The 72,089-nt window shown below is 32.5% G+C and overlaps 5 protein-coding genes across 6 annotated transcripts; 2 read left to right on the top strand and 3 right to left on the bottom strand.

The window, feature by feature from the left end:
• The first annotated feature begins 9,325 nt into the window (after nt 1-9,325).
• LOC100796970 (auxin response factor 3) lies at nt 9,326-14,946 on the top strand. Its single transcript, XM_003529306.5, has 11 exons — nt 9,326-9,932; nt 10,054-10,110; nt 10,458-10,640; nt 10,870-10,954; nt 11,053-11,143; nt 11,234-11,398; nt 12,322-12,441; nt 12,518-12,593; nt 13,281-13,440; nt 13,526-14,448; nt 14,742-14,946. Exons 1-11 carry the CDS (start codon nt 9,681-9,683, stop codon nt 14,757-14,759), a joined length of 2,130 nt encoding a protein of 709 aa, XP_003529354.1. The 5' UTR covers nt 9,326-9,680; the 3' UTR covers nt 14,760-14,946.
• A 12,062-nt stretch (nt 14,947-27,008) lies between these two features.
• On the top strand, nt 27,009-36,583 carry LOC100796442 (guanylate-binding protein 1). Its single transcript, XM_003529305.5, has 14 exons — nt 27,009-27,495; nt 28,124-28,285; nt 28,405-28,470; nt 28,670-28,813; nt 28,942-29,055; nt 31,513-31,614; nt 31,698-31,883; nt 32,518-32,607; nt 32,679-32,813; nt 33,195-33,317; nt 33,774-33,859; nt 33,951-34,563; nt 34,698-34,775; nt 35,265-36,583. The coding sequence occupies exons 1-14, from the start codon at nt 27,226-27,228 to the stop codon at nt 36,276-36,278; spliced, it is 3,183 nt and encodes a 1,060-aa protein (XP_003529353.2). The 5' UTR covers nt 27,009-27,225; the 3' UTR covers nt 36,279-36,583.
• Nucleotides 36,584-38,807: 2,224 nt separating this feature from the next.
• On the bottom strand, nt 38,808-41,468 carry LOC100820421 (cellulose synthase A catalytic subunit 4 [UDP-forming]). Its single transcript, XM_014777563.2, is given in 8 exon segments — nt 38,808-39,074; nt 39,177-39,354; nt 39,475-39,569; nt 39,674-39,795; nt 39,798-39,885; nt 39,990-40,112; nt 40,491-40,574; nt 40,962-41,468. Coding segments are annotated over 8 exon segments (1,464 nt in total).
• Nucleotides 41,469-44,545: 3,077 nt separating this feature from the next.
• On the bottom strand, nt 44,546-48,230 carry LOC102668793 (FHA domain-containing protein At4g14490). The gene is made up of 2 exons (XM_006583774.4): nt 45,409-48,230; nt 44,546-45,308 (listed from the first exon to the last, which is right to left on the bottom strand). The coding sequence occupies exon 1, from the start codon at nt 48,155-48,157 to the stop codon at nt 46,706-46,708; it is 1,452 nt and encodes a 483-aa protein (XP_006583837.2). The 5' UTR covers nt 48,158-48,230; the 3' UTR covers nt 44,546-45,308; nt 45,409-46,705.
• A 13,663-nt stretch (nt 48,231-61,893) lies between these two features.
• Nucleotides 61,894-65,667, bottom strand: LOC100795920 (NAC domain-containing protein 73). Of its 2 annotated transcripts, XM_003529304.5 has the most exons (4): nt 65,472-65,667; nt 65,090-65,344; nt 64,765-64,954; nt 61,894-62,689 (listed from the first exon to the last, which is right to left on the bottom strand). In XM_003529304.5, the coding sequence occupies exons 2-4, from the start codon at nt 65,264-65,266 to the stop codon at nt 62,076-62,078; spliced, it is 981 nt and encodes a 326-aa protein (XP_003529352.1). In that variant the 5' UTR covers nt 65,267-65,344; nt 65,472-65,667; the 3' UTR covers nt 61,894-62,075. The 2 variants fall into 2 exon arrangements, with proteins under 2 accessions (XP_003529352.1, XP_040873288.1); XM_041017354.1 differs by having other exon boundaries at nt 65,090-65,485.
• Nucleotides 65,668-72,089: the final 6,422 nt, after the last annotated feature.

Raw genomic sequence — 72,089 nt, 5'->3', positions numbered from 1 at the left:
TTTTGAGCATGACACAATCGAAACGAAGTACCCTACGTTAAGAATGGGGCATGACATAATCGATATTGAGTGTATAATCATTCATGTATATATACTAATGAATGGCTAGGGCTTTTCAAAAAAATAAAAAAAAATACTAATTAAACTATGGAAGGCTAGGGACCAAATATGTGCTACTCTTACTAAAGAGAGATACACCGTGTAATCTACTCTACTTGTTTATTTCTTCATAGGCTAATCCAATTTTTATTAATTGGGATTCAATAACTTGTTGTTCTCACACTAGTGGAAGCTACGTCACTAAAGCATATCTAGCTTACTAAAGCTATCCTATTTTGATTATCAGTTGGGTGAGCTTTTTAATGATGAAATAAGATAACTTTGATTAACCCTTTTTCTCTTTGTTTAGTTAACTGTCATGGAAAAGGAATTAGAGAAATATAAAGGGCATACTCTTTTCCACCGGTGAATATTTGCTAATTAGACAAATAATTATTCTAATATCGGGCCATTAATAGTAGAATTTTATCGCGTAGTTAATTAATTCCATACACAAAGCATAGAGGAAACAAAAGATTTATGCCATGACATATACAAAATAGATGTCTTTAGTAACTGGAAATTATTTATCATGCTCATTCGAGGAATATTAAATATCATTGTTGAGCTTTTATTTTTACCTTCTCTCAACCTATTATTTAAAGATGATATTATCTTTTTTTTTTCTTCATATTGTGTTTGTATGAAAAATCTTGATTCTTATATTCTTGTAATAATTAAGAGGCGTCTTCCAATAGTACTACTACTAGTACTTCTTAATAGCTTATAATATATTTTTTGTTATCTAAATTGTCCTTTATTAATTTGTCTCTTTACTCAGCCAAACATTTTTTTACTACTTAAACTTATCAAATTAGATTTCTAATTGGGTACAAGTATTAAATATAGCAAATACCCATATATAAATTTGGATGCGAGTATTTTTTATTTTTTATTTTTAAATGTGGACATGAAGGCAAGTATTATGGACACCCCGCTAAAATCCTACCCCACTATCTCTAGTTATAACCTCTATTTTTTTAGCATATTCTTGAGGCAAACCTAGTTATCAAGTTGCTATATCCATCAACTAAAATTACCTTGACTTATTATCCAACACTATAATAAAACTTACTTTTAGCAATAATTATATAGTGACTAACTGACAATAAAGTAATGGCCAGTAAAACTTATCTTAAACTATAACTTTGGTGGCAAATAAACATTAACATATAAAAGGCATAAAATTGCCATAAAAATAACTTTGGTGTAGTATGAAACCTTCCACTGTTTCTTAACCACTCAATCCCAATACATGATTCAGAAGAACACACTTTCCTAGTTTAATCATGCAGCATAGTTATATTAGCTACGGTCCTCTCTGTGCATAATTTCAAGGATAGCCATATAACTTGTCAAAGTGAAATTACAAGTAACAAATGCCATGGGAAGGGAAAAAAATAACCATTGCCTCTAATTAACATAAATAAAACTCAAAACTAATTAATCAAAAGAAATGGCAATGAAAATGAATTTACGTGGCATGTACTTCCGAATGAACCTTGATCATTCTTGATTAGGCACAAATAAATGAGTATATGGGACTTTTTGCCTAGACAAAGTAAAAGGAGCTTTGCAAGCATGAGACATGATATGATTGAACCAATTCTCGAAAGGAAAAATATTCAATCATTTACTAAAGAACTGGTTGATTGTAAGTAACATTTACTAGAGAACAAAGGGAAAAAAATGGAATTTGCTTATTACAACTACAAATCAAATCTGACATGGCATGGAGAATAGTGGGGTATCAAATGGTCACATTATTAGTCACGAAAATATCAAGCAGTCAGCAGTGACAAAGATCAAGTGCAGAGGACAAAGCACAATAGTCGGCAGCTAGTACAAAAAATTATAGTTCTTAAATTTCCTTCAACATAAAAATAGACATCAAATCCACTGTAGCCAACATCAACTTCGTATCCTCGCCAACTCCGTCCAACTAACACAGTAACACAAGTACATTACAAATGGAAAAAAACACTATTAAAAAGTTCAAATATTGGAAACCATTTACCAATTCTAATTTTAATAACTTTATTTTTAAAAAGTTGGATCCAATTAAATAATTTAACAAAACAAAAATTTAACCTAGTAAACTGGCTCGAAATCATGTTTGACCCATAGATTTAATGAAAATAATCAATAAATTATTAATATAAGTGAAATTAAACTCAACTCTTTGTTAAGTAAGGTATTGAACAAAATGTAATTATTAACAAAATTTTATTAAAGAGAATTAACTCTGGAACGAAATTTTATTTAAGATAACTAATATCATATTCAAATTTTATAAATAAAAAATGTCATTGAAAAAAGATCATATTAAAGATAACTAACTCCGGAACGAAATTTAATTATTAGCAAAATTTTATACTAATATTATGATAATTAAATAAAATCAGTTATATACGATGTTGATAGCATGAATGTGTGTAATTTTAGACAGCAGGGCCATCCGGATACAAACTGGTGTTGCATACCAACATTATTTTGCAGTAGAGTACCTTATACGTGCCTCGTCTGATTCAGATGTTGTTGAAACTTGAAATAGGAATCAAATCATTACATTCCATCATGGTGTTGTACTTTAATTTGTTAAAAGCTATCCTCTTTCACCATGTAAATCGAGAGCTCGATACTCTGAAAAAAAAAAAAGGTTTCATCATGCTACCTATATAACGCTGCATAATAATTGAATCTAAGGCATTGTTCACGTCCCTTTTACGAGAATCCATCATGGAGCACATAACCCGTAACATGGCTCGGTAGCTTTTGTCCAACCCAATCCAATCTTTTTCACCATAAAGCATCATACAAAGTTAAAATCACACAAGAAGATGAAGATAGTGTGACATAATTAATAAATTATTTTGTCTTATAAATAGGTGATCAATTCGACATTTAAGTATGTGTTTGGATTAATTAAAATTAATTTTAAAGTAATATTATTTGTGTTTTGTTTTTTTATTATAAAATTAAGTTAGAAGTAAAATTTTGAATCTAATGTAAAAATTACTCAAAATTATTTTTAGAATTAATTCTAAATTTATAATTAATTCAAAAGTTTTCTAACATAAAATTAAATATATTAAAATTCGTCCAAATTAATTCTAAACTAAAGATCAATTTTTTTAATATAAAATCAAACATGTATTAAGTCTGTATATGAAAAAATAGTTATTAAAAAAATCAATTCATTAAATAGATTTTAATATTTCAATTTGAGATATTAGATGTTGATTTTTGGGCAGAGTATATCTTTGATTAAAAATAATAAGGGATTTGAAATACGCTCACAAAAGGGGCGTGGAGTGAGGGTTTCCACAAGGGGATAAAAGCATGGGGTAGGGCTTTAACCAATTGTGCACCTAGTGGTAACCCGGGTTATACAACTAGGGGCAGAAACTAGGAGGGGTCCTAGGGTGTTAGACCTGGCTGTGGCTGGGTTCTGGGTCCTTTGCAATTGATGTCTCTGATAAAGATCTGCTCCTTTTTCAATTTTCATTACTACTGAGATTGGTTACTATTGTGATGTTAACCCACTGAGATTGAATTCACAAATGTGCCCTTTTTTTCCATAAAAGTAAGGGGAATGGAGATGTTGTTGGTCTTTGCCTGTACTGAAATTTGCCTTCTAGGTTTACTTTCACTTCCTGCTGGTCACTAGGTACAACCCCATTTCCAGTTTCTCTACTAACATTTATAGCATTTTCAAAAAAAATTGACGACCTTGAAGTATGTATTTTTTTTTATCTTTTTTTTAATATGAGACGTAAAGTTTATAATTTAGCTCAGCTTCCACATTAGTTAACTCGTTTTAGGTTTGTTTGATTTATGCTGATTGTTGATTTTTAGTATCAAAATCTTTTGTTTAAACATACATAATAAATTATGACCTTAGAAGACCTCCTTTATCTTTATAATTGTAATAGTTGTAACAATAGAAAATAAAATTAAGCCTATGCTTAACTTGAATTAATTATTCTAGCTGCATTGTTTAGTTCCATGTATAAAAGTCATTTTGCTTAATTAGTTTGTTTTTACAAAGGTCGTACGTTTTGCTTAGTTCCACTATGAAAAGTCTTCAGTTCCAGCATCTTAACGATGGCAATATAATGGATAACTTACAAAGAAGCTATTTTGGATAGCCTGGCCATTATTGCAAAATTATGAATGCATTGAACCATTGGTCAATGCTATAAATGTGAGCGAATTACGAAGGAAGAAGTTAGAACTGTTGCTTTCTAATTAATTAGTGTAAAATCAGACTTTTAAGATTATGTGTGTTTTCTTTAAACTTTTTATATCCTATCCAAGAGAACATGTAGAATAAATTAATGTAAAAATGAATATTATTTGTATTGATATGGTCGTGAACAATTTTATGCCTTTAAGCATTTTTGTTCTCAAGCATTCGAGGTTGAAGAATTATGTATCGTTATGATCATCGTTCATTGATCGTCTTATGTCTTTAAATCTTTTTGTGTTTAAGTACTCAAGACTAGAAGACTACTATGTTATAGTCATACACCAATTGTTTTATATCTTTAATTTCTTAATGCTTAAACACTCGATGTTGAAGGACTCTATATTAATTGTTATTATTGTCCACCGACCGTTCAACGTTTATGAGCTAATTATAGCTAACAGTTAGATGTCACCTATTATGATAAAGAAACTTTATTACAACACTTCTTAAACCTTTACACCTGAGGTCATAATAATCAGTAAAGAAGTGTTATTATAAGACAATCGTAATAATGAAATTAATGAGCAATAAAGAAGAGGGGGCAACCGTTATCAGAGGAGAGGGGAGCCCTACTAATAAAAGCTCCTCCACCAGAGCTAGAAGGACAAATTATATTAGTTTTAATTGAATGCTTTTGAACTAAGTCTCATAAACCCTAAATGAAACTTAGTTACAAGAACATTATTTAAATTGCTTTTGAAATTAATATAAAAAAAAATCCCTTTCTATATTGATTGTTAATTGAACGGATTCGGAAGTTTCTAAATCACTAGTAATTTCTAACCAATTCTCACCACAACATATTTACATGAGAGAAAATTGAAGGCTCTTTTTCCGGACTTTAATTTGCTAGCTGTATAATTTTTTTATAATCAAAATTTGTTGTAACATGAGAGAAATTATCTTACTAAGGAATATGCAAGTACTAGCTAGATATCCGCTACCTTAATTGTGTGCAGTGTAGAAGAAGAATCTGATTTGCATTTTTTTGTTTATATGCTATCCTTCTACAGTTGTCTCTTCCCCATTCATTCTATGGATTCAACATGGGTGATTATTGAGACTTAAGAAAAAGAGAAAAAGTAAAGCCTTTCCTTGCAGTGTCATCTCAAATACTTTCTAAGTTTTAAATCATTGGCCTGAATTGCCTCCCCCGTGGCCTTGTGGTCATTTTGTGTTTGTCTTGTTTGTTCCTGTGATATTCCTTGCCTGTTCCCATCTTTGTTTCGTTCGAACGCAGCTAAAATCTGTTATGTGATTCTTATTAGTTAAATTTTTCTGAAGTACTAACAATTAATAAATTAAAGCATCTCTTATTTGATTGCATGGTGTATATACTACACAAAATAGCCCCGGAATTAGGAATGGTTTTTACATTCCTATTTTCCTCTCCTACTACATTGATATATTTTTCGATTTTTGTTCATTCATTCTAAATTCTACTGTTGTTATTAGTTTTTTATGATAAACTTTCTCAAAAAAAAAATCCATTTTTCAATTAAGATTTTAAAAATTATAATTTCACGACTTAAACAGAATCAATTCCTTTATCAAGTTGGTATACTTCAAATTTATTGAAATTATTTTTGAATTCAAACTAGACTAACCCAATTGTGGCCACCGGCTAGAATTGATGTTAAAAAAAATACTTTTTACCTTAATTAGTTATAAAGAGAACCATTTTAAAGAGTTTTTTTTTATTCCTTAATAACCAATATAAAATATGAAGTTTTTTTTTAATCATTCAATTCATCTTATATTTTATATTTTCTACATCGATTCTCATTCAACTAATCTAAAATATTAACATATTTTCAATTTTTAATTTTTAAACTTATCTTTCTATATCGGTAATTGTAGGAAGAATCAATTCATAAAGTTTTATTAAACTAGTCTCTCATAAAACTGACACAGAAAATCTTTTGAAACCCCATTTTTTTCCCTCTAGAACTCTTTCACTCTTAAATTTTACAACATTTTTACTTAATTAGCATCTTTCACTATTAAACCATTTAGAGTCTTTTTGCCCCTCCATTCTCAACCATTCCAATGTTTTCGTCGTGGTTTCACTTTGGCACCCATTACCATTGTTGAACAAGGATAATCTCATTCTTTATTTTATTATTCTTTATTTCCCACAACATTGTATTAATAGTTTGTTCTCTTGTTTTTGTTATATATTTCTTTTTTTCTCGTTCGCATTGTATTGTTATTTATTTATGATGATTCTAAACCCTAAAGACTCAACTAAAAAAAATTGTAAATGAATTTTTGTAACTAGTTTATAGTGACTTAGAATTACTAAACAAACAACAATTTATGATGATTCTAAACCCTAAAGACTCAACAAAAAAATTACAGGATAAAAAAATCTAAAGTCTAAACTTTTCAATTTAGGAACCTCATTAAATATTCTTAAACAATTTAAAAACCTACCAATTAATTTAAGGGTAAATCTTTTTCAATTTTTGTAAGAATAAATAGTTAAATTTGTGTAAAGGGTGAGATGATCAATTGGTCCAGATGAAATTTTCAATTTAGCTATTAAATATGCAAAAAATATAATAAATTAATCTTACAGATAATTTAATAATAAATTAATTTCTAAATTTTATGATTTAATATAAAATAATCCTCAAAAAATATAATTTAATATCAAATTGATTATTAAATATTACAGTTTAATAATAAAATAATTTCATAAAATTAACAATAAAATTAATTTATCATATATTTTTTTACATTTAAAAATTAAATTTATATTTTGTATTTTATCTTTCACTCCCCAATTGTCACTATCATATTTTCAAGAACAATTTTTCAATATATACCCTTAATTTAACCTTATTAGAACTTGTAAATGAACTCGACAGAAAATGAAAAAGTAGTCTTCCTAGGGAGGAATAGGCAAAGTGGAGGGCATGGGCATGAATGATTAACTAACGTCTCACATTTAAAGCAACCGACATCTTCAGATTTGCCAAGGTTGGCCAAAAGAGCTTATGGTGCAGGCTAGTAAAGTAGTATAAAGATATGCATTAATATACCAGTTCCCTAGTTGGTTAGGCACGGTGACCCGAATTATTCATTACTTTTTGTCTAAGAAGACAGCTAATACTTATGATAGGACCCTAACAATAAAGTCAAAACTTTGGTAGGCAAAGTAGTTTGGCCATTTCTAATGTGAAAAGAGAAATGCTTAAAAACAGCATGCAACTTTCTATCTCCAACCTCATCTGTCTCAATTTTTTGGTTAATTGTCTACATTAACCCCCATTGCTTTCCCAATACGAGGGTAATAGGTAATAAGGTGTGGCCTCAATGATTCAGGTTCAACAGGATTTTGATTGAAACCCCCTCATCTGGAAGCATACTTTTCTACACTAATGACATATCAAGGTCGGACACTTTACATTAGCTTATATAATGGACAAATTTTGGCTCAAGTTCATTATATTTTTCCATTAAATTTTCAAACTAAATAATAATATACGAATGTTGTCAACATTTAAAAAATATCCACTTAATATCTATTTCTTTTAAAAAAAATACAAGATAAATATTAGTAATATGTTTTTATTATTAGTTGAAATTTATTAAAAATTATAAAATTTTGTTTTATTCAATGAATTTTATTCATTTTTAAAAATTTTAATCAATAACAAAAGAATGTACTAAAATGTATGTTTTTTTTAAGGTTACGAAAATGTATGTTATTAACTACTTTAACTATAACTATTAACTATACTTAAAATATAATATAAGTGGGAAAATAGTTAACTAGTGGAGGGTAAGATGCATGATCATAATGCTGAAAATAGTGAACTACTAGTGTATTGACCTCCAAACTTGGTACCAGGAACAGCTCACTGAAGTGGAGGGAGAATCTAATCTAATATCTACATTCTACATAGAACCTTCAATTAATGGCATGGTCAGCAACACAAAATCATCACAGAACCGACATAGAATTAGAAAATGAGATCTAATCAACAAGTGAGAATAGAATGAATGACCTCAATTTCAAAGTTCAAGCATTAATAACTTATTAATAATAATACTAAAAAAACTAATGTGTAAAGTGGATTATTATTTAATATGCAGAAGGATAGGTGTGAGATTTGGTGAAATAGAAGGGGACAGAATAGACATCCGCCCGGAAATACAGGGAGACCGTACAGTCCAAGACAGCAAAATAACCTCCACAAACAAAAGTGAGTCACTCCTACTACTGCACTACAGTCTTTCTTGTTATAGCTTTCTCTCTCTCTCTCTCTCTCTGCCACACATCACACCCAACCGTCTCAGCATTGCAGCAGCTGCAACCACTGCTCCCGCCTCAGCCAGCAGACAAGCAAAAGGGCAAAATATAATATCATATCAACAATGACATTTAATTAATAGAAATAAAATAAAATAAAGGTCCATGCTTTTTTTTTTTCAGATGAATCAAAGTTAGCCAAAAATTTATCTCTTTAGTAAATAGTAACCATATAACATCTCTTTTAATAAATATTATATATTTGTACATACTACATATAAATTTGAGAATTGAATATCTGAATACATATTTAAAATATAAAACGATTTTTCAATCATATTTTTTTTATAAAAAAAATAGAGGTATTTTTTACTTGATGTTTGAGTTGTATAAAATCGTTGTAGATGTCAGATTTTTTTTTAAGTATAATGTATTTATGGAAACTACATGCTCAAATTTGAATTTCAAAGTAACGATTTAGGTTTGAGATACGAAAATCTTTTATTTCATTTTTTAGAAGAAGAAGAAGAATTTCTTATATTTTTTTGAAAAAAGAAGAACTTATACAAAATTGACTAAGAGAAATATAAATTAGGGAGATCTATGAAAAGCTACACATGTCTAAAAATCAATTTTTTTTTGATAAAATACTTAAGAGACGTAATTATATATGAATGATGGTAGTGGAGGTTAATAAATCCGAATGAATGAATGATGAATGATGAATGATGAATGATGAATTGATGGTTTTCCCAAAAAGCGAAGGGCCATAGTTGAAGAGTTCTCTCCAAAGGGTGGGAAAGAAAAAATGAAGAGAGAGTGATAGGTGAGTGGGGAGAGAAAGACAGAGAGAGAAAGCGGGTCAGTTTCTTTTTGGAGTATTGGGTCAGCTTCTTTTGGCAATGCCAAAGTTGGTCACGCTCTCTGAAAATGCAGCAGCTGCAGCAGCAGGAGGCATGAAGAACAACAACCTCACCACTCCTTCAAATATCATCATTTCTCACTCGTTACTTCACTTTCTTCTTTGCTTCTCTCTCTTCTTCCCTCTCCTTTCTCATTCTTCTCCTCATGGCTGGTCTCATCGATCTCAACAACGCAACCGAAGACGATGAAATGCCGTCGTCTGGCTCCTCCTCCACCGTGTGCCTCGAGCTCTGGCACGCCTGCGCGGGTCCATTGATTTCCTTGCCCAAGAAAGGGAGTGTTGTCGTGTACTTCCCTCAGGGACACTTGGAGCAACACCTTCACGATTTTCCGCTCCCTGCCTCTGCCAACATCCCCTCCCATGTCTTCTGTCGCGTCCTCGATGTCAAGCTTCATGTGGGGTGTTCTCTTTTCACCCTACAAATCCAAATGCTGTCTCTGCTTTTGTTGTTTTTCTTGTTGTTGTTTGTGTTTGTTTGGTTCCTTACCTTAAATGTGTTTGTTTTGTTTTGTGCAGGCTGAGGAAGGGAGTGATGAAGTTCATTGCCAGGTGGTGCTGGTTCCCGAAACTGAGGTGAGGATTTTTTATTTTTTTTTATTTCACGTTTTCACTTTGGTGAAAGTGGTAAAAAAGGAAACTAATTTATCTCAACTTCAGAAACTTCGCCTCTTTAGCACCTAAGTCTTAGGGGTTAAGTGAAATTTGACCAATTGAGATAGTTGTTTAGTATAGAGAAACTGCTTAATTGAGCTTAAGTGAAAGTGTCAAAACTCAAAAAGGACATAATGTAGCTGTAGGTTTTGTTTTCAGAGGAAAAAGGGTACTAGAAAATGGTACTTGGTTGTGTGGAAGTGAAAAGATGGAAATGGTACTTGGTTAGTGTTTTTTGATGAAGTGATTAACTTTGTCATTGTTTGTAGCAAGTACATCAGAAGCTGCGGGAGGGGGAATTTGATGCTGATGGTGAAGAGGAGGATGCTGAAGCTGTGATGAAGTCCACGACGCCCCACATGTTCTGCAAGACTTTGACTGCTTCTGATACCAGCACTCATGGTGGATTCTCCGTGCCTCGTCGCGCTGCGGAAGATTGCTTCCCTCCCCTGGTAATAATTATGAATGGTGATCCATTCCTTTTCTCTAGTGGGAAAGTAAGACTGTTTGAGTGGTTCCTTAATTGTTCTAATGTGTTTTTTTCATTTTTATTTTTTATAAGCTATAGTTAAGTTAGCCCTTATTAAATGTTTTGAAATGAGACAGTCCAATCTGAAAGTTATCTTTATACTGGATAGTTCTTCCATTGCATTTTGAATTTAAGTCTTGCTGTTACTTTAGGATTACAGTCAACAGAGGCCTTCACAGGAGCTTGTGGCGAAGGATCTCCATGGCCAGGAATGGAGGTTTCGACATATTTATAGGGGTATGTGTCTTGTGTCTTACCTTTGTAAGTTATAAGGACAAACCAATTAGAGTACCACTTAACTGTTTGGGTTTCTATTTCCTGTTTCTCATGAGCAGGGCAGCCACGAAGACACTTGCTTACTACCGGTTGGAGTGCATTTGTGAACAAGAAGAAACTTGTATCTGGAGATGCTGTTCTGTTTCTTAGGTATGATTGTATGAAGACCTGGATTCTATGTGAAATATTTAGCTAGTAAACGTGACACCGAGAGGGCCAACATTTTGTACTTAATGGCAGGGGTGAGGATGGAGAATTGAGATTGGGAATTCGTAGGGCGGCTCAATTGAAAAGTGGCAGTACCTTTTCAGCTCTTTCTGGCCAGCAATTGAGTCCTACCAGTCTTATGGATGTGGTTAATGCTTTGTCTGCAAGATGTGCCTTTAGCATTCACTATAATCCGAGGTGTTTTTTTCTAGTTATTCTCTTCTACTTTCCTTATTAGTTAATGAAAGAGAAACTGTCAGTCTCTATCTACAATTCAAGGACTGTTATTTTTGTGTAAGATAAGATGCAATACTCCTTATGCTATTCAAAAGGATGTTTATTCAGTTATACATGAAGTAAAAAATCACTCTATCTGCATGTCCCCATTATTTTAGGCTAACCATTCTTGTTTGACATGCTGGACATGAGATTTAGTTTGAAGAAAGCAAAACTGCAACAGTTTCCTAGCTACTTCCCGCAAGTTATTGAATGCTTCCAGTTGCTCCACATGCTTTATAGTATGTTTTACTAAGAATAGGCACACACAAGTCAAGCTAATATCCTTTGTGACTATCTTTCGTTTTTTTTTTTTATTGTTTTACAAGAGGTTTACATGTGTTTGGACCTAAATGTCAAATGCAATTATTAATCATCATCGTATTTTCTTAGACAATAGCAGACAAATATTTGTACCTAGGTGAATAATTGCCCCTTTCAACTTCTTAAATACATTATTATGTAAATATCCTAGCAACATATAGTTACTTCTTTTCTTCCATTTGAACTCATTATCCCCAGACAGCCCTACACGCAAATCTGCAGTGCAATGACTATTGCTCCTGTTATTGCTAATACTTGAGTGTACCAATAGTTGGGTTACTTTTTCAAACAAACAGATTCTTGATGACAATAAATCTAGAATTAGACTACATTGTTCTTTTATTCTAGCACAACGTATGAATCTTGAAATGGTTTTCTTCAGTTGATGATTTTACATGTATGTACTATTGTGGTCTAAGTTTTCATGGTTTTTTTTTGTAATACCTGTTTTTGTTTTCTTCTTTCCTTCTTACAAAGTATGGCATCTGATCAGTGTCTTTGATATTCCACTGTCTTTGTAGGGTCAGTACATCTGAGTTCATCATACCTATCCACAGATTCTTAAAGAGCCTTGATTATTCTTATTCAGCTGGAATGAGGTTCAGGATGCGCTTCGAAACCGAAGATGCTGCAGAGCGAAGGTTTGTTCGCGCTTATGCTTGTTCCATTTAGATAACTCTATTATAGAAAATCTTAGTCAATTTTCTTTTGGGGCAGATTCACAGGATTAATTGTTGGAATTGCTGATGTGGATCCTGTTAGATGGCCTGGATCTAAATGGAGATGCCTAATGGTATATTGCTGGGCTCTTTTTAACTTTCCCTAATGTAGTTATCATTTGCAAGCCTGAAGTGTGGCGGTAGATGGCTTTTCTCACACTTGAGGCGTGATTATTTTGGCTTTTTTTATGCCTTAGCTGTTTTATTAATGTTGTGGCTCCTCATTTTTATATCTACCTGGCATATGGCATTTTTTCCTGCTACTCTTTTCTTTTAACAAATTGTGTCAGAAGGTTTTTTGGTGAATTCATGCTTGTTTTATGGCATAAACCTTTATGCATAACATCTAACTTCACATTTCAGGGGCATGCTTTCAAACTGTCAGGTTCTTTCTTGATTTGTATGCAATTTTTATCCAACCGGTGTATAGTCACATAATTCTATGATTGAATTGAATTATCTGGTTAAGTAGTACAAATACTTCTGGAATTGAATTCATTGGTATAACAGATCAATGATTATCATTGTTCTGGTATTTTTACTTGGTTTATTTGGAGAATTCTGCTAAAGTAGTATGAATACTTTTTGGTTTTCAGCTCATAACTTCAAAAGATTTATTGCATATTTTCTTAATGGAAACTACAATTGTTTTTATAGATATCTGGTCAACTTATTATCCTCATAATTATGGCTTATAATATGATGCCATTTCTAGAGTAACTTAATTGATAATGACCATAAGTTCGCTCTCATATTTGCAGGTAAGGTGGGATGACTTAGAAGTCACAAGGCATAATAGGGTTTCCCCATGGGAGATTGAGCCATCTGGTTCTGCTTCTACTGCAAATAACTTGATGTCAGCTGGTTTGAAGAGGACCAAGATTGGATTGCCTTCAGCCAAGCTAGAATTTCCAGTTTCCAGTATGTCTCATTTTTTTCTAGTTTTATTTTTGAGCTGTCCTACCAAATGCAACATTGTTGATGAGTTGTTCCGTTCTTTTGACAGATGCGATTGGAACATCAGACTTTGGGGAATCACTAAGGTTCCAGAAGGTCTTGCAAGGTCAAGAAATGTTGGGTGTTAATCCTACTTATGATAGTATTAATGCTCAGAGTCACCAGGTATCTGATTTGAGGAGGTGCTATCCTGTCTCAAACTATCCTAGGATTGCTGCAACAGGAAATAGCATTGGAATCCCACAAGTGAGTTCCAATGTTTCCAGCAATGGCATAGGCTTTAGTGAATCTTTCAGATTCCAGAAGGTCTTGCAAGGTCAAGAAATATTTCCAAGCCAACCATATGGAAGGGCCCTGTCTGTTGATGAGGCTTGTGGAAATAGTCGCTGTGGACTCTTTGATGGTTACCAGGTGATGAGATCCAGAAATGGATGGTGTTCCGACATGAGTAACAATTCCTCAAATTTGCATCCTCCTGTTCCATCTGGGCAAGTTTCATCTCCATCATCTGTGTTAATGTTCCAGCAAGCAGTCAATCTAGTTTCAAACTCCGATTATAACAACAAAATTAGTCAGGTGATGGGAGGTAAGTTCCATCAACGAGTTTCATATGCTTCTGATGTTAAAGGTGGAAAATTTGTATCAACCCCCTATGAGCCTCTTCTCTGTGGACTAGCTAAGGAAGGCACAAATTCTTTTGGTCTTTCAAACTTTCATAATCAGCTGGATAGTTCACGTTCACACGATTCCATATCAGTACTGAGAGCTAATCAAGAGTTGGTTCCCTCGTGTAAAAGTAGTTGCAGAGTCTTTGGTTTTTCATTAACTGAGGTTGCTCCCATTGCAAATAAAGAGGCTGCTGACTCATCTTCTGTAGCATGTTCTGGACCTTCCTTTACAAGACACGTTGATGATGATTTCCATCCAGGGCATTCACTTAGGAGCAAGGCAGTGGCAAGTTATTGCACCAAGGTAAGCAATCTTTATCCTTTAAGACACATGGTATCTGTTAGAGTATTCTAGTGCAATTCTCTTGAATAGAATCTGCATGTTCAGTAGCTGGAAAATTGATAGACGAGATTTGACTTCTTTGGTCTTGGTTCTAATACTGCAATTAGAAGCATGAAAATGTTAAGAAATAGCCATCCATTGAAGTAGCCAACGGATTTGACTTCTTTGACTTCTTTGACTTCTTTGATTTACTTGATTATTTGTTTTTTTCTTTTGACTCGGGTGTTATTAAATAATTTGCTTATTGTCTGCAGGGTGTGCTGCAATATTGACTATGAAATCACGATGTACGCTAGTACTGATGCTGGCATAAGGTAGCAGAATACAATGTCCACAGTTGTTGTACTTGTGTGCTTTGCTCTAGTAACTTGGAGTATTGGAGACAAAAATATTGTAACTATTTGCCTAATTTAGATACTTTTTAATTAGGCTATGACCACATTCTAGTTCTTGTATTAATCTTTTATGTTCTCTTTATTGGCTGGCTTGTATGGGGAAAAACCTCTAAACGATGCATGTTTATGGCAAATTTACAGAAGGAGGTTACTTTTGAAAACTATTTACAGAAGAGGGTTTCTTTTAAAACAAATTACAGGGGGGTCACATTAGAGGCAATAACGCTTCATGTTTCATGTCCTTAATGTTGTCTCCAATTTTACTCATTTTTACTTGTTATATTCTTTCCTCCCTTGTCTCATTGCTTTCTGTATGTTGATATGGGTAAATAATAGCACTTTTATTATAATTATAAACTTCACCTAATTGTTACTCTCCCTTTCAAAATATTAAAAAAAAAATGTGTTGTTACTCTTTTCTCCTTGTTCTCTTTTTATAAAGAATTTTTTTAAAAAATTGTTTCCAAAAGCTGATGGTTTCATTCTTAGATGTGGATTCATTACGCAATTTTTCTTGATAATAAATTTACTTTATTACTTGTCTTTTGGGGTATTAGTGCCGTTGTCGTTCGGGTCCTTTTTTTTTTCTTAGAAGGAAGTCCCAGAAATATCATATGTAAGATGGGAAACTAGTGAAAAATGTTGAAGTGGTCCTAAGAATAAGGTAAATAATGAGATTTTAAACGCAACTGAACCTTTTACCAGTTGTCTTTTTCATTGTATTTTTTCTTTTGTAATTTATAAGAAAAATATTTACTGGGTATATTGTAGCAGCCTGGAGAGTATATAACGGATCCTCTCTATAACCTACAGATTGTTCTGATTCAATGCAAATGGAAAATGATATGAAGTAGATCCAACAAGGAGAAATAAACTTAATACCAAAGTATATTAAGGATGAAATGAAATGTTGTTCATTCTAATATTCATCATTCAGTTTTAATTTAGAGTTTAATGGTTATTTAGGTACATCATAATTTTATGATATTATTTAATTATAAATCATTATTAATATGACTTTTAAATAATAATTATATAAAATAATAAATTTATCGTAGATAATAATTTATAATTAAATGACATAATAAAATTATTATTTTATAGTGTAATTTAATATATCCTAATAATGAAACATTAAAATTTAATTTCACCACTTCTCACCAATCTAAAGATGGCATAAAATTACCTTAAGTTTCATTTATTTATTTTTTCCTCTTTCCTTCTGCAGGATTAAAAAGCTGCTTGCACTTTTGCTTTTTTTGTTGCTGGTCATAGCCTTAAAGTGCCTTTGCATTGATACACTTGAAATGAGCTACAAGATTGAATAAATGTGCAGGTGTTATTTTATTTCAAGTTCTTCGGATACTGTGCTTGACGTGAACAAGGCTACAAGGCATAATAGCAGCAGATTGGACAGTCACGAGACTCTCGCCACTGTATTTCATCTGAGTGCTTTTCTTCTTCTTTTGGATGAGCTTATTTTATTCTAGTTTAATTATATATTCACTAACATACTCTTTTATATACACTTTTTCATATTAACTAAAATTTATTAGAAATTATAAATTTTAATTAATCTTCTCATTTAATACATGTTCTTTCATAATTTTGTAGTTTTAAATAAATTTTCATCAATACTAAAATGTATACCTGTATTAAAGATCAAGTCTCTTATTACAAATCTTTATTGCTTGGATCTTAACCCTAATTCTTATGTAACTATGTTAAGAATCTCATTCTTTAAAGGTGGGATCATTTTTAATGGTCATCTCTTTCATTTTTTTTAAAAGTGAGATCTATTGTGAGACCTAAAAAAATAATTTAAGATCCTAAAATAAATTTTATTAATAGAGCACAAAATAAGAGAAATCTTAAATCACATATAACATTGCGAGACCTATAAAAATAATTTAAAATGACATTTTAAGATAAATCTATAAAGATGTTATTAGAGTATTTCCAACCAACAATTCATAAAAGTTTCTCTTTTACTTGTTTAATAATATTTTCCTATATGACGTTATATTTCTTTCTTACTTTCCTATGTCTCGTTATATTTCTTACTTTAAACAACTCGATCAACTTTTTATTCCAATCAAAAAGCTCACTAAAATTTCTGAAATAGATCCCACATTTACACATTACAAAGGATAAAAATACAATTTTCCAAAATACACAATATTTTAATATTACTTTTGTAGCATGGACCCACAAAATCAGAAGAGAAACGGATTCTTTGCAAAGCAACACAATCTTAAAAGTAGAACCCGTATGGTTTGTCTCCGACGGTTGAAATTTGTTTCTTGGAGTTTTTTACTGTGCCCGTCAATTCCGTCAGTAGAGAAACCACTGTTTGGAGTTGCTCTTAACCTGTTAATCTTCATTGATTTTGTTAACCCTGTTAATCTTTAAGTGTGTATTTTGTGGGTGAATGTTTGACTTGTGAACTTGGATTAGTTGAATGGATTTGATTTTTTAAAACTGTTTTTCTTTAAAGTGAGTTTAAAATGATGTAATTTATCTTTGGAAACTTTTCTTTTAAAAGTGAGTTTATAATAAAATTTAATGTAAGTTTTTTAACTTGAACGCAAAAAAGTTGCAATTGATCAAGTCTACTAAAATTTGAGTTTAAAGGCAAAATCAATTTTAAACTAACTAAACATGTTGATACAATAATTAAAGCAGTTTACATCCATTCAACGTGATTCTAAAGATGTAAACATGTTTTCAAACAAACATGTTTTTTAAACAAAGAAATCTTGATAATAAAAAAATGCCCTACATTTCAGCATAAGGTGTAGTAGGCAAAGAAAAATACACTTGCTTGCTGAAGCCCATTTAATGGTTCAGAGTAAATCCACCATCCAATGGACTTTTAACTCATAGCAGCAAAAAATAAAAGTAGATGCTGCAGACAAAGACTACCCCATAATTAATGTCCTAAATCTATGACACCGGTTCAAAACAAACATTATGGTTTTATAGGTGTAAAGTTTAGATTAGGGAAAGAATCCCTCTTATAAGGTTAGAGAAGACAAATTTATAATAAAATTTACATTTTGTCTATTCAGGCATAAAATCTAAAAATTGAACCTAAGTTACAACTAGTGTGAGAAAAAGACTCAATCAGATTTTTCAAGTCTAGTTGGCACTCTAAACAAACACTAAAACTAGCATTACTCCGGTTCTTATTATTCAAAACATGTTTTTTTTTTTATTTTAATAAATGAAGGTTTTGTGCCATACGAAAATTCTTTCAATCAGAAATTTGTTATGCATACAATATGCGTGTCATCGAGAATCTTATTAGGACCTTAAGGGTTGCTGCAGAAATCCTATGTGACTTTGCCACTCTACCTCTTTATGCTTTGCGAACTCGGGTATAAAGATAAAACCGTAACTTTACACATTATATGCAAACTGCATAGATCACAGGTGAAGATGCGATATGTAATAGTATAATCACGAAAGCTTCATCACATGTTTAATTTATGTGATTTTTTATTTTGAAATTCTATCACCACGACGTTTTCATTTGATTTTAAAAAAAAAAAAAACTTGTGTATACTTTAAAGTTGCACTGTTTCCTTTTTATTTAATAATTCTAAGTTGTTTTAACTTGTGAAAGAATATTGATTTTTTAATAAGTGTTTATGGTAAAATGTATCCCATAAGTACACAAATGGGATACATTTCACATGGAGCAAATATTGTGGTTGGGATGGTGAGAATAATACATCACAAATGGGATACATTTCACATGGAGCAAATATTGTGGTTGGGATGGTGAGAATAATACATCACAAATGATGAAACCACATTCATGTAGATTTGTTAAGTTCCTATATACATAGCCGCTTGACAAAATGTTAGAAAGACAATGCCGTTTCCAAAAAAGAAATTCAATTAGTTATTTAGGAAGGACATACCAGTAACAGAAATAGGATCATTATTACGTGCTAATTAGAAATTTTGTGAGCCAATAGTCAAAAGATGTTTTCATGAAGATGACGTTTAAAAAGTACTTGAAAATCGAACCGAGTCAGTTTTGTGAATCCTTAATTGTCAAAACAATACAAAGAAGAAAAAAAAGGTTTTCTTTCAGAATCATTTGCTAAGAAAAGAGTATGTACTATGTAGCTACCGTGTAACAAAGCCATGAAATTAATTGATTGTCGTAAAGAGTAAAGAAAGTGTCATTAAAATGCTGGAAGGTAGGTCTCCACAACTCACAAGGACAGTGCGTGTAATTATATTTGATCAAACACGAAAATATTGTATGTATGTAGAATTCATATATGGCAGCTACTTTAGACTAAATAGATTATACCTTCTGTGTTATCTCAACTTTTCCAAAGGTCGTGGGCTTCATATTCTTGTGACCTTATGTTTCTAAGGATACGTGTGGAAATATTATACTTAGTTTTTTACCGACCATGGATGACTCTAAGGTGAAGTATCTAAGTGGATGTCTCATGCTTAAGTTTTGTGAACAGAAAAAATTACCGATTGGAAGAGAATATCCATTAAGCTTTGTGATCATTTGTATAATTTTACTCAATAAAAAATTAATAGTATAACTCGAAATATAATTCCTATGTTGGAGTTGCGATGTAAAATGTACCTGTGAATAGCATAATTCTCTATTTTGATTGAAATACTCTTTTTATCCGGATAATTAAATTATTTGGTTCATTGCATTTAGGCATGACAACAGGCCCGAACCCGTGGGGTCCACCCCGGACTCATTCCGATTTTGACGGGAAAAATCCGAGTTGACCGAGGTCGGGTTTCCCCGATAGCCAAAATTGGGTTCGGAGTCGGGGATGTGATTATTAATACTCATCCTGAATTCGCCCCCAAACCGTTCCGTTAATAATTAATTTACAAAAATATCATTACATATATATAACACATTAAAACATGAAACTATTAGATTGAATTTTATTTTAGTGTTGGATTGGATTTTATGTTGTCATGTACAATATAAAAATATGTTATGGTTATTATTTAAAATTATATTTTTCATTTTATGAAAAATTATATTTTTTAATAAAATTTTATAAATATGTTGGGGGTAGGGCGGAGCGGGAAAAACCCGACCCTGTTGGGAACGGAGATGGGATAAATATACACTCCTGTTGGGTTTCGGAGGCGGGGGCGGGGAGGAAAATGAAAAGTCGGGGGCGAGGGCAGGGTAAGCAAAACCCGACCCCAACCCGCCCGTTGCCATGACTAATTCATCATATTGTACCCTAGTTATTTGTTGGCAAATGTACTACTCTTAACCAAACTGTAAATAATTGGTCTATGGTGTCATTGCATGATCACTCTTGTCATCTAGATTTCTAATCCAGTTAATAATATTGGACCAACCTCTGCAATTTATCTTTCCCTTAATTTAAACCCTATATGGACAAACAAACAAGAATTGAATTAGAGGATGAACTACTGATAGCCCATGGTCAATGTCTGCTGGTAATTTTGAGAGGGTTGATTAGCAATAGAAGATTAATCTAGGATTCAATTGAAGTAGGGATTGGGAGAAACTTGAAGGTACATTTGAAGCTACAACCCAAAGCCTTTCTATCTATTGAATCTCGCGTAAGAATTGTTTGCTCGTTGTTATTGTTTTTCTACAAATACTTTATACACCCTTCAAAATTCCCTTCGACTTCTTGTAGAATTTATTTGGGAATCAACACTTGTCTGTGGGGTAAGTTATCTGAACTTTAAGTTCATTACTAATGTCGGATAGATATGTTTGTCTTTTAAATTCAATTGTTACACATCAAATATTGGTTAAAAAGAATAAATAAATTTTACATTTCGGATGCAACACATTTTAAATAAAATAAATTATTTATCTCGATAGTAAAATATAACACAGAAATCAGAATTTAATTGCAATGCACTTTTTTTACTCTCATTCAGTCATAAATGATTATGTAATTGTATGAAAGTTATTAGTTTTTATATTAATTGTTTTAAATCTATAATTATGGTAATTTCTAATTATAATCTCTACTATGACAATGTAATTATAATTAAACTTTCAAAAATTAAATCAATTTTTTTATATATCTTTGTGACTTTGTCAAAACATAAGTATTATTTCTAATAATACACTATCACTAGTAGTCCTGTTGGACAATTTCACTTACAATAAATATTTTAGAATATGTAAATTATATTATAATTAAGAATAATTATTTTTAACATATAAATTATATATTATATTTACAATAAATAATTTAAATTATCGTGACAGGAAGATTTTAACTATTTTTTATTTTTTAAATATTGAAATTCAATTTGGAAATAAAAATTGAGCTAGTTTTTAGATCAAAATAAATTTAAAAGTAAGATTAAAAAGATATTTCAAATAAATGAAAATTTAAAAATTAAATTAAATACCCAATATATGGTATTAGAATGAAACATGTGTCTCACTGAAAGTGATAACAATCCTAAAAACATTGCTATTTAAGAAAACACTTAATAACACTCTCCTTGAAGAATAATATTACAAATATTATCATTCAAAATAGTTATTCTCATTTTATACAATGAAGATGTTCCAATTCTCTTTGATTCATAAAAAAATGTGTTGTTTGCTTCACAATAAATGTTTAAAACTTTAAAATATATAACCAATTATCAATAAAATATTTAATATCTTACCTTGAATATTTATGAAAAAATATCTTTAGAACTGTCATATTTTGTAAATATAAAAAGAAGTTGAATAATTTTTTTTATTCATAGTTGAAGTTGAATATAAAATATTTAATACCTTAAATATTTAATGAATATTTTTAAATAAGTTTTATTAATTAATTAAATATTAAATACATTATAAACATTTAATATTTTTCCATTTAATTATTTATATTCATTTTCTCGATCAATATGGTAAAGATATGCTTAGAACTCCATGTTCCCTAATTAATTTTATTTAAGTTTTTGTTATTATATTATATGTGTGAAGTATCCAACATTGTTAATGAGAAATATTTGTTAGTCAAGCTTCTCTTTTCTTTTCTCAATTGCAAAATTTGTTGTATAGATAATATATATTTCTTGATAATATAATGTGGTAGAAAAAAAAGAGATAAAAACTTGATTATATTTTGATCCATGCTTTCCATTTGTGTGAATTAAGTCCATTAAATATCCCAATTCTATTATTTTGATCCTTCTTTTAATCTTTTGTTAAGTATTTAATAAAGTTTATTTACGTGACACTCGATAATGGCATAACATGAGGTATTGTCATATACATATATTGACAAGATTTAATTACACTTTTGATACTTATAGTATTGTAATTGTGAAGGACTAAATGTGGAATTAAGTTACACAACGATATATATTACTCCATATACCCTCCCTTTGGTAGAGAAGATAAAAATAAAATGAAGATTTTTTAATTAAGATAAAGTGTAGAAAGTATAAGTTTCACATAATTTCCCTTCTATTTTTCTCCTCATCCATCCTATTTCCCTCTTAAGAGCATCTCCAATTGGTATCCTTACAACCTGATATTCCATGCAAGATTTGATCTTGCTAAGATCTGTTGTTGAAGCAAGAGGGTTAATCTCTATCATGAAGATATGTTCTTATACAAGAACAAGTAAGATTTGCATGTGTTTTAAGAAGATAATATTTTAATGTCTTTCTCCACAAGTCGTAGGAAGCAATAGAATTGAGGAAGAGAAAAATGAAGAAGGGAGGAGAAGAAAATGAACAACAACAACATATTCAACATCAACAACTTGTCTAAAAAATCACAAACAATAAAAATGAAAAAACAAAAAATTGCAGATCTAAGATTTGCTCCATGTTCATGCTTTCGGTTGTATTCTTGAAACATTTTGAAGGAAGATCTAGGTTATGATGTTGACAATAGGAACGTGCTGCCAGATGCCGCTACGGAGGCATCAGTGTTGGTGGAGGCAATGCCTTTAGACGTGGCACATTTGAGAGGGAGAGGAAAGGGACAAATCGTGTCCTTGTGTGGGTTTTAGTGGAAGGGGAATTAGGGGTGGAGGGAGGAAAGGATGGGGGTGGGGGACGCGATAGAGAGCAAAGAAAGAGGGGAGGGAGGAGAGGCATAAGGGAAGGACGAGTTGGCAAAGAAAAAAGAGAGAAATAGGGAGGGAGGAGAAGGGGTCGAGGAAAGTGAAGAAAAAATGGTGTTTTAATTTTTTATTTGTTTTTAACACAATTAAATTGTTGCCTATGAAGTCGGTGTATTTTTTACCGCTTGCTACAAATGTAGTTGCAATTTGAACTATTTCCTACAAATTTTGCATACCGATGAAAGAAAAAAATAATATAAAATTGGACTTCTCTTTTCCTATAAATTCAGTCATTGATCACCTACTCTCCTTCTTACTTACATAATGAATCCAAATCAATTTAATTAGTAAATTTATATCAATTTGTTGCAAAATTACCAAATGTCTCATTCAAATAAAAGTTCGCAACATCCTTCTCCTTTGATTCCTTTCTTGCCATGACCACCACCATCAATGAATGAAAAATCTCAATTCCTTGCTCATTTCATTCCCTAGCTATTTGCCACTACCACCACCCCACCACCAGTAATTTATAATCAATCTCTTTTTACGAAAAATTCTAAAAGTTCTCAAATCTTTCCTTCAATGCCACAAAACACCTCCACCATGTTTAGTAAGCCTCCCAATAGTTCTAGTATACACAAACTCCTTTAATTTAGGAAGTTGATACACAATTTTGACAATTTTTTTACCCAAATTGGGCTAGAGAAAAGGGGAGAGAGTTCTACAAAAAATGAAAAAGATGAATGCAATGAAGTTCCTTCCAAAAGAACAAAAATGAATGAAAATTGGAATTACTCATCGTCATCGAATCTAGAGGCATCGATTGATGTTTTCCAAAAGTGATACTCCTACACCACTTGCTCACCCAATGAGACAAAAGACAACCAACAAAAGATCAAAGGGAAAAAAACATATTCTTTTACACCGATTGTAGACTTGCTTGACTTTGACAAATAAATGAAGGAAAAAAATATTGTCCAAAAACAAATAACAAAGGCAGTGGCGTCTGATAGCGTTGTGAAGATGTATGATATTCTTATGAAGGACATAACTAACATGACTAAAAATCAACGTAGGAAACACGAAATCACTTGTAAATTTAAAGAAGTTTAGTAGTTAGTTTTTATCGTTAATTATTTGTGTGTTTAAGTTTGTTTTTAATTAGTTTTTTTTCCTATTATTTTAGTAGTTTGTTTGTGTTAAGTTATCAATAATTATGTTATAAGACATTTTCAATTAATTAAATGTTGAAGTTTGTTTTTAATTACATAAACTATTTGTTAATTGGTAACTTTTAAGTAATCATCACAAAAGATCTTATTTATTGAATCTCTATGGTGGAGATCAATCTTCTTACTTTAATAATAAATCTTAAAAAGATTACATCTTACATAAAAGATTAGACTTTAAGAATACCTATCGGATATTTTCTAACAAACACACCAGTAATCATTGTTAAGATATGTCAAATATTTTATTAGCTATTATTAGGCTCGCCACTATTTGTTAATTTGTGTAGCTGTCATTCCTTTAATAGATGAGGAATTATAGGATCCTTATATATATATATATATATATACACACACACACACAACACTATTCTATGAATAAAATACATCAGACTTATTCTTTAAACCTTTTTATATGGTATCAAAGTTGAACATCGACATCCTCTCCAATATAGGAATGGTGCTTCTTTATTTCTTTGAATATTTTTGATGGCTCCTTCTGATAAAAGTCAATTAGTTTATGCAACTGTTTGTGCCGAGGCAAACTGCCAGGCTATGCTTGATAGTGAGTCTATTATGAGGACTGCCTTTGCTGTTAAGAAGTATTCTAAGAAAGGAATCCGCTAGTGTACCCACACTGCAATGGGGATAATCATGTCGTGGAGACATGTTTTAAACTCCATGGATATTCGGATTAGCATCCAAAAGGCAAAACTACTCCAAATACCAAGGTAGACGCTACTTCCAAGAGCCATATTTCTACTGCTGCTGGATTTGTGACCAAGTTAGGTATATCTAACTCTGCTCTTAATCTTTCTGTTGTTACTAGGGGTAGTGAGTGGATAATTGATTCAGGTGCTACTAATCATATGACTTGTGATCCTTATAAATTTACTAGTTTTTCCTCTAATTGTTCTAAAACTTTTATTATTAATGCCAATGGGGTCTTATCACCTATTGAAGGTGTAGGTACTGTATGCCTCTCGCCCTCCTTATCGATTTTTGATGTTTTATTTGTTTCTAGACCATCCATTACAAGGAGAAGATTAACAGTGGTAGAGAGAGTGAAGGACTGTATTATTTGAAAAATGTCTCACAACAAACCCATAAAGGAGCATTGGCTTGTCTTGCGAATGAACACATACAAGATAAAAACAAAAAGGAAATACGGCTATGGCATAGACGATTGGGACATCCCTCTTTTGGTTATCTAAAAAAATTGTTTCCATCGCTATTTCATAAATGCAATATTTTTTATTTTCTTTGTGAAACTTGTGTAAAGGCAAAAAGTCATCGTGCTGTGTTTCCTTTAAACAATAAAAAAATTGATTTTCCTTTTTCATTAATTCACACAGATTTTTGGGGCCCTTCCCCACAATCTACGCATAATGGGAAAAAATGGTTTATTAGTTTTGTTGATGATTGTACTTGGGTAACCTGGGTGTATTTGCTTAAACATAAAAGTGATGTGTGTGATGTGTTTCGTTCCTTTCATCAGATGATAGCTATATAATTTAACACATATACTAAGGTCATTAGATCAGATAATGAGGGGGAATATTTTAAGACTGAATTAATAGAGTTTATGAACTCTAATGGAATCTTGCATCAAACCACATGTCCTTATTCACCACAAAAAAATGGAGTGACTGAGAGGAAAAATAGACATATATTAGAGGTGACAAGATCACTTTTGATAGATGATAATGTCCCATCTCATTTATGGGGTGAGGCTGTGAGATCTGCAGTTTATTTGATTAATTGAACCCCTTCTAGTGTGCTTAACTTTAGAAGGCCTCTAGATGTATTGTCTGGTCATTGTATCCTTCCTTCCAGGGTTTATTTACCACCTCATGTTTTGGGATGTGTTATATTTGTTCACTTACACCTACGTCAACGTACAAAGCTTGAAGAATGAGCTATCAAATGTGTTTTTGTTGGGTATGGATCAACTCAAAAAGGTTATCGTGTTTACCACCACTGTCAAAGAAATTTTATATCTCTATGGATGTGACATTTAATGAGCATATTTTTTTTATGTTGATTCTACACTTCAGGGAGGAAATGAAAGTGAAGTGCATAATCATGATATTAGTATGTTTGATATCTTAGGTATAAAATTATATCGTGAAAATAAATTATCGTGTGAGGATCATTCTGCAGGAAGTGAGCCAATCCCAAAGATGGAAAATTCTTTCTTGAAAGTGAATTGCCGAGGAAGGAGAGATGATTTTGCGCCACTACGTTAAAGTTAACTTTTAAAATTTAAACCAATAATGACTAATGACGTTAGGCTTAAATTGATAGAATGACCATTTTAGGTATTGTTGCATACTTAATAGACTAAAATGTGATTTTAAAAAATATATAAAAGATCAAGTGGAAATTATTATAACTTTAAAGGACAAAAGTGATAATTTTAAAAAATTGATATTTGATAGGATAAACAAATATTTACTGATAGGATAAATAATTTTTATACTTTAATTGTAAAATATTATTATTATATATATTATAATTTTTTATAACAATTATTTTAAAAGATATTCTAAATATAAATTTTGATTGGTTATAGTATAAATAAATAATATATTTACTGATAGGATAAATATTTTTATACTTCAATTATAAATTATTATATATATTATATAAGTTTTTATAAAAATTATTTTAAAAGATATTCTGTATATAACTTTTATTAAATAATTTAAATGGATAAAAAATTATTCAAAGGTCAAAGTTAAACCCGTTAATTTGTTTTTTTAATTGCTTGCTTTATAACGACGCTGTGGTCCCGTGGAAGCAAACTAGAAATACTGAAATAGAGAGAGAAGTGAAGAAACAAAGCACACCTCTGTGATCTTTCCTTTTGTTTTCCCTCGCCAATTTTAAACCGCCTCAAAAGAAAAAAGTTATATCAAATTATCAATACAATAATAATACCCAGGCATAAAGGGAAGAAGCACTGAACTGAAAGAAAAAAGAGAAAAGAGGGAAAAAAAAAGCAAACTGAGAAAACAGCGAAAGATGCTCAAGTATTTCAACCGAGGTCGGGACAGCCCCGCCGCCGACGCGTCACCGCCCTCCCACGCGCCTGCGACGCCGTCGTCTTCGTTGCCGTCGGCGTCTCCGGTGACCGGCCCCGCGAGGCCCATTCGCCTAGTCTACTGCGACGAGAAGGGAAAGTTCCAGATGGATCCGGAAGCCGTTGCAACGCTCCAACTCGTCAAGGAGCCCATCGGCGTCGTCTCCGTCTGCGGCCGCGCGCGCCAGGGCAAGAGTTTCATCCTCAACCAGGTGATTTTCGCAATTGGATTGGAAATTCCTTCGTTTTTTTTTGGGGAGTTTAGGGTTTTGGAGTTTAGTGTTGGGTTTGGTAACTAGGGTTTTGTTACGTGGATGGTTTGTTAAGTGGTAATGTGGCTTTCTGTGACTAATGTGCCACTGGTTTTGATTAAATTTTGCGACAAACGTCTTTTTTTTGCTGTTATTGTGAATTTTTTTACTCGGTGTGATTTTGGTTATAACTATGGTTTGAACGTGAAATTCGAAACCTAATTGGAAGGTTTGGGGGCTGTTCTTGACTGTCTAATAGGCTAGTGGCTTTGTGATAACTATCGTTTGCTTATCTGTGTTCAACAATTAGTTTGTGGATTTTTGTTTTCTTTTAGTTTGAGTTGGAAATTTGGGTGCCAAGTTCTGTTGCTAGTTTCTAGCACTTGTGGAAGAGAAGTGCTTTGGGGCTTCTTTTTGTTCGATTTACTTGATACTTGACTGAGTCACTGAGAACGTTATTCTTCTGTAATCTTTACTTTTGTTGTAACTTTTCCACTGACTTTCTGCTGGTGTTGAAATACAATTACTAAATAAGTGAGACTTTGTTAGATTGTTATTATAATCTGTATTGTGGCTTTTTGCATTTCAGCTCTTAGGAAAGAGTAGCGGATTTCAAGTAGCCTCAACACATCGGCCATGCACCAAAGGGCTTTGGTTGTGGAGTGCACCTTTGAAGAAGACCGCTCTTGATGGAACAGAGTACAGTCTCCTGCTATTAGACAGCGAAGGAATAGATGCTTATGATCAAACGGTCAGTTTTTAAGTTTTCCAAGTGTTAAGATATATGCCTTATTTTCTTGTGCACAAGTATGTAGTCAATTTCTAATCATCGCTATCTTGTCTGGCTCTGCAATTTGTTTTACTATACAGGGAACATACAGCACCCAGATATTCTCATTGGCAGTTCTTTTGTCTAGCATGTTCATTTATAACCAGGTTGGCACAGCCTATTCAAGTCTATATTTTCGTTGTATAATTGCTTGTATTTTTACTTTTTGTTTCTTGGTTTTTACATCTCATGATTTATTTGCGAGTCTGTTATAGAGCAAGCGTGAAACTTTATTCCTTCTTCTTCTCGCAACTTTTGTGAATTTCTTGCTGCAATTGGAATGCTGATGCTATTTCTTTTGCTCAGATGGGTGGTATCGATGAGGCTTCCCTCGATCGCCTTTCTCTTGTCACCCAAATGACAAAGCACATCCGTGTTAGAGCATCAGGAGGAAAGACTTCTGCGTCTGAGCTAGGACAGTTTTCCCCAATTTTTGTCTGGCTCTTAAGGGTAGGTTGTGTACAATTGCACTCTTTGGACAAAAATGTCATAATTGTAGTGATGGTATCTTAGCATACTTTGACTGTATTGTTTATTCTCTTTTTTTTACTTCATTCGTCAATTCCTCTTGCTTGCAGGACTTTTATTTGGACCTAACAGAAGATAACAGAAAAATAACACCCCGTGATTATCTGGAAATTGCCTTGAGGCCTGTCCAAGGGAGTGGAAAAGATATAAAGGCTAAAAATGAGGTATTATTCTGCTCCCTATTTTTGTACCTCCAAGAAGCAATTGAGATATATCACTAATGTGAGAATGTTAGGATCTTATTGATTAGGTTAGTAGTGTCATGTGCTTGGCCTTCAGTGGTAGTATACTCATTCTCCTTGCATGACTTGTCCTGTCTTCTTTCTATAGTTCCCTTTATAATAACATTATTAAACAGGGCAGATCAAAGGAATAAGACTGATAAGAGACGGGCAAGTATACAAAATTGTACATAGTAAAGAGTGTTGTCTTAGGGGATTTATCTCTATTTGAGTTAAGAAATATGATTACGGTCAATTATGAATGCCAAATAAAAAAATAAACAAAACAATTAAAAAATCACAGAATTTTAAAGAAAGATTGTAATGAGTGGATATTTTCTGTGTGTAAGAAGTGTTAGGGTTACAGTGTATGAGTTCTCCTAAGCTTTTACCCTATATAACCCTCAGTTTCATTCTAATTCAAAGTCCTAGAAATATGATTGAAGAATAGATTCATAATTATGATTAAAGTTTGATTTAATTCCTTGACAAATCAACCCTTTTCCATTAGAAACCCTAATTCCTTAGAATTCCCTATTAGAGCAAGCATTATGTTCAAGAATTCCTAAAATCTTATAATTGTTAATCTCAGTCCTAGGTAGTGTTTTGCTCTACTTTTTTGAGTTTTTCTTCTCCTTAAAGTAGAAAATGTGCCAAACACTTTTTTTGAAAAGCTCTTAAAAATTAAGTGGCTTAATTTTTATGAAGGAAAAGGGAAACAGATAGCTATTTAAAAATGTTAGGTGAAGGAACTTTTAGGAAAAAAGCTAACTATTCTTCTCTCTCTCTCTTTCTCTCAGGTGAAGAAGCTTTTAGGAAAAACTAACTTCCCTCTCTCCTATTCTTTTTTATGCTAAAAGAAATGATAACTGCTGAATAGCTTCTCTATTTTTAAAGCTCTTATTTTGAGTTTTAATTTTAAATTAGGTTTTAACCTTAATAAAAGTTGGATCCAAGAGTAATTATGTTACTTTGTTTCATTTCAATGCCGAACACAATCTTCATATTGTCATTAGAAACATAATGCCGTAGTCTGATAGTATCTACTATAAGTGGTAAGCTCATTGAGAGGCATTAGATTCAGATACAAGCAAGCAACAAGAAATAAAGATTGAAGTTCCTTAAGTCCCAATTTCTTGGAGAAAGAGATATCTAGGGAAAGATTTGAAGTCCAACTGTCAAAAGATGTCAAGATCTGAGTGAGTTTGCTATAGTATGGTGTTGCTAATGCATGCAGTGCAGAATGCTTCTGTATCATTTAGATATACCCACATTTTTCATGTTGATTCCATTCAAAGTTATGAAACCCGGTCTGGTCATTGACCTAGTTGAGGTAGTGGGTCAATGGTCCAACCGGTGGGTCGGTAATTGGCCCGGTATATATTAAAAAATTCAAAATTATATATGTATCTATTATATATAAGTATATAACTAACATTATTTGATTAAGAAAAGTTCATTCATACTCCAAAATCAAAAATAACAATTGAAGTACTAAAGTTGATAACACAAGTCCACAAATAATAATTCAATAACACAATTACACAAGTCCCGAGTTTTTTTTTGAGTGTTTTTTTTTTGTTTTCTTTTTTTTATGCGAAACGAGTTTTAAAAACCGGCTTGGGTCTGGCCGGGTTATCCTGGGCCAGATTCATGGCTGGTCCAATAACCAGACCGGCCCGGTTATGCCACCGGATCCCGGTCAGATTGGGTTTTTAAACTATGATTCCAGTGATTAATGCGTATTAGTCAGAAACTCCATCAATTCTTATACTTGTGTGTGCTTACTGTTTTTGGCGTTGTCAACGCTTAATTGACAGCATGTTCATCAAAAGGTGTTCTTCTCTAGTATGCTCATGGTCCAATTAGTGAGTTAATATAGACATAACCTCTTTCAAATTTACATTTAGAGCCTCTCCAATGCCTGAATATATGACGATCTTGAAATTCTTTACTGACTTCAACAAATTTTGAGTAATTAAGATTGGCTCTGATTGGCCAGTTTGATTTAATTTGCTTTAATAATAATAAATCCTAAACAAAATCTGAGCACAACATATCAAACCCTGTAAAATTGACAACTGAATATGGAATATTTGATACGTTCTTGGACCTTGAAAGTAATTTCTTCACTTTGATCATTTAGGATATTCGTAATCTTTTACTCTTGAACCTATGCTACAAATTCAATTAATTTGGCGTGCTTCCATATTTGAAATGTTGTCCAACAAGATATGTTGTGCTCTGATTGCTTTCTGCAGCTTTTACTTCCTGTCATCATGAGTTGCAAACGTTTTTGAAAATACATTTTGCAAGCTTTTATGACACATTGAAAAGTGGCAAATATGAACTTCATTTTCTATCCAGATTCATTAATTTTTGGACAAAATTATACTATAGATTCGAGATTCCATTCGGGCTTTATTCCCAGACAGGGAATGCTTCACTCTTGTGCGACCTTTGAACAACGAAAATGATCTACAGCGACTGGACCAGATATCAGTAAGTAACCTATCAGCTGGCATATTCTTTTGTAGTCATTTTGTTGTCCCTTAACTTTTTGATATTTTATCTTAAATATGCAGATGGATAAATTAAGAACTGGATTTCGAGAGGGCCTTGATGCTTTGACAAAGTTTGTTTTCGAGAGAACTAGGCCAAAACAAGTTGGTGCAACTATGATGACTGGACCTGTATTGGTTGGTATAACTGAATCTTATCTGAAAGCGCTCAACGAAGGTGCCGTGCCTACAATTTCTTCCTCCTGGCAGGTTAATATTAAATCATTAAATTATGACTCTGACTTGAGTGAGAGAGGAATGGATTTAACTTTAAAGAATTCTTTAGACATGTTTTAAGATTTTAGTTTTGGCCATATGTGGTAATAAAATGTCATTTTCGTGGCTTGTTGCAATTGCATAATATAATTTTCAGCCATCCAATGTCCTATTTTGCATTTTACTTCCCTTGAATTATGCTTGAGATTATTTTTTTTTAAAGATTTAGCCTATCAAGGCAATAAGATGACTGATAAAACACTGATTATTGATGTTGCTTGTCATAATTGGCAGTATCCAGAAGTCGATGTTCAATTAGCAGTTGAAGGAAATTTCTTTTTATTAATTGTTCTAAATTGTATGCTGCTTTGATTCTCTTTTTTAATATGAATGATTACTTCTTTTGTGACACTTGGAAGTTATTTTATAGTTTATACACAAGAATGCCATTTGTTGTTCTTACCAAGTATACTTTATCTATTAATGAAAGGAGAAACATGGTGTTATGCAGGTTTTTTGTCAAATAGTTTGCTAGAATATGGGAAAGAAATTTGATAATATTATAGCATGTCATTTGTGCTTGACTTTTTTGTTTGCTCAGTACTGGTTTTATTTTGTTTGCTTGCAGAGTGTTGAAGAAGCTGAGTGTCATCGGGCATATGATTCTGCTACTGATGTTTATATGTCTTCTTTTGACCGCTCATCGCCACCTGAGGAAGTGAGTAATCCTATCTGCTTGAAGTAGATGATGATTATAATTCTTTTCCTTTCTAATTGCAATGCTTGTAGGTTGCTTTGAGGGAAGCACATGAACAAGCAAAACAAAAATCAATGGCTGCTTTTAATGCTATTGCCATAGGAGTTGGTTCAGCCAGGAAGACATATGAGGCCCTCCTTCTTAAATTCTTCAAAAAGGCATTTGAGGTATTGTATATTTCAATTCAGTGGGATTAACTGATAAAACTTAATATGAAAAAGTTATGTGCATGTTAGTAAGTATAAAAAACATTTATTTGTTGGCTTTGTCTCCCCCCCCCCCCGGTTGGGTTGATAGCCTGGTGGTAGTTGGTTGGTGGCAGTTTAGTAATATTACTTGCAATGAAGTTTTTTTTTTTTGCTATTATTTGACGCATGTGTTCACTTACGATGTCATTTGCTTATGAGTAAGTGCTTGGAGGATTTTGTAAGATAATTTTTGCCTCTTCTGATATATATATTTTTATCCCGCTGGTCTTGTTGAGAGAACCATCTAGCTTATCTACTTTAGTATGTCATGTTGGATGTTACTAGTGTATTGGTTGACAGGATTATAGGAAAGATGCTTTCATGGAAGCAGATCTGCAGTGCTCTAATGCTATACAGTCTATGGAAAAGAGGCTGAGGGCAGCTTGTAATGCTTCTGACGCAAAGATTGATAATGTCGCTAAGGTAATTGTTGCGATCCTAATGGTATGCCTGTTGCAATGCTTCTTTTATTTACCAAATAACCCCCCCCCTCTTCCCCTCCCATGTGAGAGCAGAATATCTTAATTATTATTTTTGGTTTAATTACTCATTTAGTCCCTGAAGTTTAATAAGTGAATTTTTTAGTCCCTGAAGTTTACATTTTAATTCCCAAAAGGTCTCTGCTGTTAAGTTAAAAAATTTTAATGGTAGGAACCTTTTGGGAATTAAAATGTAAACTTCAGGGACTAAAAAATTCACTTTTTAACTATAGTTTGGAAATTATAGGGACTAAATGGGTAATTAAACCATTATTTCAAATCAAAATTACTTCCCCCAAACCCATTCCAAATATGTCCTTTAGAGAGTGCATGGTCCTCCCTTGTGCAAAAATCAAGGTGGCTTTATTGGAATAAGTTTCTTTATGTCTGTCGGATGCAGGTTCTTGATGCCCTTTTATCTGAATATGAAAAAACTATTCAAGGTCCAGGGAAGTGGCAAAAACTTGCTGTCTTCTTACAACAAAGGTTTGTGAAGATATCTTTCTGCAAAGTTTTCTTTGTGTGTGGGATCTTTTTTGTGACTTTTCTAAATTAAATTTCATATTGCTGTCAATAGTTTTGAAGGCCCTGTGCTTGACCTTGTCAAGAGGCTAATAGCAACCGTCGAATCAGAGAAGAGGTCTCATGCTTTACAATGCCGGTCCATTGAAGAAAAGGTGGACCTTCTGACAAAACGGCTGGAAGCCACTGAAGGTGAAAAATCGAACTACATTAAGCGATACGAGGATGCCATCAATGATAAGAAGAAACTCATGGATGAATATAAGAATTGCATAACTGACCTGCAAGCTAATCGTCGCTCACTGGACGAGAGGTACTCTAGTTTATTGAAAACACTTGACTCTACCAAGCAGGAATCCATGGATTGGAAAAGAAAATATGAGCAAGTCTTATCGAGGCAGAAAGCTGAAGAAGATCAAGCTAGTTCTGAAATAGCAGCCCTCAAGTCCCGGAGTGGTGCTGCTGAAGCAAGGTTGGCAGCAGCAAAGGAACAAGCTCAGTCTGCTCAAGAGGAGGCAGAGGAGTGGAAGCGGAAGTATGATATCGCCCGGAGAGAAGCACAATCTGCTTTGCAGAAAGCAGCTAATGTGCAGGAGCGCACAAACAAGCAGACACAATTGAGGGAAGATGCTTTAAGAGAAGAATTTTCTGGAACTTTGGCTGAAAAAGTGAGCTCTGCCTTCCTGATATTCCTGCTCATTTCTTTTACAAAAATATCTTTCACTTAGTATTGCTATTACATTATGATCTGTAATAGTTTCAAACTTCGGTTCTTATTTGTTCATCCTTCCTAACTATGTAGGAAGATGAAATAAAAGAGAAAACTGCAAAAATTGAGCATGCTGAGAAGTGTTTAACAACCCTGAATTTAGAGTTGAAGGTGAGATTCTTGGCTTCTAAGAAGTTCTCCACAGAGCACTATTATCAAGTGCTCTCAGCAAGACAAGATTTATGTTATGCATGTGTATAATGAATTCTGTTTTATATTCTCGATACATATTGTTTATTTCTTATTTTATTTTATGTCTTTTATAGTGGTGCCGGCCATGCACTTGGATGGAGGCCTGAACTAATACATGTTTCCTGCTTTGTAGCTTTTCTGTCTTTTCTCCCTCTTGATTTCTTGTCTTGTGTTGCTCCAATTGTTTGACTGTGAATTGTAGATGGTTGTTAAGACTTTAGAATTCTAAACTTAATTTTATGAAATGCTGTGGTGGATTTTTTAACTGGAATTGGTTGAAACAATTTACCCACCATTCAGAAGGAATTCTTTTAATGCCTCAAGTCAATTTGAATTCTCTGCATTTTTTTTGTCTATTATATGCATGTTCTGTCATTTTGGGACTAAGTGCTGCATCTGACCATGCAGGCTGCTGAATCAAAGATAAGGAGTTATGATACAGAAATATCATCACTGAGGATTGAAATTAAAGAGTTGACTGAGAAGTTGAAAGCTGAAAATGCTAAGGCTCAATCATATGAAAGGGAAGCGATAGTATTTCAGCAGGAAAAGAACCATCTAGAACAGAAGTATCATACTGAGTTCAAAAGATTTGATGAGGTCCAAGAAAGGTGTAAAACTGCTGAAAAAGAAGCTGCAAGGGCTACTGAAGTGGCTGATAAAGCACGGGCTGAAGCAGGCATGGCTCAGAAGGAGAGGAGTGAGATGCAGAGACTGGCAATGGAAAGGCTGGCACAGATTGAGAGGGCTGAGAGGAGAATTGAAAATTTGGGGAGGGAGAAAGATAATCTGGAAGCTGAATTACAGAGAGTAAGGGATTCGGAGAAGGATGCACTTACCAGAGCTGTGAAACTAGAGGAGAAGGTGCAACAGAGAGAGAAGGATTTAGAAGCCCTTTTGGACAAAGATAAGACACACAGGCGAAATAGTGCCCAGATTCTTGAACAGCTTCTGGAAACAGAACGTGAAGCACATGCACAGGCAAATAACCGGGCGGAGGCTCTCTCTCTACAGTTACAATCTGCACAAGCCAAAATTGATTCTCTCCATCAAGAACTGACTAAATTTCGACTGAATGAAACTGCATTGGACAGTAAACTAAACACTGCTTCCCATGGTAAACGAATGAGGGTAGATGACAACATTGGTGATGACATGGATGTAAGCCCGAGAATTGTAAAGGGAACCAAGAGAACAAGGAGTACATACACACAACCAGAAGATGGTGGTTCCATCTTTGAGGGTGCTGAAGAAAATCTTAGTCAGCGAACAAGTGAGGATGATTATAGAAAATTTACCGTACAAAGGCTTAAGCAAGAGCTGACAAAGCACAACTATGGTGATCAGCTGCTTCGGTTGAAGAATCCCAACAAGAAAGATATCATTGCTCTGTATGAGAAATGTGTTCTTCACAAGTCATAGCAAATTTTGAGAAGCACTTGTATTGGCATGGTGCATGTTGGTCTAAATCTCATTCATTCCATGGTTGCTGACAAGAGACTAGAAATATTGTGTGATAGTAGCTTTCTGAGTGGTTTTACATTTGCTGTGTGTTTGCTTGAGTTCACTAGCAATGATTATCATACAGGCCATAGAAAATTTTGATGGCCCGGTCTTTTATTTGTTGATTGCTTGAGTCAGTTGTATTTAATACATCTGTATAGTTTTGTTTTTTGTATTAACATTGTTTGCATATTAGACGAGCTAAATTTAGATTTTCATTTTTATTTTTTTGAGTTAAATTTAGCTTCTGTGTGCCTAACTTTATGGAATGATTAGTCTCGAAAAGAAACATTATCATCATATACAATCATTTTAAATTTCTTAATTCATTTTTTCAATCAATCTGGTTTATAATCCATATTTTGATTCAATGATTTGGATGAGTTTACAGTTCTAGTCGTTTTAATTTTATTTTCAGATAGTATTAAGTAAATGTTAGGATAATCTGATAAAAAAAAGTTTAAAATATCTAATTTAATTTATAAGCCCTTTATGTAATTGATAGTAGTACAACCCTTTTAAATATTAAAATGAATTTATTCAACTTGATGATATTCAAATAGCTATTAAAAATATCTTTATTTTAAATATATTTCCATAAATATGTTTAAGAAATTTCATATATTATGAATTTGAGTCTTTATCCTTTATTAAGTATTTTTAGGAGATATTTTGGAGTTTAAGAAATTCCAATTTGAGTATTTAATTGAAGTTCATGATACTTTTGAATGAAGTGTCCCATTGTGGGGTCTTAAGGCCTAGTCACTGGTCCAACATCACCACTGCCATCATCATACACAATCAAACAGGCTTCAACTCCAAACATGGTGGAATATTTAGAGATTTTCTTAATTAGTCTTCTCTTTGCATGGAAGTTGTCTTGCGAGATCTCTCATTTGAAATATGTTTCAAGGTTATTCTTGCACGATCCATTTTCTAAAATACAAATTAATAAACAACAGAAGAATCAACAATAATAATTTTGTGTGAGAAAAATAGAAATTATGAGATGATTTGTTTAAACTTATTTTTTAAAATAAATATTTATTTTAATAAAATAAGTAATTTTTGTAGTATGTTTGTCTAAATTGTTATTGGTTAAAAAACAATTTATTTATTTATTTTAAGAAGTAAATCTCATTTGTTTCTTAAAAAATTTCTTATATAAAAAATATTTATTTTAAATTTTTTTTTTAGATTTAAATAAACTCACCATATAAAAGAAAAATAAACAAAGAGGAGAAAGTGAAAACGGAGAGCCTAATAAAAAAAGAGTGATAAAATGAGAGGAAAAGTGGGTCATTGTTCTCTTCTCTTAAGATTCTTTTCCCAACCTTAAGTAATATATATGCAGGAAAATGCTTGGTGGATGTCCAATATAATCTATTTTTCTAGAGATTAAATCATTCAGTGCTATAAATTAATTTTAATTTGACCATAAGTAAATTAAAATGCAAATATGTCATTATAACAAATCAATTAATGTAAATTATTTGAGTTTTAATCAATACAAATTAAATTTTTTAGTTAGTTTAATCATGATTCAATAAAAAAAAACATGAATTACAATGACTAATAAAATATCGATTGAATTTCTTATCATTGATGTAGTAGGTAATTATTGCTGATATATGAATTACAATGATTATTTCTCACTTTTTACCATATAAATGAAAAAACTCATCTCGATTCCTTAATTCTCTCTTTCTTTTTCGTTTCACGTCAATAATATTTTGTCCTATATTAGTCAATAAAACAGAACTTGGTCTTTACTTTTTTATCTTATTTTTTTTACACGAGAGAAAAGAAAATTAAGAAAAAAAGACAGAATTCGATGAATGTGAGAGATATCATTATTTGTAAGAATTAATTCATTAAGATAATTCAACAAACCAAGTAATTCACTATTATCAACAGTTTTTTAATGAAAGGTTCTTTAAATGAAAGGAAAAAAGAGAATCAAACATGATACGTACTAATCAACATGTAATAAAGGATGTTTTACGGAAATTATTGTTCAAATAAAGGACTCAAGAGTTTTAAACCAAGTTTAAATAATTAAAACAACGTCAAGAAAGATGATTCAAAAGCAAAGAAAGAACAACAGTTTAAGTGTAACAATTCTTAAATTGCATTTGGTAGTAGTAATTTTTTTTTAAGGTGTCTTACCTTCAACAATGGTTTCCCGCTGTGTAGAAGATTCAATAACGTTGGAAAGAGTTGAATTTGTAAAAAAAACGGTGCACAACTTGTTGCGTATTTTTTTATAAAAACAAATTGGATAAAAAATACAAAACAATTAAGGAAACAGAATCTATATTAAAACTTTTACATGTGTATTGTTTTTACTTTTAGGATAGTTTTTACTGTTGTTAGTTGTTTTTAATCCGTTGGAATTAAAATTTTCCATTGTTCAATGACCAAAGAAAATCTTTATAATCAATATAATCAAAGAAAATCTTTGATTGATGCTGAGCAAATATATCTTTGATTGATGCTGAGCCCATATGTAAGGGGGCAAAACCTATTTATACCATTTTCAAACAAACCACTGTACCACCTAGGGCCTTGGATTAGTACACCATTCAAATTTGTTGTAGCTGAACCTAGGAACTGTGGCCTAGATGGTTCACAGAAAACTGAAGTCCATCCATTACAATTCAAGATAAATCCAGTGAGGTAGTATTCTACTACACTACCATATGAGAAACCAACCTGCAACCGTTCAAAAAATATGCACATATTTTTTTTTTACTAAAAGAATTTTGATGTAATTAATAGCTGAATAAATAAAATAAAATAAAAAAGTCTATTTACCTCTAGGCCCTATTTAGTGCCAATTTCATAGTTACAAGAAGCCAAAAAGTGAGGTTCTTCTAGCAATGCATATTTCTGACCAGATACCAAATCACTTGTACAGTTTTGTGCAAGTGATCTGATGAATTCATTTGATGAACCAAAGTATTCTTTAAGTTGCAGCAGATCAGTTCCTAACATTCAAAACATAGAACAGTTATATGGTAAGCCTGACTCAACATAAGGGAAATGCTCATTAGTAAATGTCATTGAAATCTTGTGATTTGCAAGCAACTAGATAGAAAATAGCGTTTAATACCTTTGCAAGTTTCCAAACAGTGATACCCTTTTTATATAAAAGCCTGTACCTGAAATAACTGGTCCCATAAGCCCATCCATACCTTGCCATTGTAGCTGAAATTGTCCAAACAAATTTAGTTATACCAAAGAAAACATTACACCATCTTATACAATGGGGGACGTGAAAAAATTCTAAAGGCATGTTCTGATGTCCTTACTGTAAATAGTGATCTCAGTTGACTATCATAGATGTCATTCTTGCTAATGCTGTGAAATTTCTGAGGAAATTGGACAAAAGCCAATGAGGATGATATCTTCGGATCGAGGTGAAAACACATGCATATCAAGCTGAAGTTGGATCATTACAGAACATGTCACAATCTAGAACTAGAATGTATGGAGAATTACTCATCACGGAAGAGGCACGAAGCTGCAAGATTATTATGTAATATGGGAAAACATTACATTTATTGTGTTGTTAAAGCAAATTTTGTATATACATGTTTGGAAGATAAAACAAAAGTATAGTCATACAAGGACATTGAATGCTCCAGCCTTGAAATGGTGGGGATCAGAAGGCTTTTTCTCGCGAGAAACACAGACAAGGAGAGGCATTTTGACATTATCTGCATCATCAATGATAGTTTCTTGCATCACCTGTAAAAATACGATTAATTAAACAAATTGCTTAAATGAATTGTTTCTCATGGCACTGAATTAGCACCTAAGTTGAAAATCCACATCAGTATTGATTGATTTTATTTCCATATATATGATAGTAATTTATTGAGAACACTAGTAGCTCAAAGAAGATTATGCCTATCATGTTTAATAATTCTCTATCAAACATGCTAGAGAAGCATAACGTGTGTACCAAGCCAGATTGGATAAGTTAGAGTTAGAGGATAGAAGATGGTTTATAACCACGAATTCTGTTTCCTCTAGTCAAGCTGGTCCAGTCCAATCTTCAAGCCAAAATGACAAATGCATAACTAAACTCCATGCACTAGTGATAATAGCCTAACGCTATTACACCTCATTGACAGAAGGGTGATCTCTGGAAAATGTCCTATCTTTTCTGAAAGTCTTTATCTCCTCTTTAAAAGCCTCGTACTTTTCCTGCATATAGTGATGCCACTGTAATGATGTCTGTAAGGTTTGAATACTTTTTTCATCCATACAAATATATTACTTTAGTTAATTTTTATTGTTTAACTGTTTATAGAAAGAAGAAAAAAAAACTTTCTTTGTGATCCTTGTAATATTCAAACCTTTTGTTGGTTTGAAACTTTGAATGCACACTTTGTAGCATTTTTTTTTTCTGTAAGAGGGACTAAAAAAATTCTTCGCAAATTTAAGAGACTAAAAAATACAAATTTTAATTTATGGGATTAAAAGCAATAAAGCTCCAAATTTGAGAAATTGAAAACATGTTTAAGCCAAAAAAAATATTAAGCCTTTGAATAACCGGAAAAATCAATGAAACCAAGTTCCCTCATGGTCAACCTTGATCTTTTGCTTATCTTCCATGTACACACTACTCGTAGCAAACTTCGAAGCCTCCCTCACCCCATGAAGAGTCAAAGGAGACCCTCCTTCATCCGAAACATACATATGAAGTTTCTGTGGAGGGTAATCCAGTGCCATGGCTGATAGAACTGTGTTCATCACATCCAAAGTGGGCTCCTTGGTTGGATCAGCAGTGCATATGAACACATCAATAGAAGGAAGCTTGTGATCCTCCAGCAATCTTTCCTGGAAAATGGACCGCAAAACGGGATGCCAACGATAAGCTTGGTCAAGGATCCAAATGAAGGAGAGAATGATCTCTGAAGCAAAAACAAGTAGCCATGGTAACGAGTGGCTTTCTATTGTTTCTGAGGGTTGGAAAAGAAAGCACAGTCTGTAATAGAACAAGAAGGCTAGTGCAGTGGAGTGGAGTAGCATGTGTAACCTATTGATGATAACTAATAGGTTTTGGACATGGATGGTATTCAGAAGAAGGGTCTCCATTTCTTCACCTGCATAAGATTAATGTGCCTACTCTAGCTCCCTTGACTCTCTTTATGTTATACTATTCTATGTTTGCCTTTATAATATTTGAGGCTTCTTTTTAGTAACAGTTGTCAATTTTAAGGGCATCTTCGTGTCAATTCCTATGAAAATAATATTCCTGCCTGTTCATCTCTATTTAGTAAATTAGAAGGTTGAGTTGAGAGACAAAACTGGTCAAGGTATTGGAATACTAAGAATAAGACAAGAAATATGGTGCATGAAATACGATCTAAAGTATTTGAAGAGTTTTATAAGGACCTAGAAACAAAGAATGAAGAACATAACATATATAAGCTTGGGAAATATAGAGAAAAGAAGACAAGGAATTTGGATCAATTAAGTGCATTAAGGATAAAGAAAAGAAAGTTTTGGTCACACATGAGAATGTCAAAGAAAGGTGGGAGAACTATTTTTGTGAGCTTTTCTATGATGGACAAGGTTCAAATATTAATGTGGAGAGGCTAGAAACTAAAGAGGGGGAAAGAAATTTGGATTATTACCATAGAATTCGAATTGACCAGGTTAAAGAAGCCCTTAAAAGGATGAATAAGGCCATAAGGGTAAAGCTTTTGGTACCGATAATATTCTCTTTCTCTTGAGTCATAAATGAATCAAGTCTGTTAATTATTTTGAAATTATGTAAATAAATATTAAGTTTAAAAGTTTATGTTTGAAAGGTCACCGAACAAAATGTGTTAAATTTGTGTTTGATCATACATACATAACATACATACAGTGGAAATTTAAAACATTTAACTATAATTTAAATGTGTAATGTTGTGAAAATATGAGAAATGTGTAACACTGTCAAAATATGAAGGCAAAATGCGTAACATCATTGGAAATAAAATGTGAGGAAAACAATAAACGAATTTAGCAATAATTAAATGAAGGTTAAAATTTGAAACTTTGGAGGGAAAATTTACAAAATAAAAAAGTGGGGGCAAAATTCACAACCAAGTCAATCTTTGGGGACAAAAATTAAGCCTTTTGGTTTTACAAGAAAAATTAGGTTCAGCACTTAAGGTTTGCCCTCATATTTTGATGGTCAACTAATGAATTTAACATATGACGAAAATTTAAAATTTGTCACTTTTTGAAACTTTCGAGAGTAAAATTGGCAAAAATAAATAAGTGGAAACAAAAATCAGAACAAAATCAAAATTCGAGGGCAAAAAATTTCATGTAAGCCAAAACAAAATATATGATGCGTGCATGGTTTAATATGGTTGTGTTTCAACTTTGAACCGTCTCTTCTGAGCATTCACAAAATGACATGGAGACTTTGTTGTTGTTACTAGCTATCATCAGACCAGCCCAATTTTGTCTTGAATTTGAAAATTCACTAATTTAGACCAACACCTGAAAAATTCACTAATTTAGACCAATAACGCAGCTGGAAAATTCACTAATTTAGACCAATACTAGCCAGCATAGGGATACACTACTATCTCTTTTAAGCAAGGAATATCTAGCTGCAGCTTATGTCAACAGTATATGCCTATCAAATAAAAACAAGGGAAAAAAAACATTATCAGAGCATTACCGATAGGTGTGGCACAAGATGATGCAAGGATAAAGTAATTAAAATTTATGTTTTAGGTCTATCAGTGAAATATTTTTTTTTAGTTTTGTTGAAGTAAAAAAAGTCACATATATTAATATAAAGACTTAAAATTTAACGTAAACAAAAATTCCCTTAAAATTTTCGTTAAGCCTCACTCATTATTAGGCCAACCCTAATAAGATAATTCTTAAACGTAGAGAATGTTTGAAAAATCACAACTTAAAAAGTCACAACCATTTTCTTAACCGGTTCTATTTTTATTAGATTAAGACACCTCATGTTTTTTTAAAGGTTATGTAACTTCTTTTTTTTTTATGGGGGTGGGGGGTTATGCATTAGTTTATTACATAAGCACTTGTGAACTCATTCTGTAAAGACTGTACTTCGTTGCAGTTGCATTATTTGAAGTTTGAACATAAAAAAATAATATTATTTAGCTTATTATGGCCTATTTATTTATTTTTTTCTTTTTTATACATCCATATGCAAAAGATATATTTTAAAAAAAATGACACGCTAGAATTTCTACTAATGTGTCACTTGATTTGACTCCGTTAAAATAAATTAACTTATGAGAAAAATAAATATAGATATATTCATACTTTAATGACTTAATTGTATTTGTAGTTTTTTATGTATCATGATTATAGAATTTTATAATCATGAGTTTTTATATTCTAATTACATCAATTGAGTCTTTCAAGTTTTTTTTTCCTTGTACATCATTGCAATTGGTAATTTAACTTTTCGATAGTGACTTCAAGCGGTGAACCAATGAGATGGTACTTGCAAAAGAAAATGCCCTAATGTTCAAGGTATTTTAAATCCCAATACAATATTGAGATGGATTAAGCTTGATGTTACATAAAGTTAGGGTAAGAATGAGTTACAGTTGTGTGATAGGAGCATGATTTTGTTTCCTTCCGAATGGAGTTTGTTTAAAGTGGATCCCTTGGTACTGATGACATTTGACCAGAATATTCCAAAAGTCAACATGGAGGTTTTGATCTTCTACTTGGTACTTTCTTTTCAACAGGCACTAAGGTGATTGGATGACTTGGATCGTTCATAAGATGTTTCTTTGTTTTAGTGTGTGATTCAAGCTCTACTTTGGGGGGAAAAAAGTGTGATTGCAGTGGTTTTTAAAACATGACCCAGAACAGTATTAAGGTACTCTATAGAATTTTTAAAACCAAATACGAAACAGAACTAGAAGATGCTTAACCAAGTTTTAAAATAGAGTTCATAATATAACAGAATTCAAAATGCTTCATATAAGTTCAGAAAAATAAATATAAGACAAAAATCAGAGGATTCTACAAGTTAAGACTTGGGGCTCCGTTAATAATGATAAAATAGAATACAAAACTCAAATTCAGGACTTTATAAGCGATAAAAAATAATGATTATAGTTTTACATACCCCACTAAATCACGTTGCATAAGCACTGGACACTAAAATTTCATAGTGGAGTGTCTCAAATCTTTTTTTTGGATAAGCAAAAATATAGTTAAGTGCACAAGATGCGCCAAATTGGTACAATCAAATGAAAACAAATGTTTCCATACTCGTATCCTAGCTCCTAACAGACCCCAACGTAAATTCAGTTTTACAAAACCCACAATTTTCTGTAGATACCACCTTGTACTAAAACCCAAGATACAGCTCATAACATAATCCCTGGAAAGTGAACTCCTAGAATCCTGTTATATCCCATAAGATAGAGGCATATACAAAGATACCAGGACTTCTTTGAAGAATAAATTCTTGTAACCATAAATACCCAGCTGTCGACCAAAGTAGAAGAATGTGTCCAGCCTATAGGTTCCACGTGAGATTCACAAATAATGAGGAAATTACTAGTCCGGGGAAATGCCAAAGCCCAAAGATGATTTAATATCCATTGATTGAACGATAGCGAGAAGTCCTTAGAGAGGTTCCTCAACCATGAACAGAAGGAGAACTGGACATCCTGCAGGAGATGTTGAGAGTCCATAGACCCATCCGAGAAGATGCAACTATTACGAAATCTCCAGATATTCCAGTCCCTAGCACACCATACAATAACCCATCTTTGATTATATACTTTGTTGGCAGCAGGAATCAGATGTTGCTGTAAATGGAGAACCAGATCGCAGGGGAGGGCCGAGTGAATGTTCAGCCACGATAAGCAAGTAGCCAAAGTGGATAAACTTTGTCACAGAGAGTAAAACACGAGATAGTGTTCCTTGCTACAAATGACAAAACGTACAAAGGAGTTCAGAGTCATCAAGTTGGATATCTCTAGAGCACAAATTTGTTTTGGAGAATTCTCCAAACCAGAAAACAAACCTTCGGAGGCACCTTCATAATCCAAATAGATGATAGCAAGTCATGCTGTTGTGAATTTCTCAGAAGTGTGAGTTGGCCATTGTAGGAAGATTTGACTGAGGAATTTGCCTTCCACCATCATGAAGCCATATCCAGGAGTCTCTCTCTCAACAACATTTATATCATATCTATCAAACTAGTTGATCATCTGAATTATGCAGGGGGCTACCGTACTGCAATAGCATGATAACCTTCCACCTTGGTGGGTATCATGGCATAACATATAGAGATTTTCATATAATTGGTGGTAAAAAATTTCACAAAACGCATATATAGTTCAGATAACTCACAATGAGTTCATCTATTGTAAACTCAAGTAATAATAAAAATAATTAGAGAAGACATGCTTTCAATAGCTTCTTTGAACAAACATACTTGTAGCATAGCTTAAACAGAAATTTGAGAATTTCTTGCACCTTTTTATACTCATTATCATTTTCCTATTATTGAGAGTGAATCTGAGACTCTAGAACATACTATCCTCCATTGTCCATGGACCCAGCCTACGGAAAGAAATTTTCTGAGACGAAAATACACAACATATATGCAGGGGAGGAAAATGGCCCCAAAACTATATCAAACAAACAACAACTTTGGTTAGTGAAACAATAAAAGAAAACTAGAATTCATTTATATGATATCTAAAACCCAAACTCAAGTATTTTATATCAACATACACCATGTTTAGTCTGCTGCAAATAAAAGAATTCATTTCAGTAGCAAACATTGTACAGCTCATCAAATGTGTATGGAAATTAATATGTGAAGTTTCAGGGTGTCAGTCAATCCCCATTATGCAAAGCCAAAGACATAGAGAGCAGAACAGGGGGACAAAATTCAAAGTTCACTTAGTTGTCCACATAAATATAACTATAGACTGAGCTGTGAGGCACAAATGACAAATGCAATTTGCATATTTCTCATAGCATAGTATACGTGACTGCTGAATACATACTGAATATAAGGATCTCACTCTTGCCAAGAAATAGCATTTCAACCCTATAATCTTTTTTGGAGAAGCTCGTTCAAGGAAAGCAACTTCCTAAAACACTACACCACACAAGACCTTCGACCCAATGCACAGATTATGCAGTACAAGTCCTCAACCCTCATCTAAGAATAGAAAAAACATTAACCACCTAGCAAACTAATACATCATTCCCTGCGAGTAGGAACTAAATTTATGAAGACCATGCCCTATGTCAGCATACTTACAATCAAAGCAAGTGAAAGAAACTAATAAAATCAGCATTTTGGCCTATTCCTCCATTGGCATTTTGGCCTTGCCATTCTGTTGTTGCATCTCTACAATGTACTCACGGAGTCTCTCAGCTTTTTGGGTCATCGAGTCAATCATCTCTTCAGTCTCATCTATGATCTGTTTCGGCATGTAAACCTCCAAGAAATCAAACCACTCACCAAGAGTCATCTTATTCAAATCAGGCCAATTCTCATGACAAGCCTCTTTCACACTATTCCCATCTACACCCTCCTTCTCCAATTCCCTCTCTCTCCCTTTCAAATCATGCCAATTCCTATCATCTCCATTCAAATTCCCCTCTTCTCTCCCATCACAAGCCTCTTTCACAACATTCCCATCTTCACCCTCTTTCTCCAATTCTCTTTTCTCGGTAGCACCCCTCCTTCTCCGTTTCAAATTAGGCAAATTCCCCTCTTTTCTTCCATCACAAGTCTCCTTCACACCATTCAAATCTTCGCCTTCTTCCTCCAATTCTCTCTTTTCAGCAACACCCCTCTTCGTCTTCTTCTCCACATTCCCAGTAGTCACCCCAGGCACCTTCTTCGAATTTCGCGTCATGCGCGTCTTCTTCGGCTCCTCTACCAACGGAGCATCCGAATTCCCAACGCTGGAATCAGAAATCTCAATCAGACTCAAATTCCTCGTACTCTTCTGCTCCTCTACCTTCTCCACCGGAACATCATCATCGTCGCAAACCCTAACCACACTCCTTCCTCTGTTCACCTTCCTCGTTACCCTAGCAGGCGGACTGACGCCCTCACCTTCCGCCTCCACCACACTCGCGTTCTTCTCCTCAACGCTCTGAGTCTTACCCTCCGGAGCATCCAAATTCTCAACAACAACACTCCAATCCTCCTTAACCACGCTCCTTCCTCTGTTCGTCTTCCTCGCTACCCTAGAAGACGGACCCACGCGCTCAGATTCCGCGTCCACCACACTCGCATCATTTTCCTCAACGCTCTGAATCTGAATCTGAACCTTACTCTTCAAATCCCTAGGTCTACCGCGTCCGCGTGGCGGAACCGATTCAGTTGGAGCCGGTTCGGTCCGACCGCGGCGCGTGGGGTTCCGTCGCGGCAGAACCGCGAGTTCTTGTTGTTGTTGTTGTTGTTCGCGAGGGACGAAGATGACGTGGATGGATGTGAGTTCTCCGATCTTTATAATGGAGTCATGTTGAAGCGTGAAGGGGGTGTGGGGAGGGATTTGGGATCCGTCCAAAACGGTGCCGTTTGAGGAATCCAAATCGCGGAGGGTCCATTTGTTGGATTCCGTTGAGATCGTGAGGTGCTTGGAGGAGATTCCGAGGTCCTTGATTGGGAGAGTGTTGCCTTTAACGACGCGGCCGATTCGGACGGCGGCGCCGGGTTTGAATTCTAGGGTTTCGCCCTCGCGAGGGCCTTGCAGAATCTCGAGTCGCAGAGTGGGAGCTTCTTCTTCTTGTTCTTCCATTTTGGAGAAGAGAAAGAAAGTGAGTGAGGTTACCGTTGCGAATATAAGATGTGGACGCCCACGCAAAATTGAAAATGGTTCAAATGATAATATGAAATAATTAATTGCTGGCTTGTTTTGTTCTAAAAAATCAACGAAATCAACTCCCCGTTGTATTCCAACGTCTATTTTTTAAGTTTTAATGTAAAATTTGTCATTGACACTACTTTGAGTATAAATTTTACTAATAAGTATTAATAAAAAAATTGGATAAATATAGAGATATCATGAGTGATCATTGTTAAATATACCTTTCATAATTGTTTAATATATTTCTTTAGCTAATATTTTATTAAATTTTACTTAAATATTTTTGTTCCTTACCTCTTTTTGGGTGTATTCACGTTGGAGAGAAAGACATTGAAAAAGAATAAAAATGACACTAAAATAACATAAAATTCACACTTTTACATTTTAAAACTCTCAATTAATGGATATTAATGTTATTAGAGATTTAGAGTCATAAAAAATATAATTATTTTCTATGGCAAATTGTTTGTAGGTTTCAAATTTTGGATTAATTTTTCCAACAAAAACAAAAACACAAGTAGAATCCATGTGTTAATTACCCAATGCAGTGTATTATTATATACTATGGGTAAGAAATAAAAGAATAATCATAGATATCTTAATTGCTTCATTACAATAATTATGTAAATCCTAGAATAGGCTCATGACAAGAAGCCCAAGATGCAGTATCTCCAACATGTGGAGAATTTAAAGAAAAAGCCCCAATACACCTATTTCCCTTTAGAAAAGTCTAAAATTATAAACAAAAATTGTGAGCTTGATGTTATTCCATAATACAAATTGAAATGTTAACTAAAGTGTTTATTTTATAATTTATATGGAGAACCAATAACACTAAAGTCTTTTATAGTCCTTTGATTGATTGTATTGGAGTATACTTACTCCACATTGTATTTTCTTTTTAGCTAAGTCAATAAGTATAATTACGGTTGTAGTTAAACTGTTGTTAGTTAAGACAATTGTATTAGAACTGTCACTAACTTAGGTTATATAAATAGAATTGTAAACTATTTTTAGTCGAATTGAATTCCTCAATACAATTCTCTTTCACCTTATCTTTTCTCTCTAAATCTGTTATGGAATATAGAGCTAGGTCAATCCTAAGCTAATTTTCATGGCTTTCGCATTAGATAAATCTACTGGTGGTTCGCCACCTCCTCCTCCACTGCAACCTCTGGTGTTATCGTCTTCTCTGGCTTTGTTTTCGTACTCCATTTTTTAGAAGCTTATGTCTTCCAATTATCTTTTATGGTGCATTCAAGGGCAACCAATGGTTAAAGGTCATGGTTTATCTCATTTTCTTGTTGCTTCGACTATGTTGTCGCAATTTGTGACTATAGCCGATCATGATGCAGGCATCATGTCGCCAAACTACCTCAGTTGGGAGAAACAAGATCAACTTCTTTTGCTCGTCTTGTTGCTTCGACTATGTTGTCGCAATTTGTGACTATAGCCGATCATGATGCAGGCATCATGTCGCCAAACTACCTCAGTTGGGAGAAACAAGATCAACTTCTTTTGCTCGTCTTGTAGGATGTACAACCTTATGGCATCTATGGAAGAAGCTTCACTCCCATTTCCATTCGATTGCTCGTGTGAGGAAGCAACAACTTTGAACAGAGCTTTGAAACCTTTCTCTTGACAATCGCAAAATCACTAACTATGTTCTTCATGTTCAGATGTTGGTCGATGCACTTACCTCCATTAGTGATTCGGTTTCACAAACTGAACAAGTTGATATCGTTCTTGAAGGATTACCGATAGAGTATGACACCACGGTATCCTATATTTGAAACAAATCTAAGCCTATGTTTGTGGATGATGTAGAATTGCTTCTTCTTGCTCATGAATCACGTCTTGACAAACTCAGTAAGAAGTCTCTAGGTGCGGTAAATCTTACTAAGTGTAACCCTAATTCTACCCCCAGTTTCCAATCTCAAATGAGTGATAGAGTTAATTCTGATCCTCAGGCACACTAACTTAAGTTTCTAATGATGCCTGTAACAATTACAACAATTCCAGAAGAGGTGGTGGCTGGAGTTTCTTTCGTGGCGGCCATGGTGGCGATCGTGGCCATGTAGGGGGTCATGGCAAATTTACAGATGTTCAGTGTCAGGTCTGTCATAAATTTTGTCATGAAGCATAATTTTGCTATCATATGTATGATGAAAATTATGTTGCTTCACAACCTATGAATTACACCAATAACCAAGAATCCATTCAGCCTTCACAATCCTATAATCAAACTCCTATCAAAACCTCACAGTGGTCTTCTACCCTTGCATCCTCCTCTAATCAAACCCCAAATAGTACTTATCCACCACCACAACCTTTTAATCCCTATAACCCTTATCCTTTTTTCCTTTATCCACCTCAATACATGCCACGTAGTATTTTTATCCTCCACATCAATTTTAGTCTTAACCTGTGAACCCTACTGCATCATCACCCTCTCCACATGCCCATGTAGCTAGTGTTCAACCGGTGCAATATTTAAATGGATATCTTGATTATGGTGCTTCTCACCATGTGACTAAGTGTCACAAAATATTCAGCAAGTTACCCCCTTTGAAGATCCAGATCAAATCACCATTGGCAATGGTCAGGGCTTGAACATTAATGCCTTAGATGTTTCATCTTTTCACTCCCCCTTTAACTTAAAATTTCCTCCTACTCTTAAGAATCTTTTATTTGTGCCTTCTGTCACTAAAAACCTTCTTAGTGTCAGTTGATTTTGCAAAGATAACTCAGCTTTCTTTGAATTTCATCCTTCCTTTTGTGTGATTAAATCTCAAGTTTCCAAAGAAGTTCTCCTTCAAGGATTGGTGGGTCATGACAGGCTCTATCATTTTCCTGACTTGCTTCAGTCTTCAAGACAATATTCTTCATCAAGTGTTTCTGTGCAATCTAGTTCTTCCTCTATAAATAGACAGAATAATGTTTCACTTGTAAATGTTGCTTCTACTTGCAATGATTCCTATGCCATTTGGCATTCTAGGCTTGGTTATCCAAGTGCTGAAGTTCTAAAACTTGTACTCAAATTGTGTAATATTTCACTCATTAATAAAACAAGTTCAGATTTCTGTTCATCTTGTTGTATTGGCAAGTTTCATAGACTACCTTCTTCTCCTTCTCTTAGTTAGTTTATACTGATCTTTGGGGTCCTACACCTTTTACTTCTCATTCTAATTTTAAGTACTATGTCACATTTGTAGATACACACAAATTTACATGGTTGTATATGTTGAAAAATAAGTCAGAAAGTCTTGAGTATTTTTAAACAATTTCACACTATGGTTAAAACCCAATTCAATTTGTCTATTAAAGCATTACAATCTGATTGAGGGGATGAATACACAGACCTTTTACCAATTTTCTTGTTGATCTTGGTGTTATTCATGGACTTATCTGTCCACACACTCATCACCAAAATGGATTTATGGAAAGAAAGCACAAACACATAGTTGAAATGGCTCTAATTATGCTATCCCAAGCTAGTTTACCTCTAGAATATCGGGATCATGTTGTTGTTTCAAGTGTATACTTGATCAACATGCTTCCTTCATCTGCCATTCAAAATAAAGTTCCTTTTAAAAAACTTTTGACAAGCTGTCAGACTACAAATTTCTCAGTTTTTTTGGTAGTGCTTGTTTTCCTTTGCTCAAGCCCTATAACCAACATAAGTTTTAGCCCATATCTTTAGGAATGGGTCTTCCTAGGTTATTCTTTATCTCATAAAGGTTAACTTGCCTTTCATTTGATGGCAGAATCTATATTTCTAAAGATGTTATATTCAATGAGGCTAAGTTTCCTTATCCTCAACTCTTTGCTGAGCCAGTTGCTTCTTAAACATAAGCATCGAACAACACTTTATTTGTTTTGTTTGTGGTTCTTGCTATGCCTCAGTCTACAGGAACTATGTTAACTCATTGGCAAGTACACCAAATTGTCTCAAGTAGTAAAGTTTACTTGGAAGTTCGAGTGTCGAATCCACAATGACTTTGTTTGTACTTGGGTTGATTTATACCTAATTTGTAAGCAAGAGATAAAGAATTGTATTAGAAATAAGAAAGAAAGAATTAACAATTAAAAGAAAAGAAAAGTAGAAAAGTTTGAATGCGAAGATGACTTCAGAATTTAAATATGTTAAGGCCTAGCATGCCTAGCTACCTTTGATGCAATGTTAATGTGTTTCTCTATTTAATACCATTCCAATTTCAACCATGATCCCTCATGTTGAAGAGCCTAATTTATCTATTCTCTCTCTCAAATCCCTTTGCAGAGATAAAACAATAAATTGCATGAATTTTGGAAATGTATGCATAGGCTAAACAATACCACTCTATCCCTAGTAATGATTTGTTTAGATGCCCTTTCCCAGTTTTTTAGAAATTAAACACTTCCCAATGCCTAATCCCTAAACAGATGCATGGATGATCAGACCATAACAGTGACAATAAAGTCCAGGAAAGAAATAATAAAAATTGGCATTGCATTCAATAGATAGTAAGGAAAGATTACATTACAAGGGCCTTGGCTGCTAGGCTCCCAATAATGGGGGTTTAGCCTCTCATTGCCATGAGAGGCTTTACACTTTAGGGGTTGATGTGGATGGAAAAAGAGAAGGGATGAATAATAATGGAGGAGAAGGGGATAATGGCTAGAGATGGAAGGTTTTTCCTATTTGAGAAGCTCAGGCTTTGGGTGTATTCAATAGATAGCTTTGAGTCTCGGTGTATTTTTCTCCTTTACTTGCTACTCCTTTTATAGACTTAAGGTAACCTTTTATAGACTTAAGGTAACTTAAAATTCACGCGACCTTACGCTAAACGTGCTCTTCTGGGCTTAGCAGGGCGATCACGCGTTGAGCGCGGTTACGTCTGGGCTTAGCAAGGTGATGATGCGCTTAGTGTGGGATTCACGCTAAGTGCACCTTTGGGCTTCTTCGTGAGCCTTCTTCTCGTTAAGCTTGAGTTGGCTGCTAAGCGGGGAAACACGCTAGGCTTGTCTTGTGTGCTAAGCGAGTTGTCTCAATCTTCAAGTTTTTGTGTCAATTTTTCCTCCAAAGCACTTGTAATTTCCTTCTTTTGAATCCTGATGGTCAAAAATTAAAATGATATTAAAATCCTCATTATTCCATTTAAACAACATTAAAGTAGAGGAATTCTAATAATTCTTAATCAAAATTAACTATCAACTAGGCATAACTTTCACAGTTATCAAACTACTTCTAGACATGAGGTTTCATACTTTTGGGACTAATTCCACCAATGAGGCTTCATCTTCTTCAATTAGTCCTGAACCGACAACAAGTAGTCCTCTACCAACATCTATTGATAATTTAACATCTCCTAAACCGAAGGAGTCCTCCAATCCTGTGATATCAGCTCCAGCCTCCCTATTTTTATGCCATCCATTGCAAAATCTCTTCCTTTGTCGGTCAGACTTGATATCACTCACTCAATGTGTACAAGAAGAAAGTTGGTACTATTAAACCAAGGTTGCAATCAATTTTGCTTCTCACTCATGTTGAACCTAAGTGTATCAAATAAGCTCTATCTCATCCTACTTGGCATACAACTATGAGGCAACACTTGGAATCTTATTGATCTACCTTCTTCAAGGTGTCCTATAGGTGGAAAATGGGTATTTAGGGTCAAGGAGAACCTTGATGGTACAATCAACAAATATAAAGTTAGGGTTGTTGCCAAAGGCTTTCATCAAAGGCTGGGTTCTGATTACAATGAAACCTTCTCACTTGTAATCAAACCAGTTACAGTCAGAATTCTTTTGACTCTTGTTGTTACTAACAGGTGGAAACTTCAACAACTAGGTGTCAACAATGTTTTTCTAAATGGCATTCTTGAAGAGGAAGTCTACATGAATCAACTTCCTAGATTTGAGGACTCCAACAAACATGTAATTTACAAACTAAACAAAGCTATTTATGGCTTAAAACAAGCCCCCGAGGCTTGGTTTGAGAAATTCAAAAATACTCATTTTACCTATAAGTTAAAATCCAACAAATGTGATCCTTCTTTATTTGTGTATTCAGACGCTATTCACTATACTGTGGTTTATATGTTGGTCTATGTAGATGATATTATTGTCGCAGGCAATAATCACTCCCTTATTAAATCTCTGGTTTTTAAACTCAATTATGAGTTTTCTTTCAAAGATTTGGGTGATCTTGACTATTTTTTGGGCATTGAAGTCAGCTCTCAAACTAATGGATCTCTTCTACTCACTCAGTCCAAGTACATTAGAGATTTATTCACAAAGACCACTATGGATGAGGCTAATTCTATCTCTTCTTTTGGTGGCTGCAAATTAACTGAAATAGGATATGAATCCTTCTCAGACCCCTCTCTTTATAAATCAGTTGTGTGATCTTCAGTATGCTACAATAACAAGGCCAAAAATTAGTTTTTCCGTTAACAAGGTCTGCCAGTTGATGAGTAAACTTACTTAACAACATTGGATTGTTGTGAAGAGAATACTTAGGTATCTCAAAGGGATTATCAATTTTGGACTAGCTATGCACCTAATTTCTCTCTCTTTCTCTCTCATTATTTTGTTCATGCCTATTGTGATGCTGACTGGACATCAAATCCCAATGACAAAAGATCTACATCAGGTGCAACAATCTTCTTGGGGCCCAATTTGGTTCCTTGGTGGTCCAAAAAACAATAAGTAGTGGCTAGGTCAAGCACTGAAGTAGAATACCAAAGTTTAGCCCTTGCCACATTTGAAGTAACATGGATTCAATCCCTTTTGGCTGAGCTCAAAGTTCCTCATGCTCCTCGTATTATCTTTTGTGACAACATGAGTACAGTTACCTTAGCTCACAATCCTGTTATGCACTCAAGAACCAAACATACAAAATTGGATTTCTTCTTTGTTTGAGATAAGGTTATTGAAAAACATGTTTAAGTGGCTCATGTCCCTACTGTTGATCAAAGGGTAGGCATCCTCACTAAAGCTTTTACTCCCTCCAACTTCACTACTTATAGATCCAAACTCTGAGTGGTTGAAAAGATATCTGCCAACCCCTCATGAGCTTTCAGGGATATTGGAGTATACTTACTTGACATTGTATTTTTTTTAGCTAAGTTAGTAAGTCTAACTATAGTTGTAGTTAAAATGTTGTTAGTTAGGACAATTGTGTTACAAGTGTCACTAACTAACTCTGGTTAGTTGATAGTTACATAACTATAACTGTTATATAAATATAAAATTGTAAACTGTTTTCAGTTGGGTTGAATTTCTTAATATAATTCTCTTTCACCTTCTATATTCTCTCAAAATTTGTTAGATTGTCACTAATTCAACAGTTGCTAGCAAGAACCATTTTAATTTTAGTGTGATGTTGATCCTAACTAGCATCTCCCTTGAATTATATATTACATTACATGTATTAACAGTTGAACTTGATATAAGTGTGATGCTTAACCTAACTAGCATCTTCCTTGACTTTTACCATGCATTTTTTTTTGTTTTCTACCTTTATACTACTACATCTATTCCTACTTTCTATCTATTGTTGTTAATGTTATTATCTTAACTTTTTTCATGTTTTTGTTGTTATTAATGTTATTTCTGCTCACCTATGTTGTTTACAGGGACTCACAGGTCTTCTCCAGTTTCCTGTAACAGGAGCCGAGAGGCATCGTCTTCCTGGTGTCCTCTCTGGTGAATCAATTTGAATGAATTGTTTTGAAGTCTCTTATAAATTTCAAGCAACATCAAGAATTGCCAGTGGCAATTGTAGCTTGAGATGGAATATTCTCTTTGCTTTGCTACTGACTGTGCTTTCTTTTTCTTTCTTTGTTGAAGGTGTTGCATTGGGGATTACAGGACTTGTGGCTAAACCTGCTGCTAGTATACTTGAAGTTACGGGAAAAACTGCACTCAGTATTTGAAACCGTAGTAAACCCAGTCAATTAAGACCGCAACACTTTAGGGTTCGGCTTCAAAGGCCACTAATTTCTATTAAAACCTTATTCATGGGAAGAAGCAGTTGGAACATCTGTACTTGTGGAAGCTGATGATGGCTTAAAGTTCAAAGATGAGAAGTTGGTGGCTTGCAAAGCCCTTAAAGAAGCTGGTAAATTTGTTGTCATAACAGAAAGACTTGTAGTCGTTGTTTTCAGTGCAAGTTTGATAAACTTAGGCAAGCCTGAATTCCGCGGCATCCCTGTTGATTTGGAGTGGATAATTGAATGGGAGATTGGATTAGAGAATATAATTCTTGCTGACTGTAGTGAAGGGGTTGTACACATAGTTGGTAGTAGGCCAGACTCCTTATTGAGGCAAAATCAGCATTCTCCCAAGGGAGGTAGTAGTGGAAGAACCAGATCTGTGCGTTGGAACCAATTTGCCACTCATCTTCCATTTCCTCAGACAAACTTGGAACTAGCAAGTGAGGAAGATGCAGCCAATTTGTTACAGATTTTATTGTCTGCTATGGAAAAAGAGAAAGGTAAATCATGGGACATAAATTATGTATCCGTTCTGGAAATTTTTAGTTTCTACCACAATACAATGCAAATCTAAATGGGTCATAAATTGGAATGACCAAGCTTTCTGGCTTTGGGGAGGAAAGAGGAAACTAAAAAGCACCCACATGTTTCCATTCACATTTGAAAGGGCCTTTTTTCCCGCTCCTCTGGTGCTCTTTACAGTTCTTGGTTCAGATTCCTCTTACCTGGATGATTTGTTTGGCTTCCATTCCGTTCTCTTTCCTCAAGACCTTCCATGTCTATAGAATGAAGCAAACATGGAAGAGGGAGGGAAATTTTGATGTAGCAATTCAACAACGTTGAGCATAGAAGTTAGTATACTTTCTCCTGGCTATGCTTTTGTACAGTACAGAAGTATGCATATTTTGCCATTGCCATTTTGCTCGGGGATGTTAATATGACTAACGCTTGTGTAGGCAAAATGACGGAAGGAGATCATTTTTATAAACTATTTATCTCAGAGGATCTGCTAGTTCGCTGGTTCCGCTAGAGGCATTTGCGGCATCCTTCATTTTTATTCATATGTTTTTCCTTCTTTATTGCCATGAAATAATGAAATTGAATTTATTTATTAATAAAGTGACACCAAGAAAGAGTACAAAAGAAAAAAGTTTTTCGTTATGGCCCACTTCTGTGAGAATGAGCACAAACAAGGATGCCAATTCCAAGATGAGAGATTCCAGTTTCAATGGAGAGGTAGATGAACGTGAGATTTGAGAACACGAGAGTTCGTCAAACCGAGGTTCAAGCTCTGATATTTCAAATCTAACAATATTACGAGGACACGACATATTGTTTTAACTGTTTTCCATTTTTCCTCCATCAATAGACTTTTTCAGTTTTTATTTTACCCCTTTCAAACTAACTTAAAGTGTCGAGCCGTCAAGGTTACTAGGTTAGCAGTGTTTACTAATTTGTAAAATAACTTTTTAATTTGTTGATATTGTAGATTTTTCACACAAAACAGTATATGTTTATTTAACTCATTGGAAAATATCAAGCAAGAGTTTCCTTCTTCTTTCTTTTCATCCTTCATTCCTTAAGCAGTAACGCACTATTTGCTTTAGAGATTAAAATGAATAAGAAAATTGGAGAAAAATTAATAAAAATGAAATGAATCTAAATCTAATAAAAACTTACCACCTATATTAAAATGAGACACATACCAAGAAATAACAAATCTTCAATTAATCAATCTAAATCTAATAAATACTACAGATTTAAGTTCATTCTAAAAAAAAATTATAAATAATGTCATCATTTTAAAATGAAAAATACCATAAATATTAAAATGAAAGACATATCAAAAAATAATAAAACTTCATCCGAAAGCAATTTTCATAACTTAAAAATTAAATATTCTAAATTCACAAAATACTACAATACAAAACTTAATTCTAAAATTTTTTAATTGTAAATCATATAAGGATTTAAAAGTAACATATACAACCAATATTAAAATTTGAGACATACAAAAATTAACAAAACATTAACTGGTATCAATTTTAATCCCTTAAAAATTAAATAATCTAAATCTCAAAAATACTTAAGATTAAATCTTAATTCTAAAAATAATTATAAATGATGTGAGAAATTTAAAAATAAAGATAACACGTATATTAAAATGACAAAACATACCTAAAAATAACAAAAATTGAACGATACACCAATCTCTTAAATAAATTTTACCCAACTCAGATACTCATACAAAATAAGTTATCCTGTTGTATTGCGTTTTCCTCTCTGACTTTTCTCTCATATATATAAGGGGTATTTTGTTAGAGGGAGTGGCGGAATGACATGGACTGGTGTAAGCACATGTATGGATATTTCACCGGTGGTATTGGCGTAACCCATGTTGTGGCCATGTGTGTGCATGTGCTAGAGTGAGTGTGCATGGCATGTGCTGGAGTGAGTGTGCATGGGTGGGAATGATGCATGCATGGGTATTTCGCCAGTGTTGTTGGCGTAACCCACATGCATGTAATTCGTTAATGTTGCTAACGCAATCCTTTGGAGTGTCTCGCCTGCTCAAATGGCGGAATAAGTATTCCGCCAACAGGAATGACGAAACTCTAACAAAACGGATTCCCTTGCAAAATTGTTTTAAAATAGATCCCCTTTCGTAAATAATTTGTAAAAACGATCGGCTTACATCATTTTGCCCGCTTGTGTAAATATTATAGTTGGTTTTTTAATAACTCCCTGTGGTTAAATGAGTTCTTTATTTTCTGAAGCAACCACCGTAGAGAAATGCTATTTTGGGACCCCTACTATGTTACGATTGCATCACATATTGGTTGTGGTTGACTCAATTTTTTTAATCTCAATTCTCCTAAAAAAAATGGTCCAACCATATATAGAGAAGGGTTCTTAAAAAATTGAATAGTTTATTTTTTATAAAAGAAAAATGTAAAAACTGCTTTTATATAAAAAAAGAAAAAAAAGTGAAGTAGGTCTAAAAATAAATGGCACATTTAAGTTTTTAACCTCTCTTCCTCGTGGAATTAACAAATGAGAACAAGATCTTTAAAGGAACTCTTAAAACTGTTAAATTTTATTGAGTTGTAACTTTATAGTAACTTTTTATATTACGAAAAACTGAGCCAATTAAACATAGCTCAACAGAAGATAGTTTCGAGGTTTGATGCGCAGTTGGAATAGATGTTTACATTAGTATCGAATTGTATGTACATAATTATTTCTGAAAAGGGATACTTAGTAGAAAATAAAAGGAGAAGGCTCCTCTAAAGTGCACCTTGCATAAATAAGAATTTAGTTATATTGATGATTGGACTTGAGTGGACAACCACGTGTGGTACTGTCTGTGTGACCTGTAGTGATCAATATGTTAAATTTTGGGTTGGTATACATCTTATGGTCATTTACTGTGTATATAGGTTTGGATACCCTTAATTTTTACCACTCATTTAGTTTGCTGATTAAAAATAAAATAAAAGGTTAAATTTTGCTACCTCAAAGTCTACGCAAGTTGTTCCATTGAATGTGTTAGGATTAATTTTTAATTTTATTAAAATTAATTTTAAAATTACTTTGAAGACTAAAGTAATAAATAATTGTTTCAATTTTTTCTTTTTTTCACCGTAATTTTGAAAGTCAAAATTGATTCTAAGAAATAACAAAACATACTATGAATAAATCTCCTAGTGAAAAGCTGGTAAGTGATAGTATGTTTGAACACTGTTGTTTCCATACTATCATTTGCATGTGATGTATATGGGCCATATATTTTTTATGAAACAAAATAAATAGAAAATTAAGAAAAAGAAGAGTAGTAAATAATTGAAAAGGAAAGATATAAGTAAATAGATATAACACATTTTTAATTAAAATTAAGAGGTTGAATTTGGAGACCGTTCTAGTTTAGGAAATTTGGGATGAAATTCAAAATTTAAGTTTCACTAATTTAGTCATTCTTTATGGAACAAGGAAAAAATAGTAATATAAAATTATAATATAAAAAATTGATAAATTTATTTATTATTTTTCCTTTAATTTGAGCTCTTATTTTATTTTATTTTCTCCATCTTAAGTCTTAAACTTATTCGTGAGCTATTGTTTTTCATCGTGTGCGTGTGTCTTTCTTTTTAAAATATATGCGAACCCTCTTACAATTTTTTTTAAAAGAGAGTTAATTAGAGTAATGCCATTATTATTATTATTATTATTATTTTGGTGCTTCTAAATTTATTTTTGATACATCATCGATCATCATCATTTAGTAAAAACATAAGGATATAGTTCAATTATGCATGGGTTTCATTAATTGATCCTATAATTTACGTATAGTCTAGGCTGTAAAATTCTCGCGTGATATTCATGCCTGAGAAGAATCTAAATGGTGATGCCTCCATCCACTGGGTTCGGCCTATGCATGGGGAGATTGCATTAAATAGAGTGACGGGTCGATTTTGAATGCTGGGAATAATATTGCAGCTTGCGGTGGCATTTTGAGAGATGAGAATGGAGCTTTCTCTGCTAAATTGGGTGGTTGTTCTGCTCTCTTTGCTCAACTTTGGGGGTACGAAACTGTATATGAACTCCTGTCCCAACTACAATTAGCTCACTTTCTATTTTCCTCCTTTCAATAATTTATTTCTCTTTCTCTCTCTTTTAAAAAAGTTGTGTGAATCGAAAAAATTTGTTTGAAAAAAATACTTGAATTTACGAAAAGACTAGTAAAGGAATATTTGAAAAATGAGTATTAGAAATATACTTATATATTTTAATCTTAATAAACTGTGAAGCTACTTGGAATGCACGAATGTCCTTGTGTTCAATGAGATTTTTAAGAAAATAAATATCAATAAAAAACTAAAAATATATAAAAAGTGATTTGTGGCAAATCACATTCGTATAGTTTTGACGAAATTTTATTCGCACTAATTAACATTTTTCCTTAATAATTTTTTTGTCTATATGTACTTATGATCGAAATTTCCATAAACAAACATCAGAAAACATATGCACTACTTTAGTAAGAATGTGTATGTGATTTACAATTCAAGTAGGGCATTCTATCATGACATTAGGAACGAGTTAAAAATGAGAGATTTGAATGGTTTATATACGATTGTAAATTCATGTTATATTACTGTTGTTACACCCAATTAAAAGCACAGATATCAACATGTATATAAATATGTATATAAAATCTAAAAAATAAATTTTGCGTATGAAAAAAGTGTGCATGCATGTTTTAAAGAAATATAAAGGCTTTTCATGATGAACACATACGGGAATCTACCTTAACATTAACTCACAATCCAAATGATGTATGGTTATGTGTAAAAATAAAATAAAATATGCGTGATTGTAAATAAGGTTTCTATAGAATAAAGACCAAAAAATCATCGGTAGATAAATATATAATGGAAAATACATCTGTATTTATGTAGGGCCGGAAAAGAAAAAGGAAAAGGAAATTACATGTTCCTGTTGAACGTCCATTTGGAGGGTTTTGAACTTTAAAACAAACATACTCTGCATAATTTGACATATAGAATCACATGTGAACGATTTTACAAATTTACCTGTACATTAAACCTAAGATAAAAACCACAGTACCGGAACAACCGTTATCTCCTCTCAATTGCAACCAGGGTCGTCAAATGGGTAATCCTCGACACACATATATATATAATAATAATAATGGAAGCCTTGTCTTTCTTCCAACTTATCGTCCCATATATAGAATAAATACATGTTATATATATAATAGTAATATAAAAAAAAAAACATCAACATCAATATATGGTCATTGTCACTACTATATGTTCTACCAAGAAAGTTCTTCCAGTAAGGAGCTATTTTCTGTCCATCTTGGCTTTGGTTGCATCCATTGCTAATCGAATGAAAGAAGAGCTATCACCTTGCATGACCAAATTTGGAATAAGTTGAGGTGAATTTTCCCTATTACTACGACCACCCAATTGGTCATAATTTATGAAAGAAGGATTGTAGTAGTCCATAAGAGCACTTGCATTATTATTTCTAGGTATTATATTGTTGTCATCATCATTATGGACACTTTGGTTAGTCATCAATCTTTCTTCATCATAAAGATCCTGCTTTATAATGGAATTACCACATTGTCGAGGTTGTGTTTGGTAGAAAACCTTTGAAACCACCAATTCTCCATCTTTCTCTTCTTCGCTAGTGCCAAGGTGGTATTGATGCATCACCCAATTGGTCTTCTCAGGCTTCTTTTGCCTTCCATAGTTGGTGTAGAGGACTAGGATTTTCTTGAACCCCTTCACAGCACCACCAACAAAAACTGGTCTAGTTTTTCCTGTTTTGTGCCACCTTGTCTCGCTTCCTTCTTCGTCGGTGTGAACCTTTCTTCTTTTCCTTGTTCCTGTTGTGTATGCTTTAGATGGCCTGTGAAAGAAGTGGCGGATTTGTCCATCTTTTCTTACACCTGTAATTCTTCCCGGAATATTAATTAATGTTTCATATATCTTTTATTATTACATAGAGAAACTCGATCTTCTAAATTTGCATGTATGAGATTCATGTATGCATATACAAAGGGAAATATATAGGGAAAAGAGATTATAATCAAGAATGAAAAATAACATAAAAACATTAACATTAACAATTCAAGGATAAGTTAAGGTAAGAAAAACATAATGAAGAGAGTTATAGAAAGGGTTGTTGTTTTCAGTTCTAAAATCTTTCTTCCACATGCATGTATGAAGTATATATAATGCATGCGGATTTGCAAACTTTAGATTGAGTACATTAATATGGCTTTGAGGTGAAGATATGAAAAGCTAAATTGCTTCTCCAAGACTTAGGTTTGTTCTTTTTTTTTTCTTTTTCCCTTTTGATCTTTATTAGCCTCATCAAATAATAAATTAAAAATAAAATCACTTGATCCCCATTCTTATCCCCTAATTAAAAAATGACACATTAGCATAAAAGACCAACAATATAAGAAAAGGGTATTACATTTTAATCACACGTCATTTTTCAATTAAAAGAGATTATAAAAAAAGAGGAGGCATGTGGTTTCAGTTCCAAGTAATCTGAGTATTAATGCATGTAGGTCTTATTATCTATATAGCAAGTGAGACTAATATAAATTTCACTCAATAATAATAAAGAATATGTTGGAAAATAATACATCAATTGAGTGTAATGCTTTATTTTTTTCAAAGTATTATAGCTCAAGATTAAGGGAAGACATTTACATTTACTTGCCACATGGCTAAATGTAAGATGAGATGCCACCATTGAGTTTGGTAGTAATTGACAACAGGAATAAAATATTTTTCCTTGTAACATACTAGAACGAGTTGGTTAACAGATGTGATTCCCCTCCCATTTCTTTCTTGATTTCTTCGAAGACAAAGAGTGACACATAACTCCAATGGACAGAAAATTTATTTGCTACGTTAGGAATTCAAGAAAAAACAAACCAAAAGATGAGACTTTTTTTATTTCAATGGTAAAATATCTTATCATCTATTTATTTTCTCCCCTAATTTTTACAATCTCCGGCTCCCCCGGGAGTTAAATTTACTTTTTAGAATCTCTTCCATAACAAGTATGGAATTTTAAAACCAATAACAAATTATATTAACATATTATTTACTTCATGTGTAGAGAGTATATATAAATTAATGTCTTGGCAGTCATTCTAAAGTACTGCCTTAATTTCCTTCAGTAAATTTATTTTCATCATTAAACGTGTGTGTGGGCAGATTTTTTATTTTTTTAATAAACAAAACGCATAACGTTTTTGTTATTTCTGTGTTTTTATGCATCAGAAAGAGAGAAAGTTTGATGCAAAGTTTACACACAAAAATACACTAAAGTCTTGTTTCAAGCGACACATCAGTCTGATGTCTTCAAATCAAGTAGAATTTCAATTACACAAACGGTATAATGTTTTTGTTACTTCTGTATTTTATGCAAAGTTTACACAAACGTACGTTAAAACATTGTTTCATGCAACACATCAATTTGATGTCTCCAGATAAAGTAGAATTTCAATTACGAGTTTAACAATAAAATTTTGATTTGTCAAAAAAATTTGGAATTTAACCTATGAATCAAACGGGATTTCCATTCCAAGGCTTTACTAAACCATTTGCAACTACAATTGTGTTCACAAGTAGTTCCTGAGTCATACTAGTTTGTAATTTTTCATAATATATCAAGACTTGTCATAAAATTATTATGAGCAATTATATTTGTCTATTTCAAAATGGAGTGGATTGACGGTAGAAAGAGGTGTGTGATAAGAAGAAAAGAAAAAAAATAAAGAGAGAAAATGATAGATGCAATATGTGACGTCAACGGAAAAGGAAGTAAGAGATAAGAAGAAAATAGGATGGAAGTGGGATAGAAGAGAGAGCAAATAAATTATAAGTATTTTACTATTATTGTCATAATAATAATTTAAAACCCGTTTCCAAAATCACCAAAAAACATGACGAAATTAATAATAATAAAAATTTCTGAAGGCAAGAATAAAATATCAAACACCTGGAAGCTTTTCTGGATGCGTATAACAGATCCCATTCTCTCCTTCAAGCGTTGGTATGAACTCATCAATAAGTGGATGAAGCTTTGGCACGTCAGACAGTACCTTTGCTTCCAAATGCTCTAATATCTCTTGGTCATTCGGATCAAACTTCACCCCAGCTGGTAACCCCGGCAAGTCATTGATTCCAGTCTATTAATCCATATACAAAACCCAAAGAAATTAAAAAAGAATAGCAATAACAAATTAAAGGCAAGGTTTAATAAAATAAAATAAAAACACAAATATTAGGGTTAGTGAATCAAAACCTCTTTTAATTTTCAGTACCTGGTCTTGGAATTCAATGTTTTGGCCACATGAGGGGCAAGTTAAGGTGCGAATTTCGCTTGCTTTTGTGCGATGATCAGTAAGAACAGTAGTGTTATTAGTTGAAGTAGGAGTAATTGTTGGTGCAACCAGTTGATCAATTCCCCTCTCCTCATCTGAGTCATTGCACCATGTCATCTCTTTCTCTTATGCCCATATATCCCAAAACAGATCCTTGTTAATTCCTTTCACACCACCTTACAATATCTCAGCTCCCTAATAATATAACCAGGAAGGGAAAAAAAGTTAACACAAGAAAGAATAACAGAGAAGGAGCAACAAAAAAAGGAAAAGGTAAAGCTCATAGCCTTGTCTCTTTCAAAACACGTTTTTCCCGATTCACCTCTTGTTTTTGGTAGGGGAGAAAATCTATTCTTTACACTGTATTCTCTATGTATGATTGAACTAGATTAATTTGGTTTTCTAAACTGTTTGCACTGAGAAGGAGAGAGAGAGAGAGAGAGTGAGAGAGGGGGCAAAGGGTATAACCGATAAAAGAAAGGTGGGACTCAAAAGTGGGTTCTACATATAGAAAATGATGCTTAGACGCCAAGTTTGCTTGTGTCCCCGTATATACGGTTGTATATATCAAGGACTAAATTAATTATGAACTTGCATTAATTGGCTTAGGGAGTTAAAAGGTTGTTATTATTATACATGAAAAGATTAATTAGATTGGCTAAGGAAATAAAAATTAGCCCTAATTATGTGAACAATGAGAACACTACTAAATAAGAACAAAAGAAAACAAGATAGAAAAATGTAGAAATTAAACGGTGGTGGGTAAGAGTGGAGATGGGGCAACCTGATTCTTCTTAGGACGTTTCACCTTTTTTAGTGAGAGCATGTGTTTGTGTTAGGAGTTCTGATGCAGTGTCAAATTAGAGTGTCCTTAAAGCCATGTAAGAATTCACAGAAATGTACATACGAACCGACAAAGAATGTCACATAAAGAATACGTTTATGATTATGTATACATCTTTGCACCAACCAACAAAAACACTGTATATACCCTTTTAACCCCTTTTCTTCACGTAGACATCTTGCACCAAACCAACAAAAACACTGTATATACCCTTTTAACCCCTTTTCTTCACGTAGACTTCTTATCTTAAGTAACGGATCTCTCTCTCTCCTCTTTCTTTCACACTCGCGCACATACACGTTCCCTTCACGTTTCCTTCCAAGTTCAACGAAAATGTATGCTAATTTCATACACAAGGTGCTATATAATTAATACTATTCAAAATATCAAGTAATAGTCCTGAATCATCAAATTTTTTCAACGTGGTTTTGTTGATGTCCCATGCTTTGGGGTGCATATATGAATGTCACAATCAGTTAGCATCTTGTTATTAATTATAAAATTCCAAGTGATTATAAACTGGTATGTACGTGAAGCTTGCTGCGTAAGTTGTTGAACATTTTCACTGATGCCACACCTTGGTGTGGCGTTTTTGTCAGTTCACTATGAAATTTTATGTGATGTGGAATGATGCTCATGGTTTTAAGTATACGGAGAGAAAAGAAACGAACACAGCTTAACATAATAACCCTTCAAATTAAGAATTGTGAATAAACATTTTTCTATATACCAGCCGACACGTCTTTGTCAGCTTCTCAAAGAAGCTAAGCAATACGAAACTTAGATATTAAGCTCCAGCTGGTTTTGTTCGTATTTGTTTTTTATGATAACTTTAACGTTTGGAGTTAGGGTTTTAGGGCTTTTTGAGAATGTTGTTTTTCAAGATACGTATACACGTATAAGGGCATAATGTCCAGTTGTCTTACAGTTTCTGTAGATAAGATTGTTTGTTTGAGAAGGAGGGAAGAGGGAGTGAAAAAAGGAGGAGAAGAAGAAATTTTATACCAAAACGTGATATGTGCCATCCAGCACGAGACATGGCATGGAAACTGACATAGGAACACCACGTAAATTAGGGCACCTTTGTTAATTTGGTTTTTTGGCATAGACGCGCGGGTTTCCCTATACGCGTTTCCATTTTCTAAAATATAAGCATTTGTGTTCATGCCAAAGAGTAATTGCAAAATGCTTATTATCTAAGGAACAACATTTTCTGTCAAAAAAAAAAAAAAAATAGAACCAAACTTAGATCGTAGATGATGTTGGTTGAGTATTTGTGATGTTATTTCTTAAATCAAAATAATAAATTTCATTATAATTACACCCACTTAATTATCTTTCTTTTTTATTTTGTGTGAAGTACATTATCTTTCATAAGATACAATTTTACTAGAGTCGAAAATAATTATTATGATAACAAAATTCTGTAAAAGAATACGTATTTAGTGTTTAAAGCATTTCTTACCAAGATAAAAATTCATTAGTTAAATTATTAATTTGTTCTTTATAGTTTTATGATTTATACCTTTTTAGTTTCTATAGTTAAAAAATGATTTTTTTTAATTCCTATAATTTATATTTTAATTTTTTTAGTCCTTATAATCTAAAAGTAGTTTTTTTAGTCCCTATAATTTTTATTTTTATTTTTTTTAGTCTCTATAATTTATATTTTAATTTTTTTAGTCCTTATAATCTAAAAGTAGTTTTTTTAGTCCCTATAATTTTTATTTTTATTTTTTTTAGTCTCTATAATTTGAAAGTAATCTTTTAGTTATTATAATTTATATTTTAATTACCTTTTATTCCTTATTACAAAAAAAATATATAAAAATAATTGGTTACAAAATAATTATAAATTATTAACTATTTTTTTATTAAAAATTATCTTGTGATAAATTAATTACGAATTACTTTTAAATATTTTTATAATTAATTATAATTGATAATATTATTCATATTTTGATGATAAGGACTAAAAGAAAATTAAAATATAAAATATAAGAACTAAAAAGATCATTTTCAAACTATAAAGATAAAAAAATTAAAATATAAATTATAAAGATTAAAAAATCACTTTCAAACTAAGAGACTAAAAGAAAATTAAAATATAAACTATAGAGGAGAATTAAAATATAACTTATAGGGATTAAAAAAACCACTTTCAATCTATAAGAACTAAAAAAGTATGAATCGTAAAACTATAGGGACCAAATGAGTAATTAAAACAACTTCAATTTATATAAAAAAAAAAGTAAAGAACAACACTACAAATACCTAAAGTTATGTATCTAAAACATTGTTCTATTGTAAACATTTAAGTGAAATAAAATAAAAACAATATACTATGAAAAGCAAAGATAATGTGAGTTTGTGTATTGTTAAGAAATACTTTAAACATGTTTCTTGGAGCATTTCCTTTAGATTATTGGATTTAAATATTTGAAATATTATGTTATTAATAGATAATTTCTTACAGTACATTTTATAACAACGTCACTTTTTTTTTTTATATTTGTTTCTGTTATATCACACGTCTTATTTTACATTTCTTTCTTTTATCTTTCTATTTCTCTAGATAATTGTAAAAAGTAAAAAGATAAAAAAAATTATAATTAAGACATTGTTGTTAAAAAATAATACTCCTTATTTATAAAACATAGTCAATAAATCTTTTTATCCCTTATTAATTATTATAATATTTCATTTCATCTTTCTTGTATATTAATTTTATTTATTAAAATATCTTTAATTGTATTTTTCTTTCTTCTATGGAGATTGGAGAAGATGAGTAGGTTCCCAATAAAATTAAGGTTAAATTTGAAAAAATATTATAATTATAAATAAATTTAATACTAATAATTAAATTAACTAAATTTTTAATAAATATAAATTAATCAATTATATTTTATAATTAAAGACAGAGGGAGTAATTTGTTTTAAAGCAATGGTTAATATTTTTAAAATTTACTTTAATTTATAATTTTAAAATTTACTTTCTAAAATATATTTTCGCATTTTAGAAGAGACATACGTTTTAATTCATTATCTTTACATGTAATACATAGAATGCAAGGAAGATAATTACGCAACGCACCAGTGTATTTGCTCTTGTGCACCCCAATTATATTACGATTGAACAATCCATAATACAATTGGAGTGTTTGGACCCAGGTTTGACCTGTAGAGCTAGCTTACATTATTAATTTTGAATTAGTATTTTAATATATGCAATTCATATAATAAGTTTTATATATATATATATATATATATATATATATATATGTAACCATCGTAATTAGAGACTTTAACTTCTGAGTGGAATCCTGAGATATTTTTAAAAATTTCGATCCAATGACTATGGAACTGATCACATTCTGAGTCTTAATCATACTTAAAGCTCCTAAAAGAGATAATTTTATATAAATCAGATAAGATTATTATAAATAATAAAAATTTTCTTGTGAATATTTAATACAATTTTATATAAAACTCGAACGTGATCATTGATTAAGATGAAGGATAAATGTTTATTTTATATAATAAAAATCTAATAAATAACTAATTTTAAATATAAAAAATATATTATATTTAAATTCCATAATGAATAAATATTTTAAACATATGATAAATAATTTATATTCTAATAAAAATGTATTTTTAATCAATGATAATTTCTTTTAAAGAATACTGAAATTCAGTTTAAAAACAAAGAAGAAAAGAATAAATCCAAAGAAATTATAGATCAAGAAAATTAAAATCCCTAAAAGTATTCTCATTGAAGAAAAATTCTTGAAAACAATTTTGTTGATTAATAGATCTTTAAAATATTCTCATTCAAAATAACTATTCTAATTTAGTATGTAGAGAAGAGTATTCCTATTATTATTAAGAGATGTTCACAAATTAGATTGAATGTAATTTGATTAAATTCTATCAAGAGATATTCACAAAATCATTTGATTTTATTTTGTCAATTTAAAGTTTATTTTATCGTAAAATTGATTAATTTTATATTGATATCTAATTTGATTTGTTTTAATAAAAAAAATCAAATTAAATCAAGTGGTTGATAACCACGTGCTCTAATCCTTTGAATTATATATAGGTCCCACCTAGTCATCTTCACTGGATATTTGTTCACAGGGTACCCTAAAAATTCGGAAATATTTCCTCTCTCCAGCAGGCTAAGATGTGAAAATGTTTTTCTATGTAAAAATGGTGTGTTTGTTACAAATAAAGGACCTTGTGAGCCTTGTTTCGAGGACAAGGACATCCTTCTACTCAAATTCATTCCCCTATTGCCTTGTTGTTGCATCCTTATATAGGCTATTACCTTCACACATTACCACTAAACAAAATTCAAATACAGCGAGCAAGTGACACTACTAACAGCTAAGACCACTACTAACAAACTTTGGCATTTTATAGAAAGTAACAGATAAACATTGGATTGCTAAATAAATATATGTTAAAAACAAATTTAAAGTGTTGAATATCTTATCTCTAATATGTTTGGTATTACAAGTCTAACATTAATATATAATATTTTACATTCAAAATATTAGGAAAAAAATTATAGAATGTTATAACCAGTATTTTTATGTTACAAACTAACGTGTTTACTCTTATTATAATTTATTTTGTAACTTTGTTATGATATCCTATAGGCTATAGGGTTTAAAATTAAATCATAACATTGACAGTTTTTACATTTTTTTTATCACATTCCTTACTTTTACATTCACTTCCCTTCTTTGTTTTCCTTTCTAGACCAACTAACGGAATTTGATTAAGAAATATAGGACCAAGTTTCTTAATTGGTAATGGTCAATATTGGGCAAATCTCTTTCTGCAGGGAAACAAGGTAGTCTTTCAACTATTTGGCGGGTGAAGAAAGAACAAATAGATTCTCAATGAATTTCCATCCTTTTTTCACTTAAATTTTTGTCTCCTCACCGCGAGTGATGTTACCTGGACGGCTGGACCACCTAAAGGTAACACGGTGAAGACTAAAATTGATGGCAATTGTATATATGATGATAAATTTGTACATAATATATAGATTTATATTATAAAATATATTTGTGTTAGATTTATAATCTTTAATTTCTATTCTTTATTTTTTAAGCGGAAGCAAAAAATCATAGGTATTAAGATTTATAATATGTTTGATTATTAAGGATTAAAAAAATATCTCGATCCGTTTGTTCATGATCAAAACGTTCTTCAACAATTGGTATGAGATTTTTATGATAATCTATCATAAACATGAACAATGACATTATTATTTTTTCTCAACTAGTGTCTCTTTATTCTTCAATAGGACATTCGTAATTCTTTAGATGAGGAGAAGAGAAATTGTTGTATGGACTCGATATATTAGAAATTATATAGTCTTCTTATGATGTATTAACATAATAGGATTTTTATTATCCCCTAATAAATTAACACTAACATCTGCTTATTTAAGTTCATATTACTTTATTTAGTAGTCTAACAGGCTCGCATAATTTGACCACATATAATAAAATACACTAATGATAAATAATTAATACAAATTTCTTAAAATGTTAGTCTACATTAATTATTGGAACATAAAATTTCAACAATTTTTCTCTCAGTTTACATATTCTAAAAGTTATATCACAATTCTTTAGGCGTGAATCTGTACGCTATTTATTGTAGACTTTCACTTTAACAGTCTGGTTCATCTCATGTACCAATAATGAAATCATTATAGCTTTTGTCACTACAATAAGTGTGACTAAACCTCAATGACCACCCCATCAATACACTTAAAGACATATATCAATATGAATGAGCAACATAGAGATTAATTGCAATTGAACTCACTCATGTCTATTTTCAACTAGTCTAACTTAAGTCTTTAGTGAGATTAATCTGAAGTCTTTAAGTGCAATTTAAATATTGCATGTAAATAAACAAGTTTATATTAAACTTGTAACCTATAATCTTTATTTTAGCAGAAAATCAAATGCAACATAGAACATAAAAATTCCCAATAATCCAAGGCAACAACTAAAACAACACCATACAAGCAACATGTTCATACTCAAGTGTCAACCATTAGTTAGT

This window comes from Glycine max, chromosome 7, assembly GCF_000004515.6.
Source record: "Glycine max cultivar Williams 82 chromosome 7, Glycine_max_v4.0, whole genome shotgun sequence".
NCBI lineage: Eukaryota > Viridiplantae > Streptophyta > Magnoliopsida > Fabales > Fabaceae > Glycine > Glycine max.
Note: the sequence above shows the minus strand (reverse complement) of the source record. Positions and strands in the feature narration are given on the sequence as shown.

Coding starts and splice junctions, on each gene's coding strand:
- LOC102668793 (XM_006583774.4), bottom strand. CDS start 48,157: ATGGAAGAACAAGAAGAAGAAGCTCCCACTCTGCGACTCGAGATTCTG.
- LOC100795920 (XM_003529304.5), bottom strand. CDS start 65,266: ATGACATGGTGCAATGACTCAGATGAGGAGAGGGGAATTGATCAACTG. Junction 64,955..65,089: donor ACATTGAATTCCAAGACCAG/GTACTGAAAATT, acceptor ATGGATTAATAG/ACTGGAATCAATGACTTGCC. Junction 62,690..64,764: donor GCATCCAGAAAAGCTTCCAG/GTGTTTGATATT, acceptor GAAGAATTACAG/GTGTAAGAAAAGATGGACAA.
- LOC100796970 (XM_003529306.5), top strand. CDS start 9,681: ATGGCTGGTCTCATCGATCTCAACAACGCAACCGAAGACGATGAAATG. Junction 10,111..10,457: donor TGCTGGTTCCCGAAACTGAG/GTGAGGATTTTT, acceptor CATTGTTTGTAG/CAAGTACATCAGAAGCTGCG. Junction 13,441..13,525: donor GCTAGAATTTCCAGTTTCCA/GTATGTCTCATT, acceptor TTCTTTTGACAG/ATGCGATTGGAACATCAGAC.
- LOC100796442 (XM_003529305.5), top strand. CDS start 27,226: ATGCTCAAGTATTTCAACCGAGGTCGGGACAGCCCCGCCGCCGACGCG. Junction 28,286..28,404: donor TAGATGCTTATGATCAAACG/GTCAGTTTTTAA, acceptor TTTACTATACAG/GGAACATACAGCACCCAGAT. Junction 29,056..31,512: donor ATATAAAGGCTAAAAATGAG/GTATTATTCTGC, acceptor ATTATACTATAG/ATTCGAGATTCCATTCGGGC.